Below are 72,089 nucleotides of genomic sequence, written 5' to 3'. Positions count from 1 at the left end.
CTATGCTTGAAGAATATCAGACTCCTCGTCGCTTCTGGCCTGAAGCAATCAACATTGCATGCCATATCATCAACAGGGTATATCTTCACAAATTCCTCAAGAAAACCTCATATGAACTCCTCACTGACAAGAAACCCAATGTAAGTTATTTCAAAGTCTTCGGTGCAAAATGCTGGATTAGAGATCCTCACCATAGCTCAAAATTTGCACCTAAGGCACATGAAGGTTTTATGCTCGGTTATGGAAAGGACTCGCACACCTACAGAGTCTTCAACAACTATCAATACAAAGTTGTTGAGACTGTAGATGTGCGGTTCGATGAAACTAATGGCTCGCAAAGAGAGCAATTGCCTTCTGATCCAGATAAGCTGTCTCCTGAGGAAGCAATAAAGCTTAAGCCTACTGAAGACATTGTCCCCACTAGGGAAATTGGTGAAGAAACGATCCCCATCGCTGATAAAAACCAAGAAGATGCTCCTGAGGAAATTGCAACAGCACCACTTCCTCAGCCCAGACAAAATCCTCAACCAGCACATCTGAGGATTGCAAACAAAGTAGAACTTGACAAAATCCTCAACGACATCAATGCGCCAGGTCCTCTCACTCGCTCAAAAGCTTCACACTTAGTTAACTTTTGTGGGCATTTTTCCTTTGTATCCATTACAGAACCCTCAAAAGTAGCTGAGGCTTTTCTGGAACCGGAGTGGATCCAAGCCATGCAAGACGAACTTCTTCAATTCAAACTGAATGACGTATGGGAGCTCGTCAAACGACCAGATCCTCGCAAGCACAACATCATCGGCACCAAGTGGATTTTCCGAAACAAGCAAGATGAGGACGGTCAAGTGGTGAGGAACAAGGCACGACTTGTAGCCCAAGGCTACACCCAGGTTGAAGGAATAGATTTCGATGAAACTTTTGCACCTGTTGCTAGACTTGAAGCTATTCGAATTCTACTTGCCTATGCTAATCATCATAACATCACCTTATATCAAATGCATGTGAAAAGTGCATTCCTCAATGGTAAGCTTGAGGAAGAAGTATATGTTGCTCAGCCCCCAGGTTTTGAGGATCCAAAGAATCCAGACAAAGTCTTCAGACTCAAAAAGGCTCTATATGGCCTCAAGCAAGCCCCTCGGGCATGGTATGACACATTGAAGGAATTCCTCATGAAGAAAGGCTTCAAACCTGGTTCACTCGACCCAACTCTTTTCACAAAATCCTATGATAATGAGTTGTTTGTATGTCAAATATATGTTGATGATATCATATTTGGTTGTACTGACAAAAGATACAGTGATGAATTTGCCTACATGATGAGTGAAGAATATCAGATGTCCATGATGGGGGAGCTAAAATTCTTCTTAGGTCTTCAAATTCGTCAACAAAGAAATGGAATATTCATATCACAGGAGAAATACCTCAAGGATGTTCTGAGGAAATTCGACATGCACGAATGCAAAGGTGCCAAGACTCCGATGCCTACCAACGGCCACCTCAGCATTGATGAAAATGGTAAAGATTTCGATCAGCAGGTATACCATTCTATGATTGGCTCTTTATTGTATCTATGTGCATCTAGGCCAGATATAATGCTTAGTGTTTGCATGTGTGCACGTTTTCAAGCAAAACCGAAGGAATCACACCATAAGGCTGTGAAACATATTCTTCGATACTTAGCTCACACACCAACACTAGGATTATGGTATCCCAAGGGCTCCAATCTTCATCTGGTAGGGTATTCTGATTCAGACTATGCTGGTGACCGTGTGGATCGCAAGTCAACATCTGTCACATGCCATTTCCTCGGAAGATCACTAGTTTGCTAGTCCTCAAAGAAGCAGAACTGGGTATCACTCTCCACCGCCGAAGCTGAGTACATTGCTGCTGGTTCTTGCTGTGCTCAATTGCTATGGATGAAGCAAACCCTCAAGGACTACGACATCAATATGAAGAATATGCCTCTCTACTGTGACAATGAGAGTGCTATCAAGATTGCATATAACCCAGTACAACACTCGAAGACCAAGCACATCCAGATTCGTCATCATTTTCTTCGGGACCATGTCCTCAAGGGCAATATCCTCATCGACCATGTGAAGACTGATGATCAATTGGCGGATATCTTCACTAAGCCCTTGGATGAGAAAAGGTTTTGCAAGTTGCGGTGTGAGCTAAATATCTTAGAATCTTCAAATGTTTTGTAAAAACATGCACACATCCTAACACTTATGCAAAGTTGATGACTTAGATGTGCAACACATGATGAAACGATTTTCTTCAACTAATGAAGAAAGTCACTCTGAATGTGAAGAAATTAATGAAGAAATTGATTCTCAGGGCCCTACGACAATTGTACGCGGCGCCTGTAATCAACATTCTTATATGGTGGGTAACGCCACCGCCCAATGTGAAATTCCTCAAGTTGATTTTCTTCAAATGATCAATTTCCTCACAATGCATTTTTCTTCAAAACAGTTGTTCTTCATTGTGATGATCTATTACAAAATCTTCAAAAACACTTGATGACTTTCATTTGCCTAGGTAGACTGTGATTTCTAGTCCTCAACAGCATTCACTTATTGCTATTTCTTCAAGTTGATGTTTCTGCTAAGTGAATGTGATCGGACCCTACTTTCCCTCTATGCTATACTTATCCAGTCTATTCAATTCTTCATATGCGTTCTACTTGAAACTTTGTTCAAAATCCTCACTGCATCCTTGTCAGCTGATGATTTTGTAACGAAAATCCTCAAATCTTCAAAAATTGTTTTCTTCGAAGGAACAGTAACTGAACCCCCACTTCCCACGATCGGATAACCACGATCTCCACTATCTCCACCGCATCGTACGGGAGCTACACGTGTCCTGCGGAGACGTAGAGGCAGGGGCTATTCGGTCCGAAACTTTCGTGCCAAACAGTAACTTTCGGGCTATAAATAGATCCTTATCCCCCTCGGTATCCTCTTCTTCGCCTCATCGCTCTCCTGCCATCGCACTCTCCACCGAACCCTAGCGCCACCGCTGGTAGTCTTGTCGCCGGTAAGGAAGAGCTTCACTGCCTCGACCTTTTCGTCGCCAGGATCACGCCGGAGACGGAACATCTACGTCCGCCGCCGCCGTAGACGTCCTGTGCCACCAAGTTAGGGTGCATTGGACACTCGACCGAAGAGCCTCTCCAACACTACTTTCTGTGTTCTTCGTTCGCACCTTCCAGGGTAAATATATCCCATTTTTACAGCAGATTAGATCTGAAATTTTACCCCTTCTATGAGAAATCTGTTTTCCTCAAGATACGATGTGCACGTGATTCCTCAAACACTATCTATCACCACAATCATTGATGAACTAGCTAAGCATCTAAGATTTTCACGAGATTCCTCAATTGTGCAAATTTTCGGATCTGTACAACTCTGGAACCCAAGAACAGTATGCTTAGGCAAATTCCTCAACCAGTGGTTATATTCCTCAAACTGTCAAACTTTTTCATTTTCTTCAAATCTGAGAACGCATATGACCTCTCCAAATTCCTCGCAACTATACTCTGTTCACAGGTACACACATGTCAGCTGATGAATCTCTCGGTTCTCATCACATTAACTCATTTGCAGCGTTTCTGGAAGAAACTCTTCAAGGCTCATCAGAATCCTCAAGAGTTCAAAATCATCAGCAAATTCCTCGTCTGAAGAAAATGGAGGAAGAAAGGAAACAGAAGGGAGGAAAGAAACTGGAGCAGAACACAGCTGCTGATATTCCTGAGGACATATTCTTGGACTATCGTACGCCTGATGAAGAACCTGAGACAATGGCCAAGAGAAAGATTAGGCTGCAGAAGATTGAACGTAGATGGGCAAAGGAATGGAAGGAGTACAGGTTTGTGACTCCAAAATATGCGAAGAAATTCGCTTTGAAGCCTCCTGGCAGAAGGGCCCCACTTGAGGATCATCAAGTAGCACATCCCTCAAGTCTTATGACAATTGATGACTACCCAGATGAGAAAGAAAGGCATCTGGCCAAGCTCAAGAAGCAAGCTGAAGCTGCAGTGAACAAATTTAATGAATCCTCAACTGCTGCCTCCGGTGCTGCAAATTACTCAGCGGCAGAAACTTCAGGCTCAGAGATTCCTCACACGCAGTCTGTGCCAACAAAGCCAAAGGCTCCAAAGCCTCAAGAGAAGTCTGCACAGGCTTCTGTCACAAAACCCTCAGCTCCAAAACCCTCAGTACCAAAACCTTCAACTCCAAAACCATCAGCGCCAAAACCCTCAGTACCAATCTCTTCTGCACCAAAATCCTCAGCACCACCTCCAAAGCCAGTACAAAAGCATGTCGTGAAGCCTACGACCGCCAGCTCCAGCTCCTCACTCCCAGCTGCAACTAGCTCGGAGACAAAGTCTTCAACACCACTTATGAAGACTTTGACAACTGCTCAACATGCACCTCTGCCCAGCCCCAGCAAAATCATCGCAGTCCCGTCTGCATCAGAGGGAAGTGATGATTATGATGATGAAACCCTGCAAGCCATCATCAGGAACAAGCAAGAACGGGTAGCACAAGCATCAGGCAGTGCTATTCCTCTGGCCATGGACCCCAAGGTCCTCCTCGACTACATCAATATATGGTATGAGGACCCAAACACACCCATTGATGATTTGAAACTTCCTCCTGGCATCAGCCACATGGTGGCCACCTTCATAAACGAAGCCAAGTGGAAGGAACAGAAGGCCAAGCAGGCAAAGATTGCAAAGGCCAAAAAGGAGAAATTCCTCAGGCAAAATCTCCTCAAGCTGACTCCTGAAGCACTGGTGTCAACCCAGGCAGAGCTGCAAGTCTTGACTGACAAGTGTGACAAACTGTCAGACCGCAAAAGCATCAAACGCAATTTCATCAAGCTAGCCACTAGTGCTGTTGATGACTACAACAAATGACACCCAACCCCAGCACCAACTCCTCAGCCCCTGGTTGAGCAGCCAGCAGATACATCTCCTGATGAGGAGGAAATTCCTCAAGCTGAGGAAGAACACCAGGAGCGCCGTGCTGATGAACCGACCATTGAAGAAATCATCACCGAGACTGCAACTGATGAAATTGCAACCACTGAAGAAACTGCTCCTGATCCAGCTGCTTCATCAAAGCAGGCTGATGACTCTGTTCCAGCTGGTTCCTCACTACCAGCTGAAGAATCTACAGAAAGAACACCTTCACCAAAAGCTTCAAAGGTGAAGAAGTTAATCCCGTCTGCATCAGACGCAAAGAAGACAAGAGCTGCTGAGAAGGAAGCAAAGAAGAGAAAAGCTTCCTCAGCAGAAGAAAAGATAGAGGCAAAGCGCCTCAAAGAAACTGAAGAATCTGCCCCTCTGGATCCGGTGCCTCTAAATGTTGCACCTTCATATGAAATGGTCGTCATTGGTGACCCAACTACAAGGGCAGATGAGGAAATGAAGGATGTTGCCTCCGAGGAACATACTGATGAGGAGATCCAAATTGATGACAGTCCTAAACCTCTTGTTCCTCAGACAGAAACTGCTCAAGCTTCAGCTGCAGCAACTGATGAATCTGCTTCTGCCACAACGCCAGCTGAAGAAAAACAAGCTGAGGAAAATGCACATTCTGAACAGGCTGACCAAACTCCTCATGCTGAGAAAGAAGCAGAAATTCCTCAGCCTGAAGCTCAGCCAGAGCAAGAAGTACCAGCTGATGAAATTCCTCAACCTGAGGAAACTGCTGAAGAAAATGTTCCCGCCCCTGACAATGACTTCATTGTACTCAACCCAGAGACTTCCCTGGTTGTTTCCCCTCCCATTCCTCAGCACAATATCAAGCCAGTTCAGCGCCAGCCCTTCTCCAAGCATCCAAAGTTTCAGAAAGAAAATTTCTTTAAGGAGCGCATGTATTTCATCGGAGAGAACCCATATGACAAGCCTCAAATGAGGCATCTGAAGTTTTGGACAAGGACTCAGATGAACTACTACACCTCTGTGCTCTGTGGACGCAACAAGATATTCCAGCACCGCCACATTCCTCATATTGAGCTTGAAGCAATACCTTGCTTGGAACCAGTCCTCAGTGTACTCCACGGTGCAGGTTTGCTTCCTATGTGCTCCGACATATCAGACTGGAACAGTGAGCTCATTCTTCAGTTCTATGCAACTCTGCACATCTCTGGCAATGCTGATGACATCAACACTTGGGTGTTTGATTGGATGACCCAAAACACTCACTACAAGGCTCCTGCTTCCGAACTCCTCAGAGAACTGCCCGTACCAATTCCTTCAGATGGGGCAGTGAACCTTATGGTGAGCGTGAGCTGCCAAATGGAATGATGGAAGTCCTCATGAAGCCTTTGGCTGCAGGAAAACCCTCAAGAACCACATTCCTCGTCCATGAGCTCAAGTACACACCCCGGTCTGTCTACCGCATTCTCTGCAGTGTGCTCGCGCCAATCAAAGGCCATGACGATGAAGAAGATGTTGTCGGCCTCATGAAGAATATCCTCTTCAACATCATTCACGGTATTCCTATGAATATCCATGATTTCTTCTTGAGGATTTGGCCGACAATGCCATGTGCCCCTTTGATCACAAAATTTATGCCCCATGGATCATGAGATTCATCAGGACAAGGACAGGCATCAACTTCCATGCTGATTTCCAAAACCATGTTGGTTATATGCCTCCTATCCGGGTCAACAAGAAGACTTTCGAGCCCATTGAGGGAAAAGGAAAGTCTGTGATTGATGAAGGCAGCAGGCCCCTTGATGGTCAGTTCAAAGAGCCAGACGCATATTCTTCATGGGACGATACTGAGACTCGTCCACCAAGCCCTGTTCCTCCTGAGTGCTAACCACCAGAGAGCTTCTCCTCAGTCTTCATCAGAAGGTGGATCACAATCACAAATGGGTCAAACGCCAGTTTGCTGCCATTTTGAAAACCCTCACTAAAACCCAGAACTCTGTGAAGATTAATCATCACTATCACAATCACAAATGAGGTTTTCGATCGCACCTGGGCTATACTTGCACATCTCAAGACTCAGACTGAGCTTGAGGAAATGAACTTTGAGCAGGACTTTGACTGGTCGTGGCCTCCCAAGAAGAAGTTCAGGCCTATTCCAGTGCCAGACCTTGAAGACAGCTCCTTCTCTTCATTCCGCACCGCCGAATCTGATGAGGAACAACTCAACACAGCAACCGGCCCAAGGAAGAAGACTACACCCAAGAAGCGTCAAGGATCTTCATCAACCGCCAAGAAATGAAGTCTTCACGGGCGTTAGTCCTTAGTTTGTCCCTTTTTGTCACTTGATGACAAAGGGGGAGAAACTTGAGAGTTAGTCTTCAAGCGGGATATTTTTGGGGCTTATGAACTATATTTAAGTTACAAACTCTTGGCTCTTCTGAAGTTTTTATGTAATGAGTTGTAACTTAAGCCCGATGGTACTCTGACGCTTTTGAACGTTTTTCTTCGCATGCTTATTCCTCAAGTTTTTAATGCACGCATGCTGGAATTCGTCAGATACCATTTGCCATCATGCATCTTCATTTTCTTCATATGATATGTTATATGTATGCATGATTTACAAGATTCAGGGGGAGATCTCCATGATATAAATCATCAATGTGCATCTGCTATAAAAGCAGAATCCTCAAGGTATGCACATCTTCAGGGGGGAGTCTCTGTGAATCTTGTTTTCAAATTCCTCAAATGAGTATTTACACTTCATATTTTTGATCCCTGTTGAAGACTTAACCTAATTGTCATCAACCACCACAAAGGGGGAGATTGTAAGTGCATCTAGTGCCCCTTAGTGATTTTGGTGGTTTGAAGACTTATAGGTTAAGTATCTAATGTGTTTGTGAGTATACACAGGATCTATAAGTCATTGAGGAGTTTGAGATATTTGAAGAATATCGACCCCTAAAAATGTATATCTTCAGTTGAAGAAATTTGTCTGAAGCTGAAGAAATGAATCGCGAGGAATCTGTGATGAAATTGATATTCCTCGTGAAGACACTGATATTGAGAAGATCGGTGGTTCCTGAAGAAAATCATTCTGAAGAAATTGAAGCGTGAAGATTTACGTTTTCTGTTTTACTTTCTTTGCATTTGATGAATAGGAACACCGTACTGTTAAAGGGGGTCAAAGTAACACTATGGAATGGATTTCCTCATGATGCTCAACCCAAGACAAATCCTACCAAAAGCCTCAAGTGAGGAATATGAGTGACATGAGGACTCTCACAGTTGAGGGTCCCGACCGTTTCGATAACCACGCCAAGTCACTGGTCTTATCCACTCCAACGGTCATATTATTTAAGGGCATTAGTGTCAAATCATGTCGGGATGCTTCCAAGCTATAAATAGCCACCCCCCACAACCACTAGCTGGTTGGCTGCTCCGTTAGAAACTGACACTTGTCATAAGAGCAACCCAAATTCCTCAGAGCCTTCGAGAGTAAATCATTAGTGAGGAAATACACCACCCACCGAAAACCACAAACCAAACCTAGTGATTGAGCATCACTGAAGAAGTTGTTCCTGTGTGGGACTGAAGCCTTTTACCTTTGAGGACTGTGCATCCTCCAGACGGTTAGGCGTCATGGTCTAGAGCAATCCAGCAGTTAATTGTGGATCGCCGGGTGACCGAGTTTGTGAGGGTTTGGAAGTCTGCCCTAAAGACTTACCACGACTAGTTGCTACAAGTTGGGTTAATCCTTATTCACTTTTCTTTCGAAGTCCCTAAAAATTTCAGAATTTTTCACAGCTAGAAAAAGGAAAAGATGAGGAGGTTCTTGAGAGGCTCTTCAAGCCGTAACCACAAGGAGGATGAGAAGAACCACCCCAAGTACGTAGTCCCTCGAGTCACAGAAGTTTGAGCGTGCGAGTGGCCAAGTGATGAATTTTTGTGCGCCGCCGGACTTTATGAAGACTTTTATTACTTGGTGGAGAACGTAGGTCTTACTGCATTCGTTGAAGATAAGTGCCCACAATATCTCCTCCTCTCCAATATTTTTGTTCAAAGCTTCAACTTTTATCCGAGGAAGAATCCTCCCATGGTTGAGTTCATGATATACTATGTCCCCCAGTGCATGACGCTGGAGGAGTTTTGCAATGTATGCAAATTACCTTATGTTGGGGATATCTGTGGCCCTCGTCCACGGGGCTTGGAGGATTTCATTGGTTCTATTGTTGTTGGAGAGGAGAGAGGAGTGTCTCGCGCTAGAATTGCTAGCATACATTTTCCTGTGCTTCGGTACTTCTCACTATTTGTGGGAAAATGTTTGATTGGCCGTGGGGAGGCTGGATCACTTAGTTCTCCAGACCTTGTGGTTTTGCGCGTAGGCCTTTATAACGATAAGACTTATAGCTTGGGCGCTATAGTCGCTCAACGGTTGAACCTGAACCGTTCCAAGGGTGTTGTCTATGGAGGTACCTATGCTACCCGTCTTGCCAGACACTTTGAGATACCCATCAGACTGGGAGAGGAAGGAGAGATGCTTCTCCCTGAGAGATATCTGGATTATGACAGCATGGTTCACCATGATTTTCTGGATAGAGATGCTAGTAGACGGGTGATTTATAACCTGGTGTTTAGTCAGGGTACTCGGGAGACTATTACTTTGCCTGCTCCTTCTTTGTTTGATCTTCATGCAGGCAGGTACACTATTATGCCCGCGGACATGTACGCATATTGGGGCTTGGCCCAACCACAGGCGCCCGCGCGTGAGCCGTCAGTCGAGTACCCGACGCCAGTTTATCAGTGGGAGCCAGAGGAGCTCACACAGCAGTGGCATCCGCAGTCTGCTCCGGAGTATCCTGGAGCTGGTTATTTCCCACCATGGGAGTAGACCAAGCTAGGCCAAAAGCCTAAGCTTGGGGGAGTACGTGTTCTCACCGACTCTACATTTATGCTTATGCTTTCACTTTGTTAGCCGGTGTTTACACTTTGCCACTGTATTATCCATGCTAGTTTCTTTTCGTTTTCTTGTTTTCTTGTTTTGTGTCCTTTTGAGAAAACCCAAAAAGATTTTTCTTTCTTCTTTTGCTTGTTGGGAGCTTTCCCGTGTAAATAGTTTTCTTTTTCTTTGTGTCAAGGTAGAAGATATTGGTTACAATGCTTATTGGTTCTTACATGCTTACATGTTTAGCTTTCAAAGAGCCATATTACTCTATCTTCTCCTTTGTGTTTGCCAATGCGCTTATTTTCGTTTTCATCATTCGATCGTGCAAATGAAAGGCAATAATGATGGTATATGATGAAGTGACTGAGACTGAAAATCTGGTATGAACTCTATCTATTTTGTTTTTGTAAATATGACTAGCTTGTCGACCCAGATTTAGCTTTGTTGTGAGAGAACCATGTTTGCAATGACAACTTAGAGATCATAGTTTCTGATGCCATGCTTATTTAGCTAAGAGCTTATAATGGTTTGTCTTGATTGCCAACATAGATTTTGAGATGACTATGATGTAGTATGATAGGATGGTATTCTCCTTTGAATGTTTCAAGTGGCTTGACTTGGCGCATGTTCATGCTTGTAGTTGAAACAAAATCAACATAGCCACTATGATGTTCGTGTTCATGGTGATTTATATCCTGTTCATGCTTGCATTCAATGATAGTCAAACTCATTGCATCTTCATGACCGTTGTCGCTCTCTAGTTGGTCCCTTCCCAGTCTTTTGCTAGCCTTCACTTGTACTAAGCGGGAATACTGCTTGTGCATCCACTTGCATAAACCCAAAAGTTTTTCCATGAGAGTCCACTATATCTACCTATTTGCGGTATCTACCTGCCGTTCCAAGTAAATTTGCATGTGCCACTCTCTAAACCTTCAAGAAATAAATCTGTTTTGCATGCCCGAACCGCTCATGTGGTGACAGAGGGCTATTGGTATCTTCCATGTTAGGAGTGTTATCCTCGACATGTGTTTATTCACAGTCATTCATGAGAAAGGGGTCAGTATTTGGGTGCCCAGTTCCATGCTTAAATCGAAAATATAACTGTAAAACAAGACTCCCACCGGATTGATGTTAGTATGGACGGTACCCGAGGATTCGGCTAGCCGTGGAGTGTGATTGATTGGTGGTGGGGGAGTTAAAACTTTACTTTTCTGTTTGAGAACCGCCTATAGCATGAGTAGCATGGAAGATATTGAGAACTCTTGGTCATTGCGTTGACAATGAAAGCATGCCACCCAAAATTATTATCTCTGTTTTCAAAAGCTTGAGCTCTAGCACCTATGCAAATCAATGCTTCCCTCTGCGAAGGGTATGTCTATTTATTTTCCTGTCGAGTCATCCTCCTCTTATATAAGCACCAATTAGAGAGCACCTCTGTCATTTTTATGCTTTGCTTTTGATTGATATTGAGTATGACTATGACTGGATCTTTGTTGCTATGAATTACAATGTTTAGTCAGCCCTTGATCTTTGAAAGTGCTCTGCATTCATGTTTTGCGGTCTGAGAAAGAGCTAGCGAGATACCACCTATTCATATTGCTTCATGCTTGTTTTGACTGAAGTGTTGGTATTTGAAACTAGTTATTATTTGCTCGTTAGCCGATTATGCCATTGATATTAGTTTCCCGTGAGACCTTTGTATCATTTGTTTTTGTGGTTAACTTGTGATCTTGCTGAAATTCTGGTTATGAGTTAGACATAGTTGCAACAACAAGATCAAACAGAGTTTGTCAAAGTTTTTCTTTCTCTCTCAGTTTGTCAACTGAGTTGTTTGAGGGCAAGCAAGGTTTTAAGCTTGGGGGAGTTGATACGTCTCCAACGTATCTACTTTTCCAAACTCTTTTGCCCTTGTTTTGGACTATAATTTGCATGATTTGAATGGAACTAACCTCGACTGATGTTGTTTTCAGCAGATTTGCCTTGGTGTTATTTTTGTGCAGAAACCAAAGTTCTCCAAACGTCCTGAAAATTTACGGGGAGCAGTTTTGGAAAATATCAAAAATATCTGCGCCAAGTTCCACCTCAGGGGGTGGGCCAGTGGGCCACAAGCCCCTGCTCCGCCACCACCCCCTGGTGGTGCGGTGCAAGCTTGTGGGGCCCACAGGCACCTGCCGCCCCCAACTCCAGCTCTATAAGTTGTCTTTCGTCCCAGTAAAAATAACAAGAGAAGTTTTTGTCGCGTTTTCGATACGGAGGCGCCGCCGCCACCTGTTCTTCATCTGGAGGGCGGATCTGGAGTCCGTCTTGGGCTCCGGAGAGGGGAAACCGTCGCCATCGTCATCATCAACCTTCTTCCCTCTCTAATTCTATGAAGCTCTTCGTCATTCGTGAGTAATCTATTCGTAGGCTCGCTCGGCGGTGATGAGTAGGATGAGATCTATCATGTAATCAAGTTAGTTTTGATGGGGATTGATCCCTAGTATCCACCATGTTCTGAGATTTGATGTTTCTACTACTTTGCCATGTTTAATGCTTGTCACTAGGGCCCGAGTGCCATGATTTCAGATCTGAAATTATTATGTTGCCACCAATATATGTGTGTTTTAGATCCGATCTTGCAAGGTGTAGTTATCTACTATGTGTTATGATCCGGCAACCCCGGAGTGACAATAACCGGAACCACTCCCGGTGATGATCATAGTTTGAGGAGTTCATGTGTTCACCAAGTGCTAATGCGTTGGTCTGGTTATTTGTTAAAAGGAGAACCTTAATATCCCGTAGTTTTCTTTTGGACCCCGCTGCCACGGGAGGGATGGACAATAGATGTCATGCAAGTTCTTTTCCCTAAGCACGTATGACGACACACGGAATGCATGCCTACATCACATTCACGAACGGGAGCTAGCCACATATCTCTCCATATTATAGTTGTTGCATGATGAATATCATCCAAACAAATCACCGACCCATTGCCTACGAGTTTGTCCTACTGCTGTTGTTACTTGTTTTGCTCTGCTGCTGCTACTACTGTTGCTACTGTTGTTACTTGTCTTGCTCTGCTGCTGCTACTACTGTTGCTACTGTTGTTACTTGTCTTGCTCTGCTGCTACTATTGCTACTACTGTGGCTTGCTACTATTGCTACTTTCTACTGCTGTCACTACTGTTGTTCCTTGCCACTACTATTGCTCGTTACACTGTCGTTACTCGCTACTTTGTTGTTACTACTGTGCTTGCAGATACTAATCTTTCAGGTGTGGTTGAATCTGACAAATTCAAGTGCTAATACTTGAGAGTATACTCTCACCTCCCGTCGTGCAAACCAACAAATTGGGTCGAATACTCTACCCTCGAAAACTGTTGCGAACCCACACGCTAGTGGGCCATCAACAACATTCTTCTAGTCTCATTACTGGGGAGTGCTTTCAGCATTCTTTTGGTGCCTTTGCAGGAGAAGGTTTGTTGTCATAAGCATTCGTCTAGCTAACGCCAGAGATTGCAGATCAGGCATCCCCAAGCTTGAGCTCTTTCCACTCCTTATCTCATCGTCCATGAGAACATCACCCAAAACTTGAAAACTTCACAACACAAAACTTAAACAGAAACTTGTCATGACATTAGCACAAGAAAACAAACTACCACCTCTTTTGGTACTGTAGAAAACTTGAATTCTATCTATATTGGTGTTGAGCTACTGTATTCTCACTTTTCCATGGCTAGTACCGCCCGATACTAACCATAGTTTCATCAAAACAAGCAACCAACTCAACAAAAACAGAATCTGTGAAAAACATACCAGTCTGTAGCAATCTGTATACTTCGTATACTTCTGGTACCTCAAAAAATCTGAAAAGTTACGATTGCATGGGCAAAAGGCATATCAACCAGCAGCAAAAAGAATCAACTCAAAAGCTCTTTTTTAATAAAAATGAAAAATCATCTCGTGAGTGAAAAGTTTTTGTCTTTTTCGAGCAGGATCAAACAACCATAACCAAGACTAGTCATAAAGGTTTTGCTTGGCTCAAACACAAAAAGAAACACAAAAAACACAATCACAACAGAATTATGATGGTGTGGACGCAACAAAACAGAAAGAAAAAGATAAATTCATTGGGCTGCCTCCCAACAAGCGCTATTGTTTAACGCCCTTAGCTAGGCATAAAAGCGATAGAATCACATATCGTCGTATTTGGTGCTCAATCCATAAGTGGCCCTCATCATGGATTCATAAGGAAATCTTATTTTATTTCTAGGAAAGTGTTCCATGCCCTTCCTTAAAGGAAATTGAAATCTAATATTCCCTTCCTTCATCTGGATGATAGCACCGATAGTCCTTAGGAAAGGTCTACCAAGAATAATAGGGCATGTAGGATTGCAATGAATGTCAAGCACAATGAAATCCACGGGTACATAGTTCCTATTTGCAATAATAAGAACATCATTGATCCTTCCCTTGGGTTTCTTGACAGTAGAATCAGCAAGATGCAAATTAAGAGAACACTCTTCAATCTCATTAAAACCCAGAACATCACATAAAGACTTTGGAATCGCAGAAACACTAGCACCCAAATCACACAAAGCATTGCATTCATAGTTTTTTATTTTGATTTTGATGGTAGGTTCCCACTCATCATGAAGCTTTCTAGGGATAGAGACTTCCAATTCAAGTTTCTCTTCAAAAGATTTTATCATAGCTTCAACGATATGATCGGTAAAGGCCTTATTTGTTGGAATTATGCCCTAGAGGCAATAATAAATGTATAGTTATTATTATAATTCTTGTATCAAGATAATAGTTTATTATCCATGCTATAATTGTATTGAATGAAGACTCATTTACATGTGTGGATACATAGACAAAACACCGTCCCTAGCATGCCTCTAGTTGGCTAGCCAGTTGATCGATGATAGTCAGTGTCTTCTGATTATGAACAAGATGTTGTTGCTTGATAACTGGGTCACGTCATTGGGAGAATCACGTGATGGACTAGACCCAAACTAATAGACGTAGCATGTTGATCGTGTCATTTTGTTGCTACTGTTTTCTACGTGTCAAGTATTTATTCCTATGACCATGAGATCATATAACTCACTGACACCGGAGGAATGCTTTGTGTGTATCAAACGTCGCAACGTAACTGGGTGACTATAAAGATGCTCTACAGGTATCTCCGAGGGTGTTAGTTGAGTTAGTATGGATCAAGACTGGGATTTGTCACTCCGTATGACGAAGAGGTATCTCGGGGCCCACTCGGTAATACAACATCACACACAAGCCTTGCAAGCAATGTAACTTAGTGTAAGTTGCGGGTCTTGTATTACGGAACGAGTAAAGAGACTTGCCGGTAAACGAGATTGAAATAGGTATGCGGATACTGACGATCGAATCTCGGGCAAGTAACATACCGAAGGACAAAGGGAATGACATACGGGATTATACGAATCCTTGGCACTGAGGTTCAAACGATAAGATCTTCGTAGAATATGTAGGATCCAATATGGGCATCCAGGTCCCGCTATTGGATATTGACCGAGGAGTCTCTCGGGTCATGTCTACATAGTTCTCGAACCCGCAGGGTCTGCACACTTAAGGTTCGACGTTGTTTTATGCGTATTTGAGTTATATGGTTGGTTACCGAATGTTGTTCGGAGTCCCGGATGAGATCATGGACGTCACGAGGGTTTCTGCAATGGTCCGGAAACGAAGATTGATATATAGGATGACCTCATTTGATTACCGGAAGGTTTTCGGAGTTACCGGGAATATACCGGGAATGACGAATGAGTTTCGGGAGTTCACCGGGGGGGGCAACCCACCCCGGGGAAGCCCATAGGCTTTGGGGAGACACACCAGCCCTTAGTGGGCTGGTGGGACAGCCCCAAGGGGGCCTATGCGCCAAGAAAAATAAATCAAAGGAAAAGAAAAAAAAAGAGGGAGGAAGTGGGCAGGGAGGGGGACTCCTCCCACCAAACCAAGTCCAACTCGGTTTGGGGGGGAGTCCTCCCCCCCTTGGCTCGGCCGACCCCTTGAGGGTCCCTTGGACCCCAAGGCAAGGTCCCCCTCCCTCCTCCTATATATATGGGGCTTTTAGGGCAGATTTGAGACGACTTTCTCACGGCTGCCCGACCACATACCTCCATAGTTTTTCCTCTAGATCGCGTTTCTGCGGAGCTCGGGCAGAGCCCTGCTGAGACAAGGTCATCACCAACCTCTGGAGCGCCGTCACGCTGCCGGAGAACTCTTCTACCTCTCCGTCTCTCTTGCTGGATCAAGAAGGCCGAGATCATCGTCGAGCTGTACGTGTGTTGAACGCGGAGGTGCCGTCCGTTCGGTACTAGATCGTGGGACTGATCGCGGGATTGTTCGCGGGGCGGATCGAGGAACGTGAGGACGTTCCACTACATCAACCGCGTTCTCTAACGCTTCTGCTGTACGATCTACAAGGGTACGTAGATCACTCATCCCCTCTCGTAGATGGACCTCACCATGATAGGTCTTCGTGCGCGTAGGAAATTTTTTTGTTTCCCATGCGACGTTCCCCAACATTATTTTGGCTATAAGCGTGTGGAGAGTTTAACATGGATTGCATCAAAGAAATGCATTCAATCAAGGAGCAACTATCATAATTGAATTCCTTGAAATCCACGGTAGTAATTTCATTACTACTCAAAGTTTTAACCTCTTCGACTCCACTTTCAATGCTTTTAGCATCAAGATAGATGGACTCCGGATCATTGGGGCACTTTTCAACCAAAGTGGATTCATATCCAGCTCCATAATCATTAGGTTTGACACAAGAAAACAAAGATTCAATAGGAGTCACACCAAGCACTTTAAGATCTTCGTGATTCTTATCACGAGTACACGCCTTTTTAAGCCATTCATGTCTAGCACGAATTTGGGCGGTTCTTTCTTAGCTCTCAATCATGGAAACACGCATAGCTTTCAAAGTTTTATCCATGTTGATTTTGGGAGGAGCACATCTAACTTTCAAAGCATCAACATCACTAGACATTCTGTCAACGCTCTTAGCCAAATCGTCATTTTTGAGTAGCTTTTCCTCTGTGGACGCATTGAAAATCTTTTGAGAGTTGATGAAATCTTTGATATTACTCTCTAGATCAGAGGGTAATCTATTGTAATTTTCATGAGTATTGTTGTAGGAGTTGCCGAAATTATTAGAGGAGTTACTAGGAAAAGGCGTAGGAACATAGTTTCCTCTAAAAGCATTGTTGTTGCCAAAGTTATTCCTACCAACAAAATTAACGTCCAAGCTAGCGTTGCTACTCTCAATGAAAGAAGACAAGGGCGTATCATTAGGATCCAAAGGAGCACTTATACTAGCAACCAAATTCATTAACTCGTCCATCTTAGCACTCAATGAGTTAATTTCTTCTATAGCGTGTACCTTCTTACTAGTAGGTGACCTTTCAGTGTGTCACTGAGAGTAGTTCGTCATGATGTTGTCTAAGAGCTTTGTGGCTTCCCATAACATGATTTCCATGAACGTTCCACCTGAGGCGGAGTCCAAGATATTTCTAGAAGCGAAATTCAAGCCAGCGTAAAAGATTTGAATAATCATCCAAAGACTCAAGCCATGAGCGGGACAATTTCTAATCATTAATTTCATTCTCTCCCAAGATTGTGCAACATGTTCATGATCAAGTTGCTTGAAATTCATGATATCATTACGGAGAGAGATGATCTTAGCCGGCGGAAAATACTTGGATATATAAGCATCTGTGCACTTATCCCAAGAATCGATATTATTTTTGGGCAAAGAAGAAAACCAAGTTTTTGCGCGATCTCGCAACGAGAAAGGAAAAAAGCTTCAATTTAATCACGTCATTATCCACATCTTTCTTCTTTTGCATATCGCAAAGCTCAATGAAGGTACTGAGATGGGATGCGGCATCTTCACTAGGAAGGCCAGAGAATTGCTCTTTCAAAACAAGATTCAGAAAAGCAGCATTGATTTCGTATGACTCCGCACTAGTGGCGGGAGCAATCGGAGTACTAATAAAATCATTATTATTAGTATTCGAGAAGTCACAATATTTGGTGTTTTCATTCATGGTGACTTCGGTAAGCAAGCAAGCACACAAGCGAACAAAAAGCAAGCGAGAAAAAGGGCGAACGAAAAGGCAAACGAAAAAGGCAGACGAAAAAGGCAAATTGATGAAGTGGGGGAGAGGAAAACGAGAGGCAACTGGCAAACAAAGTAAATGCAAGAGATGAGTTTGCGACACCTACTTGGATGAGTTCTTGACTTGATCCTCCGCAGCAACGGCGCCAGAAATCCTTCTGCTACATCAACAAAAGTCCTTCACCGACAGTGGTGCTAGAGGTCCTTCTGTCGTCTCTTGAGCTTGCGTTGGGTTTTTCCCTTGAAGAGGAAAGGGTGATGCAACACAGGAGCAGTAAGTATTTCCCTCAGTTTGAGAACCAAGGTATCAATCCAGTAGGAGAATCTCGTCAAGTCCAGAGTACCTGCACAAACATAAAGAGCTTGCACCCAACGCTATAAAGGGATTGTTTGCAAAGTGAGATCTGAAAGCGGAAACTGCAACGAAGTAAAAAGTGTAAGGCTGAAAATATGGTGTGGAGTAGACCCGGGGGCCATAGTGTTCACTAGAGGCTTCTCTCAAAATAGCAAATATCACGGTGGGTAAACAAATTACTGTCGAGCAATTGATAGAACCGCGCAAAGTCATGACGATATCTAAGGCAATGATCATACATATAGGCATCACGTCCGAGACAAGTAGACCGATACTTTCTGCATCTACTACTATTACTCCACACATCGACCGCTATCCAGCATGCATCTAGTGTATTGAGTTCATGACGAACAGAGTAACGCCTTAAGCAAGATTACATGATGTAGAGGGATAAACTCAAACCAATGATGAAAACCCCATCTTTTTACCCTTGATGGCAACAACACGATGCGTGCCTCTGTACCCCTTCTGTCACTGGGTGAGGTCACCGCACGGTATGAACCCAAAACCAAGCACTTCTCCCATTGCAAGAATCATAGATCTAGTTGGCCAAATAAAACCCACAACTCAAAGAGAACTACAAGGATATGAAATCATGCATAAGAGAGATCAGAAGAAACTCAAATAAGATTCATAGATAATCTGATCATAAATCCACAATTCATCGGATCTCGACAAACACACCGCAAAAGAAGATTACATCGGATAGATCTCCATGAAGATCATGGAGAACTCTGTATTGAAGATCCAAGAGAGAGAAGAAGCCATCTAGTTACTAGCTATGGACCCGTAGGTCTATGATGAACTACTCACGCATCATCGGAGAGGTCATGGTGTTGATGAAGAAGCCCACCGTATCCGAATCCCCCCTCCGGCAGGGCACCAGAACGTGCCCTAGATGGGATCTTGCGGAGACAGAAGCTTGCGGCGGCGGAAAAGTCCTTTCGATGATCTCCTGATTTTTTGTGGAATTTTTGGGATATATAGATGCAAAACCTAGGGCAGAGGACGTCCAGGGGGCCCACAAGCCTATGGGCCGCGACCTCCCCCCTGGCCGCGTGGTGGGGGCTTGTGGGCCCCCCTGGGGCTTCCCTGCCTTGGCTCTTAAGTCTCCTGATTTTCTTCCGTTACGGAAAAAATCTTTTCGGGGATTTTATTCCATTTGGACTTCATTTCAAAATCTCCTCTAAAAGGGGTAAAAACATGGAAAAAACAGAAACTCGCACTTGGCACTGAGTTAATAAGTTAGTCCCAAAAATTATATAAAAGACATGCAAAACATCCAAAGTTTGACAAGATAATAGCATGAAACCATAAAAAAATATAGATACGTTGGAGACGTATCAGGGATCTGCTGCTCAAAAACATTACCACTACTATCTATATCTACAGGTTGGGTGAACTGGCCCTAACAACTATCACATTGAATATCTTCTGCTTCTGCATGACTATGTGGTCTAGAATTTCCTCCAGCATGTCATCATCCTCTATTTCTTGCATTCCTTCTATCCATAGGCCAGTTTTCTTCAGATAGTACATGTAATCCCTCAAACCATATCCTTGAGTCTCTATCATCGCTACTAGATTGTAAAACGTGATGTCTGACAACATCATAGTTCTCTCAAGATTGTCTCTGACATGAAAATGCATCCTCAATTCAAAAACCTCATCATCCAGACTGCAAATTAAAAAAGAAACATAGTGTTCAATTATAACAGTTATGAAAAAGCATAACATGAACAAACCAGAGCAACAAAGAGCACCTAATTCAAACTAAATAACCCTAGCTTATTTCAACTAAATAAGACACAAATTGCACCTAATTTCACTGTAGGCCCAACAATATGCAATAATTATCCTAACCCTAACCTTGATGTAAGAGAATGTAATGAAGAAGGGAAAGGGGATCTCACTCGGATGAGGCGATGTGGTGGCTTCCGCTCGGATTGGCCATCAACGCCGCGACGAAGGATCTAGCCACCGTGTATTCAATCGAATCCTGCACCTCCGCATTGGGCGTCGCCTTGCTAGGGTTCGAGCTCCCGCAGAGCTCACCGCCTGGTTCGGGATTCATGTCGCCTATGCCACTGCCGGGAGGCCCGCTTGCGCCAACACCGTCTGCTTTTGTCGGGGTATCCATCTACGCGAGAGAGTGGGCAGGAGAGGGCGGAAGAAGGGGAAAAGCGGGCAAACGCGGGGGACAAAAAAACAAAGGGGAGATGGAGGCAGACGTCGCCGTTTTACACCGTCTAACGACTGTCGGGACGGCCGACAGTGCCACGTAGGAAAAAATGTCCCCCCGTCATAAACGGGCTTAACTGGCCCCGATCCGTCGATCAGTGTTTTCTGCAAAAAGATAATGCAAGACAATGGTGTTTTCTGCAAAAAAATGTATTGTAGTGTTTTCTGTAAAACTCGCCATCAAAGTGGTGATTTTCTACAATTTACTCCACTTTAAACAGTTCATAAAATCCATTAAGAAACACTAAAAATCTAACGTTCGGTTTTTGGTGGTTGAGAGATTGCAAGCGCAACTTGGCGCATAGGACCTGCCACGTCATGGTTTTCAGTCGTCCGGCTATGAACTCGTGATATGTTTGAGCGCGAACGCGAGAGACGAGGAGCTATAGTCCCAGTGCTCACCAACAGGACATCATTCCCCTTGAGGCAAAATTCTATATTTTGACCCTTTTTGAAAAGATTAGCAGTATCTGACCCTGCTTCGAATTTGTTTGGGGATTTCATCCTTTTTATATCGCCAATGAGGTTGGCAGTACAGTTATATAGCCTACCTTCGAGGCCTTCGACGATATGGTAAGAACAACAACCGTCAACTGACAGCACAAGGGCTCATGTGGCGTAACGGTTGTACCATCGAGACCTTTGGCGGTAGGATGTAAGACCCTATCACCAAGGCACCCGGTGGTAAGGTCGTCGCATGTGCAAACTGTTACATCCTTACCGGGGCTACAAAATGTTACATCCTTGGGCGTGTGTTTGTATCTGTAATCGGGATTCGCTCTAAAAAGATATGGTTTCACACCCTACCACCAGGGCTACGGCGGTAGGGTTTGAACCCTTTTTCTTTTCTTTTCAGAAACTTGATGTTTCAATTCAAAAAGATTGGCATAGCAGTACTATAGTTTGCAAATCAAAAAATATGCAGACACACATTATAACATGCATCACACCTCGATTTGGATGATAGTTCAACACATTAAATATATCAAACCGGTTTTCATTGTCACACATAATTAGAAGTGTTTCCCTTTTAAGAATCGTGTGAATCAAAGAGGCCCTTACCTGCATGCATATGAACATGTATGCATATCTACAATAAATGGTGCGAGTGAAGCATGGTCTTTGTGTGAACATGCATGCATGTAACGACACACGGAGTACCATTGTCATTGGCGATAAAGCTAAAACGAGCTACCGGTGTTAGCGATGGCGATAGGCTCCATGCTATTGATGAAAAAGAATTTTCCCCGTTTTATACTATCTCTACTATTAAAGGGATCTGCCGTCGTCGTGATGGTTCGACCAGGCTCGATCCCCCTCCCAACGTTAACGCTGGCTATCCTCCCACCCACGTTCCCCCACCGATTTTTATTCAACCCTTCAAAAACCAGTCGAATTAATTAAAAAAATCTCTTTCTCTACCTGCGACTGGAAAATCCGCTGGCACCTCCCCCCGCACGATTAAAAATCGGGATGGTTCGACCACGCTCAATTCGTTTCCCGTGCCCCCTTGCGCTTCCTTCGATTGAGCAAAAAAAAGTAAAAAATGCGGATCCCACGCCCCCCGGCTTGCTCCAACCGCCTCGATCCCATCTGCCCTGCATCTCGGGACGCACACCCATGATGTACCATCTCCTCTCCACACCAGGTCGCGCAGATCACCGTCCGCCGGCGTGCGCCCACGACCTGCTGCCCAGCGTCCATCCCATCTCTTCCCCATTCCCTCGTATCCTCTCGCACCTCCAACATGGCCGCCGCCTCTGACCAAAGCTACCATCACGCAACTTCCTGGATGGCTCCTCCTTCGCTCCAAGAACGGCACCCCCGCATGGAAAACGACATCTCCGCCACAGCACCAGTACACCCCGTCACCGTGGAAGGAGAATCCCACAGACTCGCTCGGCCGGGGCGGCCCTATAGGCACTGCCTTGAGAACCGCACCGCATGAAGTAAGCCTGCGCAACCCCCCTCCTAGCTAGATCCATAAGCATAGGGTAAGGTAGGAGCCGGGACAAATACAGGTCGGCGGTGTTGTGCAATGACATCATGTCCATTTTCTCATAGATAGAAGTAGTCTTAAAATTAAATTAATGATTATATGTTCAGGAACAAATTGGACCTACAACTCTACATTGCGAATATCCAATTCCGAGCTTGGGCTCATCTACACCCGGAGTAAATTGACGTTGATCATACATGATGGGTTGGAGGTGAGCAGTAGTTGTCGCAGTGAACTATTACCAGCTTGAAGAGATGCTCACATGATGGCAAGGATGCCGGAGGTCACATCCAGCTAGAGCAAAGCTTCTCTTTCAAATTCTATGAATTCTTTCACTTACCTTATTTTTCTGTCCGCAGCTCCCTTTTAAAGTTGTTTGATGTTGTATGAGCCAAGCCTGGAGATATATTGTATACATGCTTATAGTTAGTATTTTCCTTTTATATCCCATGGTTAGTGTTTCAGTTAGCTAGAAGGAAGTGTTGCGGTTACAGTAGTCACATGCCTTTTATACTAATATCATTGTTTGGTTTATATAATTATTTATGCATATGTTAACTTTCGAAACAGTGGTGCATGCAGGTTTTCTCTTGAAACAAACACTGAAAATGGTAGAAATGCAATTATTTTCGACCTGGAACGTGGATGAAAAGCAACATATGTGTCATATATATTCTAATTTGCCGGAATGCACGTTCTTTAACCATTCTGGCATAGTAGCCCATTGAATGTTTTTAGAATTTATTATTTTTCATGTTCAAAGAAATATGTTTCTGAATCATTGATTAGGGTGTAGTCTATAAGCGCAACATCTCCTTCGTCACAAGCCTGTTCCTCGTCATCACGACTCAGGTGAGTGACCTATTAGTTAGATCTGTTTGTTGTTTCACTCGATCAATCTAACTGTATGTTTATGAATCTGATCGGTGTTCCATCCATGCATACCATGTACGTAGGTGTTGCGGTACGGATGGGCAGGGCTGATGAGGAAGTACGTGGTGGAGCCTGCGCACATGTGGTGGTCGGTGAGACTGGTGCAGGTTTCTCTCATGAGGTACGTACGTACGTGCGTCCCTGGTCGATGATTTATTTCGTCAAGTGTAACCTAACCAATTTATTCAAGTGACGACAAGGAGATGATCAATCTGATCTGAGAGAGTGATCGAGACTGAAATTTGATGGCAGGGCGATGCACGAGAAGGAGAAGCGGTGGATGACGCGGGGCAAGTTCTTCCTGATCGCGCTCATCTGTAGCTTCGCGTGGTACACGGTGCCGGGGTACCTGTTCCCGACGCTGACGGCCGTGTCGTGGGTGTGATGGGTGTTCCCAAAGTCGATCACGATGCAGCAGATCGGGTCCGGCCTGAACGGGCTCGGCATCGGCGCCTTCACCCTCGACTGGTCTACGGTGGTCTCCTGGCTGGGGAGCCCGCTGGTGACGCCCTTCTTCGCCACCGCCAACGTCCTTGTCGGCTACGTCCTGCTCGTCTACTTCATGCTGCCCGTCACCTACTGGGTGCTCAACCTATACAGCGCCAGCAGGTACCCCCTCTTCTCCAACGAGCTCTTCGACGCCTCCGGCCAGCTCTACAACATCCACAACATCGTCAACGACAAGTTCGAGATCGACATGGATGCCTACGCGAAGCAGGGCAGGATCCACCTCAGTCTCTTCTTCGCCGTCAGCTACGGCCTCGGCTTCGCCACCATCGCCGCCACCTTGAGCCACGTCACATTCTTCTACGGCAAGTATGTTCTTGTTACTAAATCACCGACATTTTACCTGCTCGTGTCGCAGTTATGTACGTACTGTGTCTGTGTGTTGCCTGTTTGATTGATTTGTTAATTTCTGCATCAAGGGAGATGTACCAGAGGTTCCGAGAGTCGTACAAGGGCAAGATGGACGTGCACGCGAGGCTGATGAAGAGATACGACGACATCCCCAACTGGTGGTTCTACATCCTGCTCGCGGCGTCCATGGCGGTATCCATGGTCCTCTGCACCGTGTTCAAGGAGGAGGTGCAGCTGCCGTGGTGGGGCCTCCTCGTGGCCTGCGCCATGGCCTTCATCTTCACGCTCCCCATCAGTTTCATCTTCGTAACCACAAACACGGTACTACGTACTCCCTCCGTTCCTAAATATAAGTCTTTGTAGAGATTTCACTTACCTTGTTTTTCTATTGGTTCTTCTATTTTCTCGAATGGCATCAAGAAGTAACTTCCTGGAATGGTATGACAGTTTTAGTACTTATAAACCTATTATCCCTCTCATTTTCTAGGCCCTCTTAAAGTTATGCTTCCAGTTTTTCTTCCCAATTTTCTGCAAGTATTTTGTAAATAACGAAGTTACAAAATATTAAAGATTCTATGTAGTAACTTCCAGCTTTTCTTCCCAAATATTATCTTGTGGTGATTTATATTCTTTAAAACTTTATCACATGTTTCCCTTAGTTAGCTCTAACATTGTGATAGCTTCTTTACCCCGTTTTTTTATTTTCCAATAGAGTAAAAAGCTAGACCCACTTGCTAGAGTGACACATAAGTTCACTTGGTAGATAACTCTGGCATGTATTATTTCCTGGTGTACCAAACCATGTAAATGTTCAACAAATTCAGTCAAATTTTATGATTATTTCAGATATGCTTGATAATTACCACTACCTATGTTCTGCCATATGTTGGTCTATTTGTTCCTATAACTTGATTAAGTTCCTATGTACGTCTTTTAATATTTTAAAATCGTGCACAAAAGACCAGTCAATGTGGTATCAAACTTCGAGGTCGCTAATAGTCCTAACATATTCCTTTCAATTTTACCTTATCCATTTTTTTAATCTGAATGCGTGTCTCCAAAAAAGAAAATGTTTGTTCTGATTCTTAAACAATATTTGAAACTGGTATAATGACACTTTTGATGTTGTTTCTAGATATGTTCTCTAGCCATTTTGTTTGTGTCTATGTGAACGCATATATTCCTCTTGTATCCATCTTTGATGGATGCCTATATCATGATGCTTTTAGTTTTCACTAGCTATCCTCAGTTTTTGGAGCATGGTGTAACTTAATTTATTTCTTCACAGGATGGAGGTAGCCTATTGAATTTACCTGCATCTTGATATGGTATCAAGTATACATGAGATTCGTTAGTTTTCATGTGTAGAATTACTTTGTCTACTCTGTGAGTTCCCTTCTCATTGTACCTTTATCTTTCAACCTAGCATGCAATGTGTCTCTCCTTGTATTTCGTTTTCACAAGAGTTCACGATATAGTTTAGCCTATTATAGAACGTTTTTACTTTATGCATTGGTGTGTGCAGATGAGATAAGGCTTACTTCCTAGGCATGTAAATGGCATGGTCATTTAAGGTTGTAAGAGAATATTTTAAAGCTATGCTTACAACACTACAACTTACTTTGCTCCATGTTGCTTGTCGTCGTATGTTCCTTCGTGCAACTTTCTCCCTGCTCTTGAATCAGATGAATCATTATTGTCTGTAGCACCTCTTGAATACCCTCTTCTTCGTGCAACTTTCTCCCTGCTCTTGCTTGCTTTCCTCTCAAAGCCACTGCAAGCATCAACAAGCTCCGGTATTCTGCATTCTGAAGCAATTGAGGCAACAACATCACATAAGAACAACTTTTATTTGGCTTGCTAAAATAATGTACTTGAGAGAATCTACAATATGAAGTGGACACAGGAATGTCTTAGGTAGTTTTACCTCTATGTAATAAAGTTTAGGAAGTGGGGCCACAGAAAATCAAGGACATTGTCTGCAACATCTGGATCGGAGGTAACAATTCGAATGAGACCCTCATACAAGACCTTTCTAACTCTAGCATGTAATAGCAGAGTAGCTATGCCACGAACTATATATGTATTGCTATAGATGAAGGATACAACAAATAGGTCGTACAGTATATCTGTAAAGCAAGTGATACCTGTTGCGAAAGAAATCTGCGAAGCAATCCACTCAACATTTAGCGCTGCCCAGGACTACAACGACCGCACCTTCATCCCGGCACCACTGCACCGGCTGTTGGGGAACGTCGCATGGGAAACAAAAAATTTCCTACGCGCACGAAGACCTATCATGGTGATGTCCATCTATGAGAGGGGATATGTGATCTACATACCCTTGTAGACCGTACAGCAGAAGCGTTAGTGAACGCGGTTGACGTAGTGGAACGTCCTCACGTCCCTCGATCCGCCCCGCGAACCGTCCCACGATGAGTCCCACGATCTAGTGCCGAACGGACGGCACCTCCGCGTTCAGCACACGTACAGCTCGACGATGATCTCGGCCTTCTTGATCCAGCAAGAGAGACGGAGAGGTAGAAGAGTTCTTCGGCAGCGTGACGGCGCTCCGGAGGTTGGTGATGATCTTGTCTCAGCAGGGCTCCGCCCGAGTTCCGGAGAAACGCGATCTAGAGGAAAAACCGTGGAGGTATGTGGTCGGGCTGCCGTGAAAAAGTCGTCTCAAATCAGCCCTAAAACCTCCGTATATATAGGTGGGAGAGGGGGAGCCTTGCCTTCGGGCTCAAGGAGCCCCAAGGGGGTCGACCGAACCAAGGGGGAAGGTCTCCCCCTCCCAAACCGAGTCCTACTTGGTTTGGAAGGTGGAGTCCTTCTTCCCTTTCCCACCTCCTCTTTTTTTTTTCTCTTTGATTTTCTTCCTATGGCGCATAGGGCCTTCTTGGGCTGTCCACCAGCCCACTAAGGGCTGGTGTGCCACCCACAAGGCCTATGGGCCTCCCCGGGGTGGGTTGCCCCCCCGGTGAACTCCCGGAACCCATTCGTCATTCCCGGTACATTCCCGGTAACTCCGAAAACCTTCCGGTAATCAAATGAGGTCATCCTATATATCAATCTTCGTTTCCGGACCATTCCGGAAACCCTCGTGACGTCCGTGATCTTATGCGGGACTCCGAACAACATTCGGTAACCAACCATATAACTCAAATACGCATAAAACAACGTCGAACCTTAAGTGTGCAGACCCTGCGGGTTCGAGAACTATGTAGACATGACCCGAGAGACTCCTCGGTCAATATCCAATAGCAGGACCTGGATGCCCATATTGGATCCTACATATTCTACGAAGATCTTATCGTTTGAACCTCAGTGTCAAGGATTCATATAATCCCGTATGTCATTCCCTTTGTCCTTCGGTATGTTACTTGCCCGAGATTCGATCGTCAGTATCCGCATACCTATTTCAATCTCGTTTACCGGCAAGTCTCTTTACTCGTTCCGTAATACAAGATCCCGCAACTTACACTAAGTCACATTGCTTTCAAGGCTTGTGTGTGATGTTGTATTACCGAATGGGCCCCGAGATACCTCTCCGTCACACGGAGTGACAAATCCCAGTCTTGATCCATACTAACTCAACGAACACCTTCGAAGATACCTGTAGAGCATCTTTATAGTCACCCAGTTATGTTGCGACGTTTGATACACACAAAGCATTCCTCCGGTGTTAGTGAGTTATATGATCTCATGGTCGTAGGAACAAATACTTGACACGCAGAAAACAGCAGCAACAAAATGACACGATCAACATGCTACGTCTATTAGTTTGGGTCTAGTCCATCACGTGATTCTCCTAATGACGTGATCCAGTTATCAAGCAACAACACCTTGTTCATAATCAGAAGACACTGACTATCTTTGATCAACTGGCTAGCCAACTAGAGGCTTGCTAGGGACAGTGTTTTGTCTATGTATCCACACATCTATATAAGTCTTCATTCAATACAGTTATAGCATGGATAATAAACGATTATCATGAACAAAGAAATATAATAATAACTAATTTATTATTGACTCTAGGGCATATTTAGAACACCGGCACCATACCATTCCAAATCTGCTAGACTAGGAATATTCCTGTTAAACTTTAAACCCTTAGGTCATTCTCAATCAGACAATGATAAACTAAATAATATAGACAACCAGTTTATTGCATGATATTAACTTTGAGAATAGTAACATGATATTTGTAGTAGGTACTCATGTGATGCTTGTATAGTCGAACAGATGTTTAAGACACTTATTTTGGGATGGAGGGAGTAGTTCATACTGATGTTTGTTTGCTCTGAAAATCAAACTGAACTCTTTCCCTATGATACTAACAAATTGTTTTAAGTCCTTAGACGGCTTCCGGTGCACAATTATTTTAAGTCCTTAGACGGTTTCCAGTGCACATGTATATGGTTTATTATAGCATTTGCTTGGTTGCTTTGTTTCCTTCTTTTTTGATGGCTGTGCAATTGTAGCAGTTGATTTGATCATTCTCAATTCGTGATGATTTTCTGTCGGCAATATTCTTGTTCTGATTGGATCTACTATATTTTCAAAATAAAAGTAAATAATAGGTGGGGAGAAGATGCTAATTAAACATGCTAATAAATAATAGGTGGGGAGAACATGCTAATTAAACAGGCTAATAAAGATAAAATAGTAGAAAGTTAGAGAACATTCTAAAACTTGGTAACCTTGGCTCTCACACACACATGGGCATATGAAAAAAAGGCACAAGGAAAACAATTGTACATGATTCCTCTTCACAAACTCAGCATAATGGTGGCTATCATCAACTTCCTCAGAAAAATTGCCTTCATCACTTGAAGTATAACCAGAATCATGATTACAGCCGTTAACTTGGTTTGAAGAATCTGATAAACAATAAAAAGGCCAAATCAATTTCAAAAGACATCAATGAGTATGAAGTATTTCAGTTTCCTAATGTCATACAGGTTTATGAAAATCTAACCTTTAGTTGAATTCTTCAAAATTGAATTGTTGCAAGTGTCTTTGTTAGCTGGACTGCTTTCCCTGCTAACTAAGAATGCTTGAGCTGATCAATTTATCAATTTAGCACCAAATAGAGCACATTGTTGTCTCTATATATGTAAGGCAGGTAAAAGAGAACTGCTTTCGTGGATCACCTTGATTTTTTGACATACAACTTAAGAAGATCATCAATTGGTATGTCAGCTTCTGCCTGCAATGCAGCTAATTCTTCATTGCGCTCAGCCTCCGTGATTTGAGCTTCATCCTCATCAATTGTGCGCTCGTCATCTTCCTGCAGTACCAACACATACCAGGGTGATTCATATGTTGTGAAAACAGTGAAGATTTGCAGGAGGGGCGGAGCCAGTTGTGACAGCCCGAGACCGATGTTCCAGAAGCTTCCCCTTCTCTTTCCGTTTTTGTCGTGTGGGTATTTTCAGTGGCCGCATCATCATTGCATCATGCGCATCATCTGCATTGCATCGACATCTCCGTTGCCGCCCGTTTTCAAAACTTGCATTCGTTAGTAGTCGTCGGTTCTCGTCGTTGTCCGTTCCGAGCCCGACCGCACACGCACGCGCCCGCGGCACCGTCGAAACCCTGTTTTAAAAACGCGTTTAAAACTTTCTCTGATCGAGGTGAAACTTGGCACGCGGTCGCGATTAGATATAGCTAAGCCGCCTGTCGAATTTCGTCGCGATCGGAGACCGTCTGGTACCCGAACGGTCGACCGTAGCGGCACCGTATTCGGGCTACCGTCGGACGTTTGTCGGTGTTTTAAATTACGTTGCCGGGTCACCCGTTTTCCCTCTCATCTTCGCCTAGCCCTCTGCACAGTGCGTCGAACCTACGCACAGCCCAGTCCAAAAACCTCCCGGAACCCGAACCCGACGGTCGTGACCGTTGGATCCGGATCAACCCCGTTTTACCGCAAAACGTCATCGGTTTGTCCATTGGGCCCCCTAGCCTATTTATTTCGTCCGTCCGATTTAATCGAAGGGTCTTGGCAACCCCTACCAAAAATCCTCTTATTGTATTTATGTCCATTCTAGCCTAACCCTAGCCTACCCCTGTCCAATCCCTCATCCCGCCGCCACCTGCTTGCCTTGGAATCCTCAGCTACCCAACCAGTCTCGTCACCAATTTCCCCTCGTCCCGACAGCACCCCTGTCTAAGGCAGAGAGCCGCACCGTCTTCCTCGTTCCGCGGGCCGTCCCCGCCGCCAGTTTCGCGCCAGATCCCGTCGCGCCGCGTCCCTAGTTCTGTGCCAACGCCGTTGCCCGCCGCCAGCTCTTCCGCGCGGGACCCTGCCGCCTCCCCGATCGAGGTCCTTCCCGCCCGACCCGGCAGGACCGAGGCAGCCGCCTCCCAACGTCCGTGCCAGCGCCGCTACTTCCGCGCGATCTGGGGATCCAGATCGGGCCCGGCACCCCACCTTCGCCCTGGCACCGCGTCCCGGTGCCTCGAACGCACCAGCGACGCCGAGCCCCGCGTTGACTGGCGTTAGCAGATCGCGTCAGCGCCGCCCTGGCCAGGCGCGCCGCAGCTGGGCCCTGTGCTAGCAGGCCCAGTAGGCCACCGCAGCCGCCCCCAGTAGATGGCCTCAGCCCGCCTCGTCTCCACCACGCCAGGCCGGCTGCCCCCTCTCTCCAGGCCGGCCCAAGTGGCCGAGGTGAGTTTTTCCCGCGTGAGCACATCTTTGCTATGCAGCGCCCGTCTGTTCGGCCCATTAGCGATTTAAGTTGATTTTTTTCAGAATTAGTTATATTTCCAGAAATATCCGTATATTAGAACGCCCGTAGTTATTTATCCGTAAGTCGGATCGCGATGTTTTAGATATGCTTTTGTGGTAGTTTCGCGCGTAGAGTACGAATTTGAAACTTGCATATTTATTTGGCGTCGTTTGGCATGCCGTACGCATAGAGTAACTTGCTGTCCTAATTTGTTAGAGCCCGTATTTATTTCCCGCGCAAGTCCGGATTGCCCATGTGCCTTAGATAAAATGCCTATGTTTTAGGGGCTATTTTTGCATGTATTATAGAGCGGTCATCGATATTTTTGCGTGAAGGGAGTTGACGCTAGATTATTTTTTCGTGTCCAGGTTTATTTCTCCCGCATTATTGTGTGGCTTTATTTTGTGTTGCAAGCCCCACATATTTTATATGTTTTCGGGGTAGAAAAATCCCGTGGATTTTTCTGTGCAATTAGTTTTAGCTTTTGAGGAAGTTAGTTCGCGCGATATTTTGCCGTGATGCCCTTTTGTTTAATTCGTAGGATTTATTCCGTGCCTCGTTTGAATTAGTTGCCAACTAAGGAGTTGATCTTGGATGTTTTGTTTAGCCCCTGGTTTTTTGGTTGCAATAGAAATGCATATTCAGGTGTTGTTTGCTTGCTCTCAAGTGGATAGAAATAGTGTTGTTTTAGAGGAGCTGAAATATTTCTAGTGTTGTTTTAGTGGAGCTGAAATATTTCTAAGTCTGGAATCTGTTATATTTTGTTGCTGTCATGTCTTGCTTGTATCTTGAGTTCCGTAACTCTTTTGAGGTTGGTCCAATGGAGTAAGTTGTAGCCCTTGTGTTTCTCTAGCATGCTGTTAAGTTTCATGCCATTTGGAGACCTGTAGCTATAGATTTTGCTTCTTTCAATATAGCTTCAGATCGAAGACTGCACCTTCTTGAGGTGTTATTTTCACTAAGTCTGAAATAGTGTGTGAGATGCCATTTTTGTGTCTTCTTTTCCTAGTGCTCCATGGTGCCATGCTAGTTGTTGTTGGCTGTTTGTAGTAGAGCTTCTTTCCCTCTTCCGTGCCATGCCTTGCTTGAGTGTATCGGAGTTGTGTAGCCGTAGTTGTGGGGCGTAGAAAATGTTATGTGGCTGATTTTGGCAGTTTGTAGTCATTTCTTGTTTTGCTCGTAGTTTTTGAACCTTAGCTCCGATTTGATCGTGTCGTACATGTAACTTGCTTAGAATCTCGTGTAGTTTCATTTTCTCTTTCTGGTTGTATGTGTTGAAGTGCTCGTAGCCGTCGTTGCATGCATATTGCATTCATGCCATCATATCTTGCGGTGCTTGTATCTTTTGATCCGTAGCTCCGTTGGAGATGTTCTTTACGTGTAGGTTGCTTGTCTTGACGCGTAGAATCACGTGAACCTATTTGTTTTTCTGTTTAACAACTAATTAAAGGTGTTAATTCAGATCTGGACAGAATTGTAAATTGCCATGTGAGGTCGTTTCGGAGGTGCTATATGTCATTTCCGACCTCATTTAAAATGTCTAGGTAGGTAGTTTAATTTCCGCTTCACCTCTTGCATGTTTAACAACATTATTATTGCCGTGTAGATAACCGGGAGTGAACTAAATAATTAACATGGAGTTTCGTCAATATGCAACTCGTGCATATTGAACTTCACTTAATGTGTAGTGTTTGATTGTGTGATTTGTCATGCCGTGACTTGCATGTATTCAGTAGATCATGCATCATATGTGTAGTGCATCGTGTGGTGAATTTCGGGTATTGATTTGTGTTTCCGGTTTGCTTCGTCTCGATAGAGTTCCGCAACGTGCCGGATTGTGAGGACCCGTTCGACTACGTCGGTTCGTCTGCTTCACGGAGTCATTCTTCTTCCAAGCGGGATCTCAGGCAAGATGATCATTTCCCCAGATACCATTACTATCATTGCCATGCTAGTTTATCGCTTCTGTCGATTACGTCTCGTTGCCTACCACCTGTTAAAGTCAGCCTCTCAACAATGCCATGATTACCATCAACCTGTTCGACCTAGCAAACCCCTGATTGGCTATGTTACTGCTTGCTTAACCCTGTGTAGCGTTGCTAGTTGCAGGTGCAGATGCTTCCATGCAAAGCATGGGTCCCTTGTTCTATCACCATATTAAATGCTATTTAATTTAATGCACCTATATACTTGGTAAAAGGTGGAAGGCTCGGCCTTTCTAGCCTGGTGTTTTGTTCCACCTTTGCCCCCTTAGTTTCGGCTACCGGTGTTATGTTCCATAATTGAGCGCTCCTAACACGACCGGGGTTGTTATGGGGACCCCCTTGATAATTCGTTTTAGATTAAGGCTGGTCTGGCAAGGCCCAACATTGGTACTACATTTGCCCAACATAATAACTTGATAATATTGAAATGCATAGGGAGTTAGCGCTATCCGAGGAGTAATTCTACATAATACAGGGGGGCCAGTGCTGTTGGTGCTGGTCCAAAACTAGAGCCGTTTGCGGGGCCAACCCGGGGCAACTCGGGAGATTTCTATCAGGCCACCGTACGCTGTGCTTATCCGTCGTGTCCTGAGAACGAGATACGCGGCTCCTATCGGGATCGTCGACACGCCGGGCGGCCTTGCTGGATTAGTTTTACCTTTGACGAGATATCTTGTGCATCGGGATTCCGGTGATGCTTTGGGTAATCTCAGAGTTGAGGTTTTCCACTAAGGAATCCGACGAGATCGCGAGCTTTGTGATTGAGGATTTCTATACGGCTTGTGGTAATTTGTGAGGGACTAGTTGGAGCACCCTTGCAGGGTTAAATGTTTCGGAAAGCCGTGCCCACGGTTATATGGCAACGTGGAAACTTTGTTTAACACTGGTTCTAGATAACTTGAAGTTAAATTAATTAAAACTTGCCAACTGTGTGTGTAACCGTGACTGTCTCTTTCGTGAGTTCCTTCTCCGATCGAGGAGACGGTGGGGTTATGTCTTACGTAGGTAGGTGTTCAGGATCATTCATTTGATCATCTGTAGTTCACGTCCGTTATGCGTAGATCTTCCCCCTCTTACTTCTTGTACTCGTAAGTTAGCCACCAAATACATGCTTAGCCGCTGCTGCAACCTCACCACTTAACCATGCCTTACCCATTAAGCTTTGCTAGTTTTGATACCTTTGGAAATGAGATTGCTGAGTCCCCTGTGGCTCACAGATTACTACAACACCAGTTGCAGGTACAGGTAAAGGTTACTTGACGCGAGCGCGTTGATTGTTCATTTGGAGTTGCTTCGTCTTCTTCTTCTTCTTCTTCATCGATCTAGGATGGGTTCCAGGCCGACAGCCTGGGATAGCAAGGATGGACGTCGTTCTTCTTTTGTCCTTTGTTTTCGTCCGTAGTCGGACCCTGCTCTTACTCTTGATGGTTATGTATTGTATTGATGTGACTCTGATGTAGCTTGTGGCGAGTGTAAGCCAACTCTGTATATAACTCTTCTTTTCAGTACGTGTACTTGTAACGATATCCATTCTTGCGACACGACGAGATGCGCTTCTATCCCTAACGAGGCCCTCGTGCCAAATTGAGGATAGGGTCGCATCTTGGGCGTGACAAGTTGGTATCAGAGCCTGTACCGACCTAGGAGCCCCCTTGATTGATCGAACTTGGCTGAGTCGAGTCTAGTGAAAAACTATTTGAGTCTTAGTTATATATCGGAGAGTAGGATTCTTTTTTCTCCTCTTCTATGCTCTGGTGAGGAATCTTGACGTAATAATTTATTCTACTCCTCTTCCCACTCAAAAAAATTTTAGGATCACGCGGATATTCTTGGAATCTATATGATGCCGATGTGACGGAGTTCTGTCTTGGTGCCTCCTGTCTGACTTGATTTTCTTCCGGGGAGTTGAGCTCCAGGGGATTCTTGAGAACATCGTTATCATTCAGATTTCTTAGTATCTAAGAACGAAGGATGTTCGTAATTGCTTCAATACTAGTAGTGGCGAGATAACCCCGATGTCCCCAGTACTGGTGCAGATTGTTCGGGAGTACTGCCATACTTTGTATCGTTGTGATCACGAGGGTCTGTTGTAGATGAAGGTACGAGATTCTGGTCGTGTGTTGACGGATGTGATACAGGTGACGGTTTAGTATAGGAGTTGTGTGATATTACTCCTTGTATCCGTGTACCAGATTGCATGACCGGATATTTCGGGAATTCATAGGTGGGAATTCAAGTAGTTGTTTATAGGACAATCTTCCAACAAATGAATGATGTTAGGTTGGGGTTCGACATTCAGTGGATTCGGTTGTTCACGGTCGACTTACAGCGGTACACGTTGTGTCTTAAAGAGTCCTTGTAGCTTGCTACGACTCGGGGATGCTTCGTATGTCAGGTGCACTGCCTTGCACTTGATGGCTTCTGTAAATCGTGCCCGTGCGATCTTGTCCACGAAAATATCGAACGGAAATCTTTCTCATGAGTTTGTTCTATCTTGTTTCGTAAGACTCATCCCTTTGTTTTGCTGGTTATGGTAATTCGTGTTGCTTTGATGTCAAGTGGTGATTTCAGATCTTTTCTAAGAGGTGTTCTCATATTTTATGAGAGTATTAATTCTTTTGCTTTTTCGATTGTCATGTCAATTCCTTTTAAATCGGAGTCATCGTATCAATTCCATTCAACCGGCGTGCTTCTCTTCAGTGAATTCAATCCTCTCAAAATGTTGCAGATCATCCTCTCAATTTTTACCGGAGTTTGTCTCATCTGTTCCGAGTTGTCTTTGTTTTTCCCCGCCCTCCCGCCCTTTCTCCGCGGTGATTGGATTTTATGCAAGTGCATTCATTTCATTCTGCTTTCGCTATATTTTTCTTTCGTGTCTCATCCGGTGATTTAATTCAGTTGTCCGTGTTCATCATATCCTATTCATCCTTGTAATTCTTCCTATGTTGGAGATTCTTATCAGCCTATCCTGTTATTCATTCATCTCCTTTTTATCCGGTGTGTTGAAGATATCTCAGTAGTTTCGTGTTTTCAACTCTTTTTATTATTTCGAGGTGCTAACCTCATCTAGTCCTCTTCATACCGGTGCAATATCAATCTTTCGAGCAATCTTTTCTAACGGTGGTTTCTTTGAGTGGGCCCATAACCCACAGGTTTTCCCAGGATCTGTTATAGCTCTTGTAATCTTCCGGAGATCTCTAATTCTTTCAACTATGACATAAGTATGAATTTCATCAGTCATATCCCTTCTCCAAGATCTATTTGAGTTAATTCTCATATTGGCTCAACCTTGCATTCTTCTTATTCCGGAGTATCTCATTAATTCTTGGTGTGGCTCTCGTCATCATTCTCAGCTTGCAATTCGAAGGGGTGTTTCTCTCAGTCTTTTTCCATTCTTGTGAAGATTGTCAGCTCAGCTTCGTGTTATCCTCTCATTTGTTGTCAATCATGAGGAATCCCTTTCTTGCTATCCGGCGCATTTCCAAGTTGTTTTTATTCTCGATCCTCCGAAGGCCATCATTTCAGAAGATTCTTCGTTCTCAGCTTTCAGCTTTCATCCTCGATTCTTCTCAATTGTTGTCTCTTCGTTCGTCTCGGTTATCCGGTGCCTTGTTCAAGTTTTCTCTCAGGTGGCTCGTGATCTCTTCATTCCAATGTATCTCCAGTCATTCATGGTTGTCTCATTCATTTCAATTCTCACCGTTGCCTCTTTCAAGATTTCTTCTAGTTTGTGCTCATATCTCTCCTCAATCATGTCAAGAAGAATAAGTGGTAGGCTAAATCCGTTGCTTGTCATCAATTAAACTTGATGAAGGATTAGCATAACATAATCCTTATTCTTGTTCATAGTAATCTGAATTCTTCTTCCGGAGGACTCATGATATCAATTCTTTTCTCAAGTATCCGTTCTCTTGCATTCCCAAGTCCATTTGTTCTTCCTTGATCCTTTGAGGTGGCATTATAGCCTTCTTGTTAGTGTAGGAGCCTCAGAGAGTTTTCCTTTCAAGGATGAGTTAATTAAAACCACCGATTCTATGGTGTTGAGATATTTCAACCCATGATTTCTTCATTGAGCCATCTTGGTTTGGATTTCACCTAAAACTTTTCCTATGGATTGTTGCTATCATGGTGCTTGTCATTATTCTAAGTTCTCGATGTACCCTCTTGGTGTAAGATTTGTTCATATCATGTTTCTCCCAATCTATCCTTGTTTCTTTTAGTGGTTGGTTGTCACCTCATATTTGTTGAGATGATTTTCATAAGCCCACTACTATCTTGTTCTTTCGTTGTTGTTTTTCCAACAACTCCGTTCAATTCTTCTTGCAAGGATGCTTGTCAAGTTCATTGGAGTTAGTAGTTGTCATGCTCTCTTCATTCTCTTCTTCCGTATGAGCTAGTTCCTATTCTATTGTTCCGGAGGCATTATGATGTTGATCTTTGGGTCTATTATGGTGTTCTATCAAGATCATGGTGTTTCCTTGCTCTATTTTGTTGTTTGTTATGTATATTGTCCAATTCTCTCTTCTTGTCGAAATTTTTTTGTCCCATTTTCCTACCGAAGTGCTGCCAAAATTTTCCGTGAATTCTTCCATCTTCTCATATCATTCCTCATCGCTTTGCTACTTTCAAGGATCGTTGGTTTCACTCGTTTGTCAAAGAAGCGACTAAGTTTTTACCTCTTGTTCTTTCTCATCCTCTTCCCCTTTCATTCTTGGATCTCGGGGCGAGATCCTCTTGTAGTGTAGGAGAGTTGTGACAACCCGAGACCGACGTTCCAGAAGCTTCCCCTTCTCTTTCCGTTTTCGTCGTGTGGGTATTTTCAGTGGCCGCATCATCATTGCATCATGCGCATCATCTGCATTGCATCGACATCTCCGTTGCCGCCCGTTTTCAAAACTTCCATTCGTTAGTAGTCGCCGGTTCTCGTCGTTGTCCGTTCCGAGCCCGACCGCACACGCACGCGCCCGCGGCACCGTCCAAACCCTGTTTTAAAAACGCGTTTAAAACTTTCTCTGATCGAGGTGAAACTTGGCACGCGGTCGCGATTAGATATAGCTAGGCCGCATGTCGAATTTCGTCGCGATCGGAGACCGTCTGGTACCTGAACGGTCGACCGTAGCGGCACCGTATTCGGGCTACCGTCGGACGTTTGTCGGTGTTTTAAATTACGTTGCCGGGTCGCCCGTTTTCCCTCTCATCTTCTCCTAGCCCCTCTGCACAGTGCGTCGAACCTACGCGCAGCCCAGTCCGAAAACCTCCCAGAACCCGAACCCGGCGGTCGTGACCGTTGGATCCGGATCAACCCCGTTTTACCGCAAAACGTCATCGGTTTGTCCATTGGGCCCCCTAGCCTATTTATTTCGTCCGTCCGATTTAATCGGAGGGTCTTGGCAACCCCTACCAAAATCCGCTTATTGTATTTATGTCCATTCTAGCCTAACCCTAGCCTACCCCTGTCCAATCCCTCATCCCGCCGCCACCTGCTTGCCTTGGAATCCTCAGCTACCCAACCAGTCTCGTCACGAATTTCCCCTCGTCCCGACAGCACCCCTGTCTAAGGCAGAGAGCCGCACCGTCTTCCTCGTTCCGTGGGCCGTCCTCAATTGGCAGAGTAGAGGAAATAAAGAGCAGATGACCGTCAGGTATTAATTGAGAAGTAAAGCCTGAACAACGCATCACCCAAAACAAGAATTTACACACGCATGTGATAAATCAACAGAAATAAAATGAACATAGATGATAGGATAGAAGCATGGACAAATGGACTTGGCTGATATAAAGTGAAGAAAGATCCACTCTGGGTGAGGTGAAGAGGTTGACTCTGAAGAGGCCCGCCAGCTTCTGCTCGTCGCGCTCGCCACGCAGGAGGCGGAGACAATCTTCGAGCGGCGGGGCGGAGGCCCCGGTCGGCGCGGACGGCATGGTGGCGGCCGGGGAGGAAGTCCTGCCGGAGATGGAGGGGGAGAGGTGAGCAGGTGGCGCGAGGGCGACGGGGGCTTAGGGTTTGGAGTAGGGAGGGAGCCGCGAACCATGGGAGCAGGAGGCGTGCGTGAGCAGGCGAGGAGGGCGGCTCCGGTGACGGCCGCGTCGGAGAGGAGGGGCAGCGACGGCGGCAGCACAGGTGAGCTTCAGAGTGGATAGCGGTGGGAGTGTGAGGGGATGAGTGGATAGCACGAGAGTGTGAGGGGATGGGGAAGGGGATGAGGTGGTGACCGGTGAGTGAAGATAGAGTGAGGTCGGGCAGAGACTTGGCCAGGGTAATTTTTTTGCCTAAAAAAACGGGACAAGTCTGTATTATACTTTAGCTGAAATTTTACCTATAGCAGTTAAGTGTACGTTTGTACGTGACACTGAATCATAAAAATTCAGCTGGCTAATTCATATTCTGAAAATAGAAAGGGGCATGTCATAAGTGAAGTAGTTTGGATTGTAAAATTGTCTTTTGTTGCGATGCTGAAGTATATATTAGAGCATATTAAGCAAGGTATTTAGACAACATGCCAACGCACGGGCATCTATTTGTTCTCCGACGCATGATGTATACAAAGAAAGCTTGGCGCATGTAGTACAAATAGTAGACATTTGTTATGTCTATTATACATATGATTATGTGTTTTAATTTGTAAGTTTAGTTATCACGAACTTGGTTTGTATCCACTATGTACATGACCGTTTCGTCATGTTTGTTTGTGTCTATGGCATTTTAACGGATGTGCTAATTTTATCAATGTTTTAGTTATTATCTACATTCCAAAACAAGTTTGTCCATGCTCATAGATTTTCAATTACCTTTAACATTGTTTTCTTCCTAAAATATATTCAATATAAAAACGAGCGTCTAAAATATCCAAATTCCATGTTATGATTTTATCAACTGATTTTTTAATATATTATTTCGTATGTCGTGGCAAAGCACGAGCATTTAACTAGTAAAACAATTAACATCGTTACATTCGAGATCACTGATACAAACACACGCCCACACCTCATTCAACACACACCCAAGATAAGATACAAGGATGTCGGGCATCGACACACCACCCCAACAACTACAAAGCACACTACAAATGAGCAAAGAAGAACCGCTTTGAGCCGACGAAGACCACCACAAGTGCGATCTAACGAGGAGGGCGAGACGACCAATGTCGGAGCGGGGACTCCAAAACGGCGCTTCCAATAAGGACAAGGCCACAAGCCGCCGCCATCTGATCCTGCGGATCAAGTTTTCACCTGTAGCAATACGAAGGGAGTGGGAGCACCGCAGTGGTGCTTGCAAGGAAGGAACGATGACCGCGGTCGCCGCTGCCGTCGACTAGTCCAAAGACTGGGCAAGTGATGTACCCCGATGCTCCGACCCCTCCACGCTATTAGCATACGCCCATTTAAACGTTTACCAAAGTCTATCACCATTGACCTTGGCGATAGGTAGTGTAAGCCCATCATTTAAGACGATGGCAGTATGAAAAGATTAAATCATATTTTCTTTCTAAAAGGGGATGAAATTGTACTAAAGTTCGCCAAACGGATTAGAACATTGAATTTAGTTGCCGCCACACTCCACCCTTCACCTTTAGAGCATGGTTAATAGCACAACCAACTGCTAGCTTTACGATGTTGTCAACCATTCAGAGGGTGCTTGGAGCCAAGAGATTAAAACTAGTCTGACTAAAACTAGTCTTTTTAGCAGGCTAAAGTTCCAAGCATCCCTGACTAAAGAGAGGCTAAAACTAGTCTTGAGGCTAAAATCTTTTAATCAGGGGTACCCCTACTAAAATATGCATTAGTCCTCTCTCTCCTCATTTAACTCCTCATGCAAGTTCTGGATTGGAGGGTTTGGAGGATAATAAATGCTCATTAGCTTGATTTTAGTCTCTTTAGTACTTGGATCCAAGCATGAGTGAGGCTAGCAAGTTTTAGTCTCATTACTTTTAGTCATGGGACTAAAACGTATCCAAGCACCCTCTCATACAACAAGGTTAGTTTATAAGGTTGGCTAAAAGAGTACTATTCCATCCGTCCGAGAATACTTGTCATAAAAATGGAGGGAGTACATTTTTCACTTTATCTCTATCTCTTTCTTCATATTTATTACATTTGCCTACAAGTACGCATGATAGAGGCGAGGGTCCTGATCTTTCGATGAGATGGTATCTATCGATTTGATGGAGACGAGCCATGTCCCCATTAATGCATATAGCTAGACTCTTGCATGAGAGCCCACTTCCACAATTTTTCCATGTCTCCCTCCATCACATAAAAAAATGTCATGTAAGAGCATCTATAGTCGGACCCTTCAAATCCGCCTCAAACGCTCAGGCAGGCCAACCGGTCACAAAAAATCGACCGAGTCGGGCCCCTCAAACGGGCCTCAAACGTCTGAGCTGACCATCACCCCTCATATCCAGTCCAAATATGGGGCGGATATGGGGGAGCTCGCGCGCGCCCGCCACGTCGGCTTGACAGCGTGACCTCACGCGGACTTGCCCGAAAACCCGACGGTCCGACGGGCGCCTCCACCGTCGACACGGTGTGAACGCCGCGTGGCGCCACTCTAGCTCCCTGCCCTTATCTATAGCCATCTATTTCAGTCGAACGGTGTCGCTCAGCCCTAGCACATCCCCCTCCTCCCTTCCACCACCGTCAGCCGAGCCCGTAAGCCATACCCCCATGCCGCCGCCAGTACATGATCCAACACCGTCTCTGGCTCCTTGAGTAGGCCCGGATCCAAACGGTCGTGGGGCTACCTTTGGATCTCGGGGAGGATATTGAGGAGGTCGAGGAGGTGGAGGAGGAAAAGGAGGAGATGGGGGTGAAAGAGGGCGAGGAGCAGGAGCCGACGGAGGATGAGCCACCGCTAGCTGTGAGGGACGACCAGACCTTTTTCACTTTCTCTCTATCTCTTTCTTCATATTTATTGCATTTGCCTAGAAGTACGCATGATATATGCGAGGGTCCTGATCTTTCAATGAGACGGTAACTATCAATTTGATGGAGACGAACCATGTCCTCATCAAGGCATATAGCTACTCTTGCATGAGAGCCCACTTCCACAATATTTCCATGTGTCTCCCCTTCACATACAAAAGTGTCATGTAAGAGCATCTACAGTCGGACCCCTCAAAACCATCCCAAACGCTCAGTCAGGCCGTCCGGTCACTGACCGGTCACAAAAAGTTGACCCAGCCAGGCCCCTCAAACAGGTCTCAAACGCCCGAGCTGACTGTCACCCCTCATATCCAACCCAAATATGTGACGGATACGGGGGAGCCCAGGCGCGCCCGAGCACGCGCGCCACGTCGGCCTGATGGCCTGGCCCCACGTGGACTGGCCCGAAAACGCGACGGTCTGACGGGCGCCTCCACCATTGACACAGTGTGAACGCCGCGCGACGTCGCTTCGGCTCTCCCCTTATCCATAAGCCGGTCGGCATCCCCCGGCCCTAGCACATCCCTCTCATCCCTTCCACCACCGCCACCCGAGCCCGTCAGCCATGCCCCATGTCGTCGCCAGTACATGATCCAACACCGTCTCTAGCTCCTTGAGCAGGTCCGGATCCGGACAGCCGTGGGGCTACCTCTCGATTTGGAGGAGGATTTGGAGGAAGAGGAGGAGGAGGAGTTGGGGGTGGTAGAGGACGAGGAGCAGGAGCCGAAAAAGGAGGCGTTATCGCTGGATGTGGGCGAAGAGGAGGCGTCGATGATGGAGGACATGGATTTGTGGCACTACACCATAACACTTGATTTGGGGCAATTAACTGTTGGGAGAAATACATGAACAATGGCAAATCATTTGCCAGGAACCTTGTTACTGCCGTGAGAAGAACTAAAGGGCACTGGAATTGTCGACAGAAGTTGAATAAAGAGGGCACACAAACTGCCAGAAATGGCGAGCACACGTCACGTCAGTTGTATCTACCGGGAGAACCAAGGCATGTCCCGTTAACTGCCGATGATTGTGTGGCGCGAGACATTAGGGCCAAACTCAACTGTTGTATGTAACATCTTCCGATCTATTGTAGGTTTCCCAAAGGTACACAAGGTCACTAAGATCTGAAAGATCTTCAAGCTGTTGTAGATTTGGAAGACCTACAATTAATATGGTGGAACGATAATGTCCTAGACTTGCTCTGCTCATTTGCTGGTGGTTAAGCTCATTTTGGTTGTGTGGCACACATTTAGAAACATATGTACATCTCCTCTTCTGGAACTACTTTATTTTGGTTGTGTGGTAAACATATATGTACTCCTATTGTGGCACAACATTCTTATATATTGTCATTTTGATATTGTTGAATGAAGTTCAAGATTTCTTATGAAGACTATGTGTTACTTTGATTGAATTGCACCTATTGTGTGATATGTATTGATTGTCTAGAAATACATAATGGATGGATATTACATAATACGGATGCCTAGAATTTTTTGGTAGTGATATCATATTGCTGGCATAATATCTGCCAGGTGAACGTGCTTGTGCATGCAGTTGAACTACCGGTAATTATACTTTCACTCGTACCGACCAAACTGTCGGGAGAAAATAGACCGTCGGCAATTGTAGTTTCACTCGTACCGATCAAACCGCCGCGAGAAAATAGACTATCGGCAAATACATGGGCCAGGACAAAAAAAACTGTCGGGAGAAGTTTTTCTGCAGGGACAAGTAGTCCCTGACAGCCATTCCCGTGGCGGTTCAATCTGCCCGGAGAACCGTTGTCTCGACAGTTTATCTGTCATTTATAGAGACTTTTCCCGGTAGTTTTTTTGTCCTTACATCAGTGTTGTGGTGTAGTGTCGCCGGAGCAGCTGGCCATCCTGGACTCCATCCGCATGGAGTCGGCTGCGAAGTCCAGACGTCTCCCTCGACAGCAGATGAAGGCGTCGCGGGCTACGCAGGAGGCAGCACAGGCGGTTCAGACTCCGACGCAGGCGGCTCAGGCCACCTCCGACGCCGACAGAGAGTAGCGTAGTATGTAGTACGTAGGCTATTCATTTTTGCATGCTTTTGTATGAATCTAGAGGATGAAATATGAGAGAAGTTAGATATGGACAAGCAAATTTAAGACGTGGGCAATTAGTATCCATGAACGCGCCCGCGGACATTTGAAGAACCGAATTTACAAATTATGATTGTAGATGCTCCAAGCGGGATATAAGCCATTATTATATTTGCTCTTACCCTTTCCATGAAGAAAAACATCCGTCCACCTGTCCAAGTACCCAACCCAAGATTCCATCACCCATGGGCCGAATCTATCCACCCGCTGCAACACCCGTTGTAAGTTCGCTCCCAAATAAATACTCCTCAAATAGTTGCTCCCGACGAGGCGACTACGACAATTTCATAAATCTCAAGATGATATGTCAGCTCAGTTTGTCGAAGGTGCTCGTAGGATAGAATGTGCATGTGTGTGTTCACAAGAATTAATGTATGCGCGTATGTATATATATATATATATATATATATATATATGAGTGTTTGCGTCTCTGTATTATGTTTAAAAAAAATGCTCCCTATCATAAAAAAAGTCGCTCCCCTTGACCGGTTGGAGGTTGGCCTTACATGTGTCTCGAGCAAGACAAATCGTCCCAAACGAGCTATACACACCCTTGCCCAGCAAGAAAAAAATACCTTTCCCTCCGCAGTTGTTTTCGAAAAGTCGCAAGACGTAACGTAACGAGGAAAACGTGATTCGCTGCAACATACGGCGGCGTGTAGGACAGGCCCCGAACGGGACATTCCCCAGCCGCCACACTCCACCCCTACCCTTTCCCCGAAGGAAAACATTCGTCCACCCGCCCAAGTACCCAACCCCAAGATTCCACCATCCACAGGCCGAAGCCTATCCACCCGCTGCAACACCCGGCCCCACTCCTCATTCATGTACCCAAACCTACGCACCGTCGCTGTTCCTACACGCCGGAATCTGGACGGAGGTTACCAGTTAACATTACTCATCCCCGTACAGCGCGTACACCCAGCCTCGCGAGGAACCAACGCCGCACCCGTCACAGCCAAGTAGGCCCCAGCGGCGCGGCTGCTGGGTGGGCCCTCCCCCTCACGCGAGGGGTACAACCAAAAACCCACCGTTGATTACGATTAGTAGCAGCAGTTAATGCGCGCTTCGCTTTGCGCAGGCCAACAACCAGTAGCCGATAAAGTTTGTCCCACTTACTTCCAAGGCGCAGCGACCGGCGCCCGCAGTCCCTGCGGGCGGGCCAGCCGCACGGGACGGGCCCGCGCGTCATTGGGGGCGGCGCGGCCGGTTAAAGCGGTGGCCGTAGCAGTTCCGCCGACGTCGCTTCCAAAAAAATCGCCTCCTCACGTTTCCGGTTCGGATTCCCCTCGCGTCACACGCTCTCTCCATCTCGCTCGCCCGCCCGCCCGCTCCCATGGCGTCCCTCTTCGGGGCTCGCCGGCGGCGATCGCCGGAGGACGAGGGAGACGACAACGGGGGCGACAGATCCGGATCCGGGCGGTCCAAGCGCCGCCGCCTCTCGCCGGAGGGCGCGCTGGTGCCGGCGGAGGCGGGGAGGAGCCCCGGGTGGCTCTCCACCATCGTCACCGGGGCCAAGCGGGTCATATCCTCCGTGCTCTTCTCCTCGTCCGAGGAGCAGGCCTCGGAAGACGAGGACGGGGACGAGGAGGAGGAGGACGGCTCCCGAGAGGACTCCGGTGAGTTGCTCCCCCTTCCCATTTTCCCCATTGTCTCGGCTTCTCGCCCCCTCCGTCTAGCGAGCTCCGGCTCCAGTGCGCTCGCTCGTCTACTCAAGTGTACTACTACTGGCTGCGGTAACTTATATGGGCAAGTCGGCGCTGTGCCATGGCTCCGCTCGCGGGTCGCGACCTAGGGTTTCGGATTTGCTTTCTCAAATTAGTGCTACTTTTCGAATCTGGCTATCCCGCGGCCATTGTTGGCAGAAATGGTGGAGGCAGAAGTATCTAGCGCCAGAGAGATTGTGGTAGAGTAAGGATTAGGTTTCGCTAGGTAGAATTGGGGATAAAACGACGACGAATTCGAAAACCTTTTAAATTTCCCACCGTTTGTTGTGGAATTTTAAAATTGAGACGATTAATTATGTTTCTGAACGTACCTTATTCAGGACCTTTGGTCAGGCTTACTTATTTTTTTTAGTGGAAAGCTACTTTGGAGGTATTTGCAATGAATGTAGTAGGACTTTAAGTACTAGTTAGTTCTGTCAGGCTTAGAGAACATGCTCAATTTGAGCTCAGTACTGGTGGAAAGTTTATTAGTTATTCAGTTTATAAACAGTAGTATGTGGATGATTAATATGTATTGCTTCCTTGTAAGCTTGAGCCATTTTAGAAATACTAGAATTCTGCTCCATCACCTATTAGTTTGTTTCAGATGTAAAACTTTGACCTCAGTTGCGTCGGGTCATCTCTTCTTTCCTGGACTGTTTGATGTGTCCTCACACTGCTATCTAGTGCAGCCCACAACTTCATATTCAGTTGGATTATTCTTAGGTATGTTATAAATGTGTTAATTTGAAGTACCTGTGCAGATGGAAATGAAGATACCCATGATACTCATGAAACGTTAATTCCTTTCAGCGAGTCAAAGCTCGCCATTGAGGAAATGGTTATGAAGGAAACATTCTCAAGGTAATGGAGTATAATATTCTTTTATACACGTGCTAATATGTATAGTTTATTGCCTTCTTATTTACAGCCAGTGTGAATTAGAACAATCAAAAGTTGAAAACTGATGCTGGTCGTGTAAACTTCTATAATGATAATTTAGCTTCTGCAATGAACTGTAACAAGACACTTCTTAATCTGAATCTAGTTTATGTTTTGTCAATTGAAACTGTTGCCAACAAGAGCTTTCTGTAATGAACTGCAGCGAAATATTTCTTTCTAATTTGAATCAGAGGAAAGACCAAGTGATACTAATACGGTAATACCTGAACTGGATATTATAGCGCTGATTGGCTCTCTTTAGCAGTGCACGACTAAGAAAAGAGTGCAGTTCGAAGCACTATGGATCTAATGCTGACTTAAGTAACTTTTGTGCGTACTATTTGTTTTTGAGGCATTTTGATTGTTTATATTTGGTAGACACATAAAGTTTAGGCCTTGATTTCCCTCTGAATTATTGCTGTTCATTTTTCAGGGATGAATGTGATAAGATGGTGAAGCTATTACAGTCACGTGTTACAGATTCAGGATTTCCTGAAGCCTATGAGCATGGGACACCAAAAGAAACCCCAAGCAGGAATGGCCATGATTTTACCGGAGCTTGGCGTTCCTTGAATCGCAATAGAAATGGCTCTGGATCAGGTCCTGTTTTTAGTACTGGACCTGGTAACTTTTCTCCTGGTTCTCCTCTCCAAGCATCACCTGAGCTATGTAATGCAGCAGTTATGGAAGCAAAGAAATGGCTGGAAGAGAAAAGGCAGGGATTAGGCTCAAAGCCTGAAGATCATGGACCTTGCATATTGAACACTGATGTGCTTAATTCTGTGAGTACTGATGTATTTCTTTTCTAATGGTTATAGCCTTGAACTCTTAGGTGATTACTTAACTGAATGTTATCTTGGTTGCTTCTGTTATTGCTTACCTTAATGGCTTGGCATCTCATGCAGGACCTCAAATCTGACAAGGGTTCTCCTGTCGATTTAGCAAGATCATACATGCAGTCATTGCCACCATGGCAGTCCCCTTTATTAGGCAGTCGGAGATTTAAATCACCACCCTCCGGTGGAGTACATATTAATGATGACGAAGGATCGAGATACTTGTCATCATCAAAGGTAATTCATCAAAATATAGGAATAACAACAGTTTTCTGCCAGGTCACAATGGAACTGCCGGAATTTGCAATTATGCTCAGCCTAGTTTTTGAGGGATAATTTGAATTAGTTGTCGAGGATTCTTAATTACGGAAAATGCTACTCTTTCAATCTTATTTGGCATGTTGGCATGTTGCATGTTTTATTTCTATTATTTCACCAGGACTTATTATATACCGTGAACTATTCTTGCATTTTCACTTGTAAGTATTTTTCTTTCTGAAGGTCGACAACAAGGAAGACTTCCTTTCCAGTTCCAACTTCTGGGAAAACTTTGAATTGCGAAGAGATCGCATTAGATTTTCTGAAACTGCAGAAGCCTCTAAGTCCAGGCACCATGGTTCTACTTCCAGATTGTTTGATAATGGTGTCTCTATATTATCACCACATACTCGTGATGAAGTTGGACAGTCAGTTCAGGGTTATGAAGGTGAAATTTCTTCTTTACACGCCTGAGCTTTTTATGACGTTGGATCGCTCATGTTGCATCCTCCGATTATGAAGAACATGTCTTTTGGCTGTAGACAACTAATTTGTTTCATGTAATTTAGGTTCTGATAAAGTTGCTGCAGCAGAACCAGCCAATGAGTGCCCCTTACCTATTTCACCAACTAAGGATGGAAACCACGTGAGTTGTGATTTTTCCTGTATCCATGGCAGTAATTTAGATACACGGAGAAGTGTTGATGTTTATTTGTTTGTAAGCATGGCCCTGCAAAACATTATCTGCGGTACCTTTTGCAGACAATAAATAATTCCTTTTATTTATCAGTTCATTTCTCTAATCTTAAGGGTGCCGTTGATTCTGTGGACCCTCCACCGAAGGACGGTGGCAATCTTGTCCAAGATTGCCATGCTGCATCTGATGTTCATCCTGGTAGACCCTTGGCTAACCATGTTTGAATGAATGTAATTGTTTAACTCCGTGAATATCCTGGTCTAATGTATTCTTGAATGGTATTTGTGGTGCAGATGAGGTACCACAGGGGAATGCAGATGAGGTACGACGGGGGAATGCAGATGAGGTACCACAGGGGAATGCAGATGAGGTACCACATGAGAGCCCTGTGCCTCTCACAAGGTCGGTTTTTGTATTAAAGAAGGGTTGCACTTTTTAACACAGATTTGCTACATTCGCTACATAGTGCTCTGTTGCTAACAATATTGACCTGTCTCAGTGCCACGGAAGAGGCTGCTGACCACAGTGGAGATGTTAAATCTGTGCCTGCAGAACCAGAAATTCACGAAGAATTGCATATGAATTCAACTTCAGGTTTGTAGAGATATCCTTGCTATAATAAATCTGAACTTAGTTTGTGTACTCATACGTGCATATGCATTTTGTTCCATTGTTCAATCAGATTGATTTTGTTTGGACCTGGACTTGCCTTACAGTGATAACACTTCTGGCCTGCCTGTCAACCCTCTTTTAGTCATCTTTTAGGCAAATATGTTTTTGTGTAAATAAACAGCCATGGTGAGCTATTTATTGCCGAAGGGAATAGCCAAGAGGGCGGCTGAGTGAGGGCCCATCTCTGTCAAATTTCCACATTCTTTTTCTTTTAATTTGCAAAGAAGGTGCCCCCACTTCAATGTTTTTCTTGGTCCGCTGCACCTGCTTTCTTTCAAAGGGCAACCTTGCCCTTGATAATGACGATGACTCCAAACGGTGGGACTGATGTATGTAGGCAAACATGTGACTTTGTATTCCAAGCATTGGCCAAGAATCATGATACTAGTTTTGCTTGCCAGCCACAGTGAAGCCGGCTACTGTAGCCAACCAGCAGTGGCTGATTCCTGTGATCTACTAAATTTGTTAGGGTTGGATGCAGTTATGGTTGATTAAAATTGACTGAAGATGAACTATTCTAACTGGTGGTTTGGATATTTTTGGTTGAAATAAGATCATTTCCAGTCACAGTGAAGTCGGCTACTGTAGCCAACCAGCAGTGGCTGATTCCTGTGATCTATCCCCTCCGTCCCATAATATAAGAGCGTTTAAACGCTCTTATATTATGGGACGGAGGGAGTACTGAATTTGTTAGGGTTGGATGCAGTTATGGCTGATTAAAACTGACTAAAGATGAACTATTCTAACTGGTGGTTTGGATATTTTTGGTTGAAATAAGATCATTTCCAGTGTTCTAGCTGAGTTAAACTTTGTCATTGGTTCCAAATTAATTCACTGGCTATGCTTTTCTGGAGCTTGAAGTGTGCTGGAACTTGTGAATAATTGGTAGAAATCATGAAGGGCACCTCCAATGCAAGAGATGGTTAGGTAGATGCTTAAGAGAGAGAGAAGCATCTATACGAGAGCCACAACCCCCAATTGGAACAAATACATTTACAAGCGCTTACATTAGTGGTGCAGAGCGGCGTCCTGCATAGACCCGCCAAAGTGCAGAATTAGTCTAACTTTGCCTAACAGCACCACAGCCCAGTTAGAACTAACCTTTTTTAATTTGTATACGGAGCGGGACGGGTTGGGCGCCGCCTTGCATCCCTAGCTTACATAGTTTAGGACTTCCTACAGAAGTGCTCCATGCACGTAAACAGCTCTAGGCGCCGTCTACCTCATGAAGCAGCAACACTGCTGTAACTTGTGGTGTTATCCATGGTGACAACATATTTGACATTTCTTCCTGAAGTGCTGTCTCATTGTACATGGCTTGAGTTCCTTTCGGGCCATATATGGTAAACTTATTTTCAGCATGATGGATTTTGTTAAGCCTCCCCTCAACAGATTAACCATGTTCGGCAGGGCTTATTTTTGTTAGAATGTTAGTTGAGTAGCCCCGTCTGAAATTCCTGGAGTAGAGCTAAAGCAGAAACCTTTTCCTTGTAGTATCGTCCCTTGCCTAACTTGATCGCTTTGTTCGTGATTTATGTCTATTGTTGTAAATTGATGGCTGCTACTATTCACGTTTGTGATGGCTTTGCTGATTATGGAATTGTTCCAGAATCAAAAGCAAAGGATTCAGTCCCCCAGACCCGGATGAGTTTACGTTCCCTAAAGAAAAAGGTCCACAGCAGTTTAAATGGGCCGACCAAGAAAGCATCTGCCAACGGGTAATGTGATATGTGCAAACCCTTTTACATACCGTCGTAATTTGTAATTTGCATTTCGATGTGTGCCACTAATTGTGTCTTTGTGCTGTACAGTCTGCTGGATCGATCAGACAACTCAGGGATTGAATCCTCGGGCAATGATAATCCCAGCTGCACTAATTCAAGCAGTGCTGTGCCTCCCAACAATAAGGAGTTTATCAACTCCGCAGCTGATGCTTCAGCTTCAGCTGATAACTCTGTAGATAACGGCGCGGGGACGGGATCAGAGAAACCGGCGGACGGTAAGTCTGCCGAAAACGGTGCTGTAACTGATTTAGGGGGGCCAGCGAAGGAAGACCCGAAACCAGCTTACATTCGCCGAGGTCCGAAAAGGGCTGCTCGTAGGGCGTTATGAAGAGGACTGTAGAAGCAAGCAAGCAAGCTTTTGTTGTACCAGGTCGACGTCTACTAATATTAACGGCCCAAGAAGGGCGGTATGATACCTTAGGGTTTAACTAGAGCTAGTATTCGTTGATGGGATATCTCAGGTAAGTAACGCATCATGTACCCACGCCTGTATCAATGTTGTTGTATCACCGTAGGCTTCATGACACACCTATCAATCATGGTTTAGATGTGATTACTAGGATCAGTAGCTGCCCTCATTCATGTTCATCTAGATGTGCTTTGTATTATTATTATTGTTGTTATGGTTAGTTTGTGAAAGACGGAAGAGCAACTTCTTCATCTCTACTATTGTATTGTATTGAATTGTATTGTATTGTATTGTATCATTGACTGATTGATGGTGTTCTGCTTCCATCTATGATCTATCACACAGTCACCGCCACCAGCCATCGCACATCTGTCTGTTTTGGCGTTCTATAATGGTCTTGCATCCATCCATCCATCCATCCATCCATCCATCAACTCTAATAGGTGACGGGTGCCATGTTGAAGCTGGTGTCGCATCCACAGCCATCTTTGTTTCGTAGCGGACGACTCGTATGGGTCAAACTCTTGTTCTTCTCCCCTGGCCCTCTGATGTTGCTTAGGCACAGAGTAACTGCTTGCATTGCATTCCGTCCTGCAATCTATCAATCCATCTTGACTGCTCAAGATGGAATGGCGAGGACAGTTCGATCGGCCCTAACATGGAGATGCATCCGATCTAACAGCCATGCAAGCGTCACATCAGTCCACCGAGAAAAGATCTGCACTGTGCCGCTCGTACCGGAATATACATCCCGTGTATTAGTTTCCAGAGCAAAGATTATGTATATATAAATAACAGCAGAAAAGAGAGGAGAGGCTTCGGGCGTATGCCAAGCTAGCACGCTGCTACGCGACAGAGCGGGGCACAGTTTTCACATCATGACCCAAATCGAGCCCCCTTATCCTGAAAGATCCCCGGTCCCCTTCCCGTTGCAGACGCAGCGCAGCACGATCCTGGGGAAAGGGTCCCCGGCCGCCCGGTTAATGCAAATGCTCCTCCGGCTAACGGAGTGTACATAAGTAACATGTGCCGATGGTGATCCATGGCGGCTAATGGATATGGTTTATGGGGGTGTACATTTACTACTTTACCTTACTGCTACATGTTTGTTGCCTAACAAAAACAAGTCGGGAGAGAGAGACGAAGGGGGTGGATGGGCATGGACATGGATGGATGATGGACTGGCTGGCTGGCTAGCTAGCTAGGGGAGCGGTCGGTTCTTGCTGGAGGACGGCCGGCAGGCAGGCTAGAGCGAGCTAGACGACGGAGCTGGAGCAGGCGGAGGGGAGGACGATCTCGACGGAGCCGTAGTGGGTGAGCTCCCTGATCATCTCCTCGATGCACTCCTCCTCCTCGTCCACGCGCTTCACGACGTCCTCCACCCTGTTTCGGCGCGCGGCGCCGCCTCCGGCCCTCGCCGCCGCCTTGGTCGCCTCGACGTTCTGCACCGGCGCCGCCGCCGCCGACGACGACAGGCAGCATTTCTCCAGCTTGGCGCGCAGGGTCGCGGAGAGGCATCCTCCGGCGGGGACGCCGCCGGCGGAGGGGAAGTTGGTGCGCGCGGCGGGCCCGCTCATGAGCCTCGCCGCCTCGTCGTACGCCCGCGCCGCGTCCTCCGCCGTCTCGTACGTGCCCAGCCAGATCCTCGTCTTCCTGCACCCACCACGACAGCCAAGAACCCAAGCACACATCAGAACACATCGCTCGTACTACTACGTAACTGCACCGACAGAGACGGAATTTGCACAGGAACATGGTACTACAGTTCGTGGACGTACATGAGCGGGTGGCGGATCTCGGAGACCCAGGAGCCCCAGTGCCTCTGCCTGACGCCCCTGTACCTCTGCAGCTTCGGCATCCCCGGTCGGTCGATCCCACGGCGCCGCGCACTGGCCACTCTCTCGCCTGATGGCAGGCAGATACGTCGTCAGGTGCCGCGCCCGCACTCCGGCTTATATACCGTGGCTCGGGGTCGGGGTCGGGGTCAGTGGGAAAGACGCGGGCGGCAGCACACGCAGGCGCGATCTTTCTCTGGATACACGATAATCAAATAATCAACATGCGATATTGTGGCATTGATCGATCGGACCGGATCGATCGGTGTCTCAGTGAGGCCAGACGTAATGCGGATTGACGATGGTTCATTAACGCAGGGTGGTGCTTTTGTTGACCACAGCCTGTGGATGGATACCCTGGCTGCATTAGTGCAGTGTATGTACGTCCGGTAGATGGATAGATGGATACGGCCGGGTACGATACGTACGTACGTACGTACAGCAAAGGTCAACAGCAGTACCACGGCGCGGCGGGGCCTACGTACGGTACGGTGCATGCACGTACGTAGGGTCGCATGGCAGCTTCTGTGGCCACTGGCCACCACCGTTGTTGGGTTTGGAACATCTGGGCGTGTGGTCGACGACCTCCGGCCGGGCCTGTACAGCAGAGGTCGATGTTTGATGGACCATGTGTCGCCGAGGTGCAGAGGCCGCCGCGTAGGCCAGTTACTTGATGTGGTGTGGACCGGAAACGGGAACGAGTCCTTTGCAAGTTTGCACGCCCGAGTACGTACCACCAGACTGACAATTATGCTTCACTATCGCGTAGGGGTACGACGAGAGTCTAGAAACGATGGTGCGCCATGCTTGGAACGCGGACAAGGGGCTTTTGTCGGCCACAGGAGTCATCCATGTTTAAGCCAGAAGAGGAATTTTTTTACGTGCAACATTTAAGATTTGGTTAACTATCACTCAAGTGTCTTTCTTTTCTTTTCAATAGAGTGATTTGTTTCTACATTGTTGCCTTGTTGGTGCCCCTCTTCCTTCCTATGGTCCGATGAGAACTCTATTGAAGAACCGCTCACGGAAGATATGGTTTGTAATAAGTTTTTTAGTAGTATGCCGGTTGGTTCAGATATGCATAAGATAATAAAAGATTACAAATGCTTGATGGATCACATATAATATTACAAGTTTAAATGATGCAATTGTGTATATATCTTGCTATATCCATGCAGTGGCGGAGGACGAAAAAAATTTAAGGTGGGGCGAAACCTCAAGACAGACCCTTTGCCGGAGTCCACGCAGTTTCGTCATCACTCGTTGCCGCCGCCCGCTAGGTGTACCGCTTCCAACGGCCAAGCCGCCCGTCGCTTGCTCGATCCCCACATCTACCCTCACTGGTTCGCCCCGCTTGCTCGCAACAAACACACAACAAACACATGAATGTCTTACTGACTACCTAGCTAGCTAGCTCCTTAATCCTGACTCCGTAGACTTTCTTCCCATGACACGACTGAATCACACGAATCTTCCATAATGAAAAAGACAAACGCACATGCTCTGCGAGTAGCTCACATTCCATCCAAACATCAGGTAGCAAACATAATCTTAGTTATTCCTTGCATCGGATGAATCGCCATCACAGGTTACATTTATTTCTTTAATCCTGGCAATGTATTCCTACAGTGTGGGTGAATGACCGTATGTATAAACAGAATTTGGAGCAAATCAAGGTGTGGCGGCTGCCACACCTTGCCCACCTGGGTGCTCCGCCACTGTATCCATGGGTCGCAGAAAAGATACATTTTCAACATCCGATATTTCCATATTGATCAGATTAGATCGGCAATGCCAAAATGTACACTAACATTAATTAAGGAATGGATTCTTAGTGGGTGCTGTGCATGACGAGGCACGCCAGTGAAGTGAGTGGGTGGCCATGGACCACCCTGGGATTCTGTCCGTGCAACCCATGTAATTTAGCTTAGAAGAAACACTACACTCGCATTGCTGCCTAGCCGGTGCACTAAGGCCCAAACTTACAAGCCCATAGGACGACTGGTCTTCGGGACAAACTAGTTAGAGGGTACCCTCTGGGTGGGCTACCTAGGGGTCAATTGGAGGGAGTGTGGGGAGCGCCGCCACGTGATGTGTGATGTGCGTTGGGTGCACTCTATGAGGGATGGAGTCATGGCTTAGAAACTTCCTTACTTGTGGAGTGTTCTAAGAAGTTTGTAAAGGTGTGATAGTCACCTTCAATACTAAGCCAAGCCTGCTTGCCATATAGGTTGTGTTCACATGGTTGCATATCTAGAGAACCTACTTTATCCGCATTCCCTAAAAAATTAAAAGTTAACTTAAGACTTGTAGTCTCCTATTCATCCCCCTCTAGTTGACCTATCGATTCTTTCAAAAGCCTTGTTGACTTTGGTGTTACTATTAGAGAGGAAATAAAGAATGTAAACTCTATTACGAGTTTATGACATTAATGGAAATGGCAGCATGTCACATCCAATAAAGAACGAATCAAGACAACTCGGAGATGATTTGGTCGAACTAGGAAACTGAATAAATCGGGCATGAACTGTGTCCATATCTTCAACGTCATGGCCTTTCTTGATAGTGAAGTGAGACTGGGCAACAAAGGAAACGACAACGTGTGACGACATCACATGAGAGGAGAGTCATGCGGCGGTAGCAGACAAGTGGAAAGGTTGCGGGAGTGTGGGGAGCTACCCAGGGGTCAATTGGAGGGAGTGTGGGTGGGCTACCTAGGGGTCAATTGGAGGGAGTGCGGGGAGCGCCGCCACGTGATGTGTGATGTGCGTTGGGTGCACTCTATGAGGGATGGAGTCAAGGCTTAGGAGCTTCCTTACTTGTGGCGTGTTCTGAGAAGTTTGTAAAGATGTGATAGTCGCCTTCAATACTAACCCAAGCTTGCTTGCCATATAGGTTGTGTTCACATAGTTGCATATCTAGAGAACCTACTTTATCCGTATTTCCCCAAAAATTAAAAGTTAACTTAAGATTTGTAGTCTTCTATTCATCTGCCTCTAGTTGACCTATCGATTCTTTCAAAAGCCTTGTTGACTTTGGTGTTACTATTAGAGAGGAAATAAAGAATGTAAACTCCATTACGACATTAATGGAAATGGCAGCATGTCACATCCAATAAAGAACGAATCAAGACAACTCGAAGATGATTTGGTCGAACTAGGAAACTGAATAAATCGTGCATGAACTGTGTCCCATATCTTCAACGTCATGGCCTTTCTTGATGGTGAAGTGAGACTGGGCAACAAAGGAAACGACAAGGTGTGACGACATCACATGAGAGGAGAGTCATGTGGCGGTAGCAGACAAGTGGAAAGGTTGCGGGCATGCACCATCGAGACCGTGTGGGGGTGGAGAGCTGGCCAGTGAGCGTCGTCGCGTGCGTGCGGTCGCCACCCTACTTGGGTTGGTAGGTGGTTGCATCCCTAGTTAGTTCTATTTTAAATTACGTGTAAAATGAAAGTACACTCCAAACATTGTTAGTCATCTAATCATAATGTAATTAACATCAAAAATCTAATTAGGGACGGTCCGACAAATATTCTTTTAGCATAACCAAACCAGAAAGTGAACAAAAAGCATATCTCCTATGATGTAGCACATCCAACCGTGAAACTAAAAAGGGGGGAAATGTATGCGACCGCCTCTTCTTCCGCCACAGGTACGACATGGAGCACACCCAAGAACAACCTTGTCTTGCGATGTCACACCACTTCTTATGTTGGGAAGCGGTGCTCGGTGTGCTCCTCAATGAGTACTCCTTTATTAGTAATTTCGCTAGTCTTTTCTCATACTGTCATACAATGTTATTTTCTAGCTCGAACAAAAGGTTACAGAGTGAGGCGACGTATAATATTATACATGAACCGCTCACGAAAGATATGGTTTTTAATAAGATTTTTAGTAGTATGCCGGTTGGTTCAGATATGCATAAGATAATAAAAGATTACAAATGCTTGATGGACATATAATATTACAAGTTTAAATGATGCAATTGTGTATATTCTTGCTATCTCCATGGGTCGAAGAAAAGATACGTTGTCAACATCTGATATTTCCATATTGTTCACATTAATCGACAATGCCAAATGTACCCTGACATTAATTAAGGAATGGATTCGTAGTAGGTGATGTGCATGACGAGGCACGCGAGTGAAGTGAGTTGGTGGCCATGGACCTCCCTGGGATTCTGTCCGTGCAACCCATGTACTTTAGCTAAAAAAACACTACACCCGCATTGCTGCCTAGCCGGTGCACTAAGGCCCAAACTTACAAGCCCATAGGATGACTGGTCTTCCGAACAACTAGTTAGAGGGTACCCTCTGGGTGGGCTACCCAGGGGTCAATTGGAGGGAGTGTGGGGAGCACCGCCACGTGATGTGTGATGTGCGTTGGTGCACTCTGTGAGGGATGGAGTCAAGGCTTAGGAGCTTCCTTACTTGTGGCGTGTCCTGAGAAGTTTGTAAAGGTGTGATAGTCGCCTTCAATACTAACCCAAGCTTGCTTGCCATATAGGTTGTGTTCACATAGTTGCATATCTAGAGAACCTACTTTATCCGCATTTCCGAAAAATTAAAAGTTAACTTAAGATTTATAGTCTCCTATTCAACCCCTCTAGTTGACCTATCGATTCTTTCAAAAGCCTTGTTGACTTTGATGTTACTATTAGAGAGGAAATAAAGAATGTAAACTCTATTACGACATTAATGGAAATGGCAGCATGTCACATCCAATAAAGAACGAATCAAGACAACTCAAAGATGATTTGGTCGAACTAGGAAACTGAATAAATCGGGCATGAAGTGTGTCCCATATCTTCAACGTCATGGCCTTTCTTGATGGCGAAGTGAGACCAGGCAACAATGGAAATGAGAACATGTGATGACATCACATGAGAGGAGAGTCTTGTGGCGGTAGCAGACAAGTGGGAAGGTTGCGGGCATGCACCTTCGAGCTCGTGCGGGGGTGGAGAGCTGGCCAATGAGCGTCGTCACGTGCGTGCCGTCGCCACCCTACTTGGGTTGGTGGGTGGTTGCATCCCTAGTTAGTTCTGTTTTAAAATATGTGTAAAATGAAAGCACACTCCAAACATAGTTAGTCATCTAATCATAATGTAATTAACATCAAAAATCTAATTAGGGACGGTCGTGAGATATTCTTTTAGCATAACCAAACCAGAAAGTGAACAAAAAGCATATCTCCTATGATGTAGCACATCCAACCGTGAAACCAAAAAGGGAATGTATGTGACCGCCTCTTCTTCTGTTACATGTACGACATGGAGCACACCCAAAAACAACATTGTCTTGCGATGTCACACCACTTCTTATGTTGGGAAGCGGTGCTCGGTGTGCTCCTCAATGAGTACTCCTTTATTAGTAATTTCGCTAGTCTTTTTCTCATGGTGTCATACAATGTTATTTTCTAGCTGGAACAAAAGGTTATAGAGTGAGGCGATGTTCGTCGTTCATGTTTCCTCCTCAGCTGAACCCAAGCAACCGACGTTACACACTGCCGCGTGGCAGACATAGGCATGCATGGGTGTCCGTGGCAGCAGTATCTAACGAGTAGCCGCTCGTGCCACGCGGCGCCCGACTGTTTGTTAAAATTCAATTGCATGTACTGATTGACGAATTTAACATTTGTATGTGTGCCCAAAAAGTGTCAATTGGACCAGGCTGACCCATATGACTACACGCTGGCCACACAAGCATCATAGCCATTGATGGATATGCTGCATTTTAATGTGGTGTATGTCCTTGAGTATATAAGATTTTTCTGACATCAAACTACGTAGAGTTTGATCATATTTATATGGAAAAAATATTAACATCTGCAGTACTAAAGTTGTGCAATAGGAAAATTAAATTAATAACGCATCTAATATATTATTGTTTTCACATTGTGAATGTGGCTATGTTTTCTATAAAGTTGGTTAAATTTTATAAAAATTGACTTCAGACAAATTTTTTATGGGAATTAAAAAGGACCAAAGGGAGTACTCCTACTAGATATGTAGTGTACGTAGAACATGGGCAGCAGCAGTACCACGGCCCAGCGGGTCCCATGGCGTGTGATCTTGGTGCATGCACACAGCACAGACAGAGTCTGCCTGCCAGCTGCTGTGATCGCTACCAAATGTTGGCTTTGGAACATCTGTGCGGCTGGTCAAGGTCTGGGCTCTGTTTGACAGGGCCGAACGAGACGGGCGCTACCACACGTGTCGACGAGATGAAGAGGCCACGTAGGTGAATTACTTCATGTGGCGAGTGTGGTCTGGAAATGGAATGCCCGTGTTGACAGTTCAACCGGGAATCAGCGAAATCATCAGTTGAAAAGTACACCTTTTAGGCCTTATTTGGTACTAGTGTATTTTAAGAAATTTATAGGGATTATCCCGGTCAAACCCCTCAATCCCCACATTTTCCATAACACCATTTGATTCTAGTGTATTTGACATGTTTCATCCCCATATTTCCCCTCAAATACCTAAATTATAGTGCATTTTTTTTCAATACCCAATACACTACCCCTACCTAGTGTATTGGGGATAAATGGAGATTTGAAGGGATTGGTTGAAGGTTAGGGTTTCATCCAATCCCTTGAGAAATTATCCCCACCAATCTTCTGAAAAACACTAGTACCAAACAAGGCCTTAATGATTACTTCTATCTTTCTAAATTATGACATGTGGTGCACAACATGCGTATCACTTATCGTAACTTAAAAGTTTTTTTTTCGTAGATTTTTATTTTTAAAACGTTTTATCTTTTAGATTGTACGTTCAAATCTTGAATTATTTTACACCGTTGGGTTTCTCGCGTCGAGATCTTCAAAACTAGATCCCAAGTTGATAGGTTTTGATAAAAAATATTTCTTGCCCGAAAAATATACTCCCTCCGTTCCTAAATATAAGACCTTTTAGAGATTTCACTATGAACTACATACGGATGTATATTGACACATTTTAGAGTATAGATTCACTCATTTTGCTCCGTATGTAGTCCATAGTGAAATGTCTAAAAGGTCTTATATTTAGAAACGGAGGGAGTATAACTTATAGATAAAGTTAGTTCAAGATCCTAATCGCAACACGATACCGCCCAGGTCCTATAATATATGTTGCCACTGGCCGAGGTCAAAGAAGAATAAAAACAACTACGGTTTTCGCTCATCTCACAACTTGTGTCGCCATCCTAATCTACACTATCCCAAATGTGGGCGTGCGGGAGAGCAGTCCTCCAGAACAGTTCGTCCTTGCGATCCTGCACCGAAAGAGGATGAATTAGGTTTCTAGAAAACGCTTTGCACGACTCCTCAAGTTCGTCATCACGGGTCGTCTTATGTCCAAATCGGATGGTGCTACTCATGATTGTCCCCATCGCTGTCAATAACAGGACGTAGCCAACATAGTCATCAACAATGTCGCTCCCGAAACACCTAACGAACAACATTCCACATTTATGAGGCACCAAAATGTCAAAACAAAGGTTTTTATCACTCATGGGTTTGATGATAGCACTGCCTTCTAACCATCCAGCCACAACGTGGTCCTCATGCAATTCCGAATTAAGGCCATTTGTATCTGATTCCCTAAAAGACCATAAGGAATTAAAAGTCGGTTTCACTCCCTTACGGCGCACCTAGTTGATCCCTCAAAAGTTGTAATGAAGTAATTTTTTTACTCCACCTCCCAATATCTCCTCAAATCTCTTTAAATTTACCCACCCCCGCCAAGGCCGAGTCTCTCCCTCGCACCTCCTGCACCGCCCCATCTCTCGTCGCCGGAGCTGCCACGCCCCGCCGCCGCCACTGATGACCGTCTGGCCGACCAGAGTGGATAGCCCGGCCCCTTCCCTTACCCTGCCGTCCACCGCTGCCGAAAATTACCCATGCGCCAGCACCCGCGCTGAAGAGAGAAAGTTGAAGGTTGTGGTGCATGCCATTGATTGGACCAATCTATAACATATACATGCTATGTTTGTGGTGATTTTGAAGCAACCATTGTGTTTGAAGTGATGTATTTTGAGTGAACTTAGCATGTTTTAATTTAAGAAATGCGATGATGAAACTTTATGTTATGACGGTTATGCTCTGCATGTTCTAATTTTAATGTTTCTTTGAGATATATTATGTAGTGTTTGAAATTGATACCGTTATGACCAAAAATCTAAATTATATAATTATTTTACTCCACTAACTTAGGGACGGCTAGGTGCGGTCATCATTAGTGTAGTAAAAAGTTACTCCACTAGCTTTGTTTCATCCTATTCTTCTCTAACTTTTAAGGGGTCGGTTAGAAATGATCTAAGAGCATCTCCAATAGATGATGTATATTTTGGTGTTTTAAACCGGTGATGATCCAAATTTGGAGCACCAAAAAATGTCTTTTACATCTTCGAAAAAGGCTCAACTCCAATAGATAGTCCAAAACGAAGATGTAAAAAAAAGGGGAACTCCAACAGATGGTCCAAAACAAAGATGTAAAACGTCCAACTACTACTTCATCTCAACATAGTTCAACATCAAATTCATCATAGTTTTATACATAAATTCAACTATTGGATGAAACTACTCCTCGTCGTCGGAGCTGCCGAACTGCTCCCAGAACTCGTCCTTGTCCGGGTCATTGCACCCCTCGTCGTCCTCGTCGGAGTCACCCTAGTCCTCATCCGACGACTCGATAGGGATCACAGTCGAGGGGCCGACCTCGTCCTCCTTCTTCACCCCCTTCTTTTTGCCTCGACGTCGCGCTTCCAGTAGTGCTCCAACTCGGCCTCGGCGTATTGGGGATGCTCTCATGCAAACCGAGACATTGCTGCCTCGTCGCTCTCGCCGGGGGTGACGACAACCGCCTGTCTCTTCTTCGCCTTCTTTGCCGGCATATCCTCCATCCGGGTGCCCTAGGACATGAGCCACTCCGCCATTGCCCGGGTCTCGACCTCCGGGAAGTTGAGGTCCGTCTTCGGCCATCCGGCACGCCACACCACCACGTCATAGGCACGTGTGGCCTCATCGGCGGTGGGATACGTGCCGAGCCACCAACGCTGCCCGGTGTCGGTGAACTTCACTTCGAAGTTCCTGGAGGGCTTCGCCCTCACGCCGAAGAAACCGGACTTGCCCTTCGACGGCTTCTTCAGCGCCATCGGGGAGCGAGCGGCACGGAGCGGAGGCGGACGGAGGCGCGCAGTGCGGGCGGGGCAGGCGGAGGCTGGACCGGAGGCGAAGGCGGCCGGAGAGGAGGCGGCCGGGGTCTGGGCGGAGGCAGCCGGAGCGGGGCGGACGGGGTCGGGGCAGAGGCGGTCGGAGCGGGGTAAACGGGGTCGAGGCGGAGGCGGCCGGAGCGGGGCGGACGGGGTCGGGGCAGAGGCGGCCGGAGCGGGGCGGACGGGGTCGGGGCAGAGTGTCATGGCCAAGATGCGACCCTATCCTCAATTTGGCACGAAGGCCTCGTCAGGGATAGAAGCGCATCTCGTCGTGTCGCAAGAATGAATATCGTTACAAGTACATGTACTGAAAAGAAGAGATATATATATATAGAATTGGCTTACACTCACCACAAGCTACATCAGAGTCACAGCAGTACAATACATAATCATCATGAAGAAGAGCAGGGTCCGACTACGGACGAAAACAAACGAGAAAAGAAGAACGACGTCCATCCTTGCTATCCCAGGCTGCCGGCCTGGAACCCATCCTAGATTGAAGAAGAAGAAGAAGAAGAAGAAGAAGCAACTCCAAATGAACAATCAAAGCGCTCGCGTCAAGTAACCTTTACCTGTACCTGCAAGTGGAGTTGTAGTAATCTGTGAGCCACAGGGGACTCATCAATCTCATTTCCAAAGGTATCAAGACTAGCAAAGCTTAGTGGGTGAGGTAAGGTTAGGTGGTGAGGTTGCATCAGCGGCTAAGCATATATTTAGTGGCTAAACTTACGAGTACAAGAAATAAGAGGGGGAAGATCTACGCATGGCGGACGTGAACTACTGATGATCAAATGAATGATCCTGAACGCCTACCTACGTCAGACATAACCCCAATGTGTCCTCGATCGGAGAAGGAACTCACGAAAGAGACAGTCACGGTTACACACACGGTTGGCATATTTTAATTAAGTTAACTTCAAGTAATCTAGAACCAGTGTTAAACAAAGTTTCCACGTTGCCACATAACCGCGGGCACGACTTTCCGAAATATTTAACCCTGCAGGGGTGTTCCAACTAGTCCATCACAAATTACCACAAGCCGCATAGAAATCCTCGATCACGACACTCGCGATCTCGTCAGACTCCTTAGTGGAAAATCTCAACTCTGAGATTACCCAAAGCATCACCGGAATCCCGATGCACAAGATATCTCGTCAAAGGTAAAACTAATCCAGCAAGGCCACCCGGCGTGTCGACGATCCCGATAGGAGCCGCGTATCTCGTTCTCAGGACACGACGGATAAGCTATGTGTACGGAGGCCTAATAGAAATCACCCAAGTTTCCCTGGTTTGGCCCCGCACAGTGCTCTGTTTTGGACTAGCACCATCAGTACTGACCCCCCTATATTATGTAGAATTACTCCTCGGGTAGCGCTAACTCCCTACGCATTTCAGTTTAACAGAATTATTATGTTGGGCAAATAGTACCAATATTGGGCCTTGCCAGACCAGCTTTAATTTAAAATGCATTATCAAGGGGGTCCCCATAACAACCCCAATCGTGTTAGGAGCGCTCAATTATGGAACATAACACCGGTAGCCGAAACTAAGGGGGCAAAGGTGGAACAAAACACCAGGCTAGAAAGGCCGAGCCTTCCACCTTTTACCAAGTATATAGGTGCATTAAATTAAAATAGCATTAATAGGGTGATATAACAAGGAACCCATGTTATCACATGGAAGCAACTGCACCTGCAACTAGCAACGCTAACCAGGGTTAAGCAAGCGGTAACATAGCCAATCAGTGGTTAGCTAGGTTGAGCAGGTTGAGGGTTTTCATGGCATTGTTGAGAGGCTGATATTTAACATGTGTTAGGCAACGAGACATAAACGATAGAAATGGTAGTACTAGCATGGCAATGATAGTAATGGTATCTGGGAAAATGGTCATCTTGCCTGAGATCCCGCTTGGAAGAAGAATGACTCCGTGAAGCAGACGAACCGATGTAGTCGAACGGGTCCTCACAATCCGACACGCATGCGGAACTCTATCGAGACGAAGCAAACCGGGAACACAAATCAACACACGATATTCACCACGCGATGCACAACACAAATGATGCATGAGCAGCTAAAAACATGCAAGACACGGTATGACAATTCACGACAAACAAACACTACACATTAAGTGAAGTTCAATATGCAATGAGTTGCATATTGAGGAAACTCCACGTTTAATTATTTAGTTCTATCCCGATTAGATACACGACATTATTAAATGTGATTAAACATGGCAAGAGGTGAAGCGCAATTAAACTATCTATCTAGGCATTTTAAATGAGGTCGGAAATGTCATATAGCACCTCCGAAACGACCTCACATGCTAATTTACAATTCTGTCCAGATCTGAACTAACACATTTAATTAGTTGTTAAACAGCAAAACCAATAGGTTCACGTGATTCTATGCATCGTGACAAGCAATTTACACATAGAGAACATCTCCAACGGAGCTACGGTTCAAAAGATACGGACACCGCAAGATATGATGGCATGAATGCAATATGTGTGCAACGACGGTCACGAGCACTCAAAACATACGACCAACAAGAGAAAATGAAACTACACGAGATTCTAAGAAAGTTTCATATAGGACACGATCGAAACGGAGCTACGGTTCAACAACTAGGAGCAAAACAAGAAATCACTACAATCTGCCAAAATACATGGATAAGTGGTTCCTAAAACATGAACATTTCTACTACGGCATTCGAGCAATTCGAACACGCACGAGAAATAAATACGGGACGAAACCTAATGGGAAAACACGTAAATCTATGCATACGGCTCGCTAAACGACGTCAAACAAATATGCAAGTTTTATAATCGAATTCTACGCGCAAAACTACACCAAATACATATGCTACACATTGCTATCCGACTAACGGTTGAAAAGATATGGTCGTTTAAATATATCCCTATTATCTGGAATTTATTAATTCCTAAAATTCCTAAATGGGCGAACTATGGGCGCGAGGTAAAAAAAAGGTGCACAGGCGGGGGGCAGGATCTCACCTCGGTTGGGCCGGTTGGAGGGGCTTGAGCCGGCTGCGGGAGGCCTGAGCCGGCTGGGCCGGCCCACAGCGGGGGCGAGCGAGCTGGCCTCTCCCGAGATCCGATCGGGACGAGGGGAGGCACGAGCTCGCGCTTGCGGCGTTAGCAGGCTGTTGCGGGCACTGCGCGGGATGGGGAAGGCGTGGGGCGGCAGAGCTGGCGCGGGGTTGTGGCCGGACAGGGCCGGATCGGGCGGGCTGCGGCGGCGGTCGCCGGCGGGAAGCAGATCGGGCGGCAGCACTTGGCGCAGTGGTGGCCGGTGCTGCAGACAAAGGGCGGCACGGTTCCGGCTCCTGGCGCGGCGAACTGCGGCGGCCTGCGGCGAAGGAGGCGGCCAGCGGGGCTGCCCGCGGTGGCCGGTCGTGGGGGAGGCGAGGAGAGTCCCCGGTGCAGCTCGTGCGGGGATCGGGAGGCGGCCAGGGAGACGCCGGGTGGCGGCGGCGGCGGATGGGCCTTCGGGGCCCGCTTCGGCCCGGGGCGGGCCCGATCTGGGCTGCTGCAGCCGGGAGGAGAGAGTGACTGCGGGAGAATTAGGGTTTCGGGGTAGGTGGGCGCGGAAAATGAGGCAGAGGGTGGTAGGCTGTCCCAAAATAATAGATGGGGTCTATATATAGAAAAATGGGGGGGCTAGGTTAACCGGAATTCCGTTCCGGATCCAACCGTGCGGTCGGATTCGGATAATTCCGAACGCGGGAACGGTTACGAGGCAGTGTAGAGTAGTAAACCGGAGACGAGAGGGAAAACGGGCGATGCGGCAACGTATTTTAAAACACCGACAAACGTCCTACGGTAGACCGAATATGGTGCCGCTATGGTCGACCGTTCGGGTACGAGACGGACTCGGATCGTGACGAAATTCGACAAGTGGCCTAGCTATAACTAATTACGAACGCATGCCAAGTTTTACCCCGATCAGAGAAAGTTTTCAACACACTTTTAAAACAGGGTTTTGAACGATGCCGCGAGCGCGTGCGTGTGCGGTCGGGCTCAGAACGGACAACGACGTGAACCGTCAACTAGCAACGGATGCAAGTTTGAAAACTGGCGGCAACGAAACACCGATGCAATGCTGATGATGCGCATGATGCGATGATGATGCGACAAAAGAAAATAGACACACGACGAAAACAGAATAGAAGGGGAATCTTCTGGAACGTCGGCACTGGGCTGTCAGAACTCTCCTACACTACAAGAGGATCTCTCCCCGAGATCCAAGAATGAAAGGGGGAGAGGGTGAGAAAACAAGTGGTAAAACTTAATCGCTTCTTTGACAAATGAGTGAAACCAACGATCCTTGAAAGTTGCAAAGAGATGAGGAATGATATGGGAAAGAAACAAGAATTCACGGAAAATTTTGGCAGCACTTCGGTAGGAAAATGGGACAATTTTTCTTCTTCAAAAATATGGAAGAAATAGACAAGATTCATAACAAACAACTAAATATAACAAGTAAAAAACCACGATCTTGATAGAACAACATGATTGACCCAAAAGAGCAACATCACAATGCCTCCGGAACAATAGAATAGGAACTAACTCATACAGAAGAAGAGAATGAAGAGAGAATGACAATTACAAACTCTAATGAACTTGGCAAGCATGCTTGCAAGAAGAGTTGAACGGAGTTGTTTGAAAAACAACAACGAAAAGAACAAGATTGTAGTGGACTTATGGAAACCTTTTCAAACTAATGAAGTGACAACCAACCACTAACAGAAACAAGGATTGTTTGGGAGAAACAAGATATGAACAATTCTTACACCAAGAGGATACATTGAGAACTTGGATTAATGACAAACACCATGATATCAACAATCCATAGGAAAAGCTTTAGGTGAAATCCAAACCAAGATAGCTCAATGAAGAAATCATGGGTTGCAAATATCTCATGATCATAGAATTGGTGGGTTTAATTATCTCATTCTTGAAAGGAAATCTCTTCAAAACTCCTACACTAACAAGAATGCTATAATACCACCTCAAAGGATAAGGAAGAACAAATGCACTTGGAGATGCAAGAGAAGAAAACTTGAGGTTCTCCAATAATAATCTTGAAGAACACTTTGAGAATGAATTGACATCATGAGCCGCTCCGGAAGAAGAATTCAGATTACTTATGAACAAGAATAAGAATTATGTTATGCTTATCCTTCATCAAGTTAAACTGATGACAATAAACGGATTTAGCATACCACTTATTCTTCTAGAAATGATTTAGGAGAGATAAGCACTACTTGAAGCATAATTAAAGGAAGCACTGGTAAGAAATCACAATTGAATGGGAATACCAAGGAAGCATGGAGACACATGAGAATGAAGAGATCATAAGCCACCTGAGAGAAAACTTGAACAAGGCACCGGAATAACCGAGAGACGAACGAAGAGACAACAATTGAGAAGAATTGAGGATGAAAGCTGAAAGCTAAGAACAAAGAATCTTCTAAAATGATGGCCTTCGGAGGAACGGGAATGAAAACAACTCAGAAATGCACCGGATAAGAAGAAAAGAATTACTCATGATTGGAACAAATGAGAGGATAACACGAAGCTGAGATGACAATCTTCACAAGAATGGAGCAAGATTTGAGAGAAACACTCCTTCGAATTTGCAAGCTGAGAATGATGACGAGAAACAACACCAAGAATACTGAGTCACTCCGGAATAATGAAGAATGAAAGGTTCAGCCAAATATGAGAATTAATTCAAATAGGCCTTGGAGAAGGGATATGACTGATGAAATTCATACTTACGTCATAATTGAAATAATTAGAGATCTCTGGGAAAAGATTAAAAGCGCCAGGAAAGATCCTGGGAAAGAACCTGTGGGTTATGGGCCCACTCAAAGAAACCACTGTTAGAAAAGATTGCTTAGAAAGAGAGATATTGCACCGGTATAAAGAGAACTAGATGAGGTTAGCACCTCAAAATAATGAAAGATCTGAAAACAAGAAATTCTGAGACAACTTCAACACACCGTATAGAAAGGAGATGAATAAATAACTGGATAGGCTGATAAGAATCTTCAACATGGGAAATTATTACAAGGATGAAAAGGATATGATGAACACGGATAATCAAATTGAATTCACCGGGAAAGATGACAAGATTGAAGAAACATGAACACGAAGCTCCTGAGAATCTTCACAATGAATCACCGGATAGGACACAGAAGAAAAGATAGCGGAAGCATCACTGGAATGAAATGCACTTGGATGAAATCCAATCACTGAAGAAAAGGGTGGGAGGGCGGGGGAAAACAAAGACAACTTGGGCTAGATGAGATGAACTCCGTAATGAAATGAGAGAATGATCTTGCAAAAATTGGAGAGGATTGAGTCCACTTGGAGAGAAACACACCGGTTGAAAAAGAATTGATATGGCGACTCCGGTTGAAAAAAATTGATAAGACAACCGATTGAGCAAAAGGATTTGCATTCTGACATAAAAATATGAGAACACCTCTTAGGAAAGATTTGAAATCACCACTTGACATCGAAGCAACACGAATTACCATAATCAACAAAACAAAGGATGTGTCTTACAATTAGCCAAAAAAACTCATGAGAAAGATTTCGTTCGATATTTTCGTGGACAGGATCGCACGGGCTCGATCCTTACATTAGCCATCAAGTGCACGGCAGTGCACCCGACATACGAAGCGTCCCCGAGTCATATCAAGCTACAAGGACTCTTTAAGACACAACGAGAACCGTTGTAAGTCGACCGTCAACAAACGAATCCACTATATGTCGAACCCCAACCTGACATCATGCATTTGTTGGAAGATTGTCCTATAAGTAACTACTTGAATTCCTAGCTAAGAATTTCCGAAATATCTGGTCATGCAATCTGGTACAGGGATACAAGGAGTAATATCACACAAATCCTATACTAACCCGTCACTTGTATCACATCCGTCAACACACAACCAGAATCTCGGACCTTCATCTACAACAGACCCTCGTGATCACAACGATACAAAGTATGCCAGTACTCTTGTTGGGGATATTACCTGTTAATAACCCGCCCCAGTTGGGCCGGGTCAGCAAATCAGGCGATTCACCTAAGCATGGTTTGGGCCTTGGCCTGGCAAGACTAAAGGTTGTATGGCGGTTCATAATTTCCGGAAGGTCTCCAAGCTTTAAATGATGGCGACTTAGAGACCGCAGAGGTCACGATTTGTAGGAAGGAAAGTATCCTTGTAAAACCCAAGGGGTTCGACCTGTATATAAAGGCGAATCCCAGGGAAGAAGAGGGCAGGTTAGAAATCATCGAGTGCTAGGTTTAGCGAGTTACACCCTCCTTGTAATCGAAACCACATCAATACAACTCAAAGCAGGACGTATGCCTTTACCTCCTCACGAGGGGCCGAACCTGGGTAAATCGCCGCATCTCTCCCGCTCAACGCCTTTGAGTCGCCGCCAAGGTGCGATGGCTCCAGTACTAAGTCCTTTCTGTTGGGGAACGTAGCATGGGAAACAAAAAATTTCCTACGCGCACGAAGACCTATCATGGTGATGTCCATCTACGAGAGGGGATTTCAGATCTACGTACCCTTGTAGATCGCACAGCAAAAGCGTTAAGAAACACGGTTGATGTAGTGGAACGTCCTCACGTCCCTCGATCCGCCTCGCGAACCGTCCCACGAACCGTCCCGCGATCCGTCCCACAATCCGCTCCGATCTAGTGCCGAACGGACGACACTTCTGCGTTCAGCACACGTACAGCTCGACGATGATCTCGGCCTTCTTGATCGAGCAAGAGAGACGGAGAGGTAGATGAGTTCTCCGGCAGCGTGACGGCGCTCCGGAGGTTGGCGGTGATCTAATCTCAGCAGGGCTCCGCCCGAGCTCCGCAGAAACGCGATCTAGAGGAAAAACCGTGGAGGTATGTGGTCGGGCTGCCGTGGCAAAAGTTGTCTCAAATCAGCCCTAAAACTCCACTATATATAGGAGGGAGGGAGGGGAGGAGGCAGCCTCAAAACCTCAAGGTTTGGCCGAAATTGGAGGTGGAGGAGTCCTACTCCAATCCTACTTGGAGTAGGATTCCACCTTCCCACTTGGAAACTCTTTCCACCTTGTGTTTTTTTCCTTCTCAAACCTTATGGGCCTTAGTGGGAACTTATTCCAGCCCACTAGGCGCTGGTTTATCTCTTCCCATAGCCCATGAGACCCCTTGGGGCGTGACACCCCTCCTGATGGTCCCCGGCACCCCTCCCGGCACTCCCAGTACACTACCGATGAGCCCGAAACTTTTCCGGTAATGCACGAAAACATTCCCGTAACCAAATGAGGTCATCCTATATATCAATATTCGTTTCTGGACCATTCTAGAAACCCTCGTGACGTCCGTGATCTCATCCGGGACTCCGAACAACATTCGATAACCAACCATATAACTCAAATACGCATAAAACAACGTCGAACCTTAAGTGTGCAGACCCTGCGGGTTCGAGAACTATGTAGACATGACCCGAGAGACTCCTCGGTCAATATCCAATAGCGGGACCTGGATGGCCATATTGGATCCTACATATTCTACGAAGATCTTATACTTTGAACCTCAGTGCCAAGGATTCATATAATCCCGTATGTCATTCCCTTTGTCCTTCGGTATGTTACTTGCCTGAGATTCGATCGTCAGTATCCGCATACCTATTTCAATCTCGTTTACCGGAAAGTCTCTTTATTCGTTCCGTAATACAAGATCCCGCAACTTACACTAAGTCACATTTCTTGCAAGGCTTGTGTGTGATGTCGTATTATCGAGTGGGCCCCGAGATACCTCTCCGTCATACGGAGTGACAAACCCAGTCTTGATCCATACTAACTCAACGAACACCTTCGGAGATACCTGTAGAGCATCTTTGTAGTCACCCAGTTACGTTGCGACGTTTGATACACACAAAACATTCCTCCGGTGTCAGTGAGTTATATGATCTCATGGTCATAGGAACAAATACTTGACACGCAGAAAACAGTAGCAACAAAATGACACGATCAACATGCTACGTCTATTAGTTTGGGTCTGGTCCATCACATGATTCTCCTAATGATGTGATCCCGTTATCAAGTAACAACACTTGCCTATGGCCAGGAAACCTTGACCATCTTTGATCAACGAGCTAGTCAACTAGAGGCATACTAGGGACAGTGTTTTGTCTATGTATCCACACAAGTATTGTGTTTCCAATCAATACAATTATAGCATGGATAATAAACGATTATCATGAACAAAGAAGTATAATAATAACTAATTATTATTGCCTCTAGGGCATATTTCCAACAGTCTCCCACTTGCACTAGAGTCAATAATCTAGTTCACATCACCATGTGATTTCAACGAATCCAACACCCATATAGTTCTGGGGTCTGATCACGTCTTGCTCGTGAGAGAGGTATGAGTCAACGGTTCTGAAACTTTCAGATCCGTGCGTTCTTTACAAATCTTTATGTCATTTTATAGATGCTGCTACTATGTGCTATTCGGA

General features: G+C 45.4%; 3 protein-coding genes across 3 annotated transcripts; 2 read left to right on the top strand and 1 right to left on the bottom strand.

The window, feature by feature from the left end:
• Positions 1-23,375: 23,375 nt before the first annotated feature.
• LOC123428841 (oligopeptide transporter 4-like) lies at positions 23,376-25,962 on the top strand. The gene is made up of 5 exons (XM_045112965.1): positions 23,376-23,489; positions 23,594-23,691; positions 23,823-24,386; positions 24,497-24,749; positions 25,954-25,962. Exons 3-5 carry the CDS (start codon positions 23,980-23,982, stop codon positions 25,960-25,962), a joined length of 669 nt encoding a protein of 222 aa, XP_044968900.1. The 5' UTR covers positions 23,376-23,489; positions 23,594-23,691; positions 23,823-23,979.
• A 19,487-nt stretch (positions 25,963-45,449) lies between these two features.
• Positions 45,450-51,813, top strand: LOC123428078. The gene is made up of 11 exons (XM_045112243.1): positions 45,450-45,822; positions 46,674-46,773; positions 47,285-47,633; positions 47,757-47,924; positions 48,189-48,393; positions 48,515-48,591; positions 48,756-48,840; positions 48,936-49,044; positions 49,142-49,236; positions 50,924-51,032; positions 51,126-51,813. Exons 1-11 carry the CDS (start codon positions 45,540-45,542, stop codon positions 51,424-51,426), a joined length of 1,881 nt encoding a protein of 626 aa, XP_044968178.1. The 5' UTR covers positions 45,450-45,539; the 3' UTR covers positions 51,427-51,813.
• Positions 51,814-52,487: 674 nt separating this feature from the next.
• Positions 52,488-53,427, bottom strand: LOC123430988 (ethylene-responsive transcription factor ERF003-like). The gene is made up of 2 exons (XM_045114812.1): positions 53,286-53,427; positions 52,488-53,160 (listed from the first exon to the last, which is right to left on the bottom strand). Exons 1-2 carry the CDS (start codon positions 53,363-53,365, stop codon positions 52,764-52,766), a joined length of 477 nt encoding a protein of 158 aa, XP_044970747.1. The 5' UTR covers positions 53,366-53,427; the 3' UTR covers positions 52,488-52,763.
• Between the last annotated feature and the right edge of the window lie 18,662 nt (positions 53,428-72,089).

The sequence above is a fragment of the Hordeum vulgare genome, chromosome 2H (genome assembly GCF_904849725.1).
Source record: "Hordeum vulgare subsp. vulgare chromosome 2H, MorexV3_pseudomolecules_assembly, whole genome shotgun sequence".
Lineage (NCBI taxonomy): Eukaryota > Viridiplantae > Streptophyta > Magnoliopsida > Poales > Poaceae > Hordeum > Hordeum vulgare.
This window is presented reverse-complemented; position numbering and strand designations above follow the sequence as displayed.

Excerpts from the sequence above, each read along its gene's own strand:
- LOC123428841 (XM_045112965.1), top strand. The coding sequence starts at position 23,980 with ATGCAGCAGATCGGGTCCGGCCTGAACGGGCTCGGCATCGGCGCCTTC. Across the intron at positions 24,387-24,496 it reads GTCACATTCTTCTACGGCAA|GGAGATGTACCAGAGGTTCC; the intron begins GTATGTTCTTGT and ends TTCTGCATCAAG.
- LOC123430988 (XM_045114812.1), bottom strand. The coding sequence starts at position 53,365 with ATGCCGAAGCTGCAGAGGTACAGGGGCGTCAGGCAGAGGCACTGGGGC. Across the intron at positions 53,161-53,285 it reads GAGATCCGCCACCCGCTCAT|GAAGACGAGGATCTGGCTGG; the intron begins GTACGTCCACGA and ends TGGTGGGTGCAG.
- LOC123428078 (XM_045112243.1), top strand. The coding sequence starts at position 45,540 with ATGGCGTCCCTCTTCGGGGCTCGCCGGCGGCGATCGCCGGAGGACGAG. Across the intron at positions 46,774-47,284 it reads ATGAAGGAAACATTCTCAAG|GGATGAATGTGATAAGATGG; the intron begins GTAATGGAGTAT and ends TTCATTTTTCAG. Across the intron at positions 47,925-48,188 it reads GATACTTGTCATCATCAAAG|GTCGACAACAAGGAAGACTT; the intron begins GTAATTCATCAA and ends TTCTTTCTGAAG.